Source organism: Eumetopias jubatus, unplaced genomic scaffold, assembly GCF_037043125.1.
Source record: "Eumetopias jubatus isolate StellerSeaLion01/CBP00866 unplaced genomic scaffold, mEumJub1_p1.0 scaffold_1, whole genome shotgun sequence".
In the NCBI taxonomy this organism is placed as follows: domain Eukaryota; kingdom Metazoa; phylum Chordata; class Mammalia; order Carnivora; family Otariidae; genus Eumetopias; species Eumetopias jubatus.
The window spans coordinates 207,538,693-207,610,781 of NW_028274807.1; the positions used below are offsets into that span (position 1 = coordinate 207,538,693).

General features: G+C 40.2%; 2 protein-coding genes and 1 pseudogene across 2 annotated transcripts; 1 reads left to right on the top strand and 2 right to left on the bottom strand.

Moving 5' to 3' along the window:
• Positions 1 to 3,759: 3,759 nt before the first annotated feature.
• LOC114203270 (olfactory receptor-like protein OLF4) lies at positions 3,760 to 4,713 on the bottom strand (annotated as a pseudogene).
• A 12,089-nt stretch (positions 4,714 to 16,802) lies between these two features.
• LOC114203770 (olfactory receptor-like protein OLF4) lies at positions 16,803 to 17,735 on the top strand. The gene has a single exon (XM_028097080.2). It carries the CDS (start codon positions 16,803 to 16,805, stop codon positions 17,733 to 17,735), a length of 933 nt encoding a protein of 310 aa, XP_027952881.2.
• A 32,278-nt stretch (positions 17,736 to 50,013) lies between these two features.
• On the bottom strand, positions 50,014 to 50,952 carry LOC148165160 (olfactory receptor 7C1-like). The gene has a single exon (XM_088022403.1). It carries the CDS (start codon positions 50,950 to 50,952, stop codon positions 50,014 to 50,016), a length of 939 nt encoding a protein of 312 aa, XP_087878529.1.
• Between the last annotated feature and the right edge of the window lie 21,137 nt (positions 50,953 to 72,089).

Genomic DNA, 72,089 nt, shown 5'->3' on the forward strand with positions numbered 1-72,089 from the left:
GGCCTATGTATTACATTTTAGCAAGCCAGGTATTATGGCTGATTTCATGCTCTACATTAACCCCAACAACTTCTATCTTCATGAAAGATCTTAGCTGAAAAAAAGAATCAGTAGTAGGACATCTGGGTGGCTCAGTTGGTTAAGCATCTGACCTTTGGTTTTAGCTCAGGTCATGATCTCAGGACCCCACCTCAGGGGCCATGCTCAGCAGAGAGTCGGTTTGTCTCTCTCCCTCTACTCCTCACCACCCCCTCTTCTCCATGCCTCTCTCTCACTCTCTCTTTCTTGAATAAATAAATAAATAAATAATCATTTAAAAAAATTTTTAAATAAAAAAATAAAATAATCAGGAAATATGTTACCTTACAACCAATGCCATAGAAATGCAAAGAATCATAGGAGACCACTATGAACAATTTCCCTCCAACAAATTGGACAAACTAGAAGGCCTGGATATATCCCTCAAAAGGTATAAGCCACTAGGACTAAATCAAGAAGAAATAGGAAATATGAACAAACTAATAATGAGTAAGGCTATTAACTTAGTAATCAAAAATCTACCAGTAAAGAAAAGCCCAGGACCAGAGAGCTTCAGAGGTGAATTCTATTAATCACTTAAGAAGAATATATAGACCAGAAAACCAATAGAAAGATTAACAAGGTAAGAGTCAATAATTTGAAAAGCTAAGCAAAATTGACAAACCTTTATTTAGACCAAAAAAAAGGGGGGCAGTGGAGAAGATGTAAATAAATAAAATCAGCAGAAAAGATGATACCTCTGAAACTAATGATGTACTATATGTTGACCTTACAACGAATACCATAGAAATACAAAGAATCATAGGAGACCACTATGAACAATTTCACTCCAACATATTGGACAACCTAGAAGAAATAGATAAATCCTAGAAACATAAAAATTACCATGACTAAATCAGGAAGAAATAGGAAATAGGAACAAACCAATAATGAGTAAGCCTATTAATTCAGTAATCAAATATCTCCCAGCAAAGAAAAGCCCAGGGCAAGAGAGCTTCACAGGTGATTTCTATTCATCACTTAAAAAAGAATAAATGACAATCCTTCTCAGACCCTTCCAGAAACTTAGAGAGGAGGGCACATTCTCAACTTCATTTTACAAGGCCAGCATTACCCTGATACCAAAGCCCGAAATGGTCAGCACAAAAAGAGAAAGCTATAGACCAATATATTTGATGAACATAGACACAATATTTTCAAAAAATATTAGCAAACTGAATTAAACAGCACATTGAAGGGTCTATATGCCATCATCAAGGGAAATTCATCCCTGGAATACAAGGATGGTTCAGCACAAGCACATCAATAAAAGTGATACATCACATTAATAGAATGAAATATAACAATCATATAATCATCTCAATACATGCAGAAAAAGCTTTTGACAAAATGCAACATACTTTCATGATTAAAAAAAAAAACCTTCAATAAACTGGGTGTAGGAGGACATGCCTCAACACAAAATAAGACCATATATGACAAACTCACAATACCATCATACTCAATGGTGAAAGGTTAGAAAACTTTCCTTTGTAATCAGGAGGAAGACAAGGGTGTTCACCCTCACCATTCCTTTCCAACATAATACTGCAGGTCCTAGCTAGACCAATCAAGCAAGATAAAGAAAGAAAAGGCATTCAAAGCAGAAAGAAATAAATTATTTATTTATTTACAGATGATATGAACTAAATACAGAAAATCCTGCAGACCCAACCCTTAAGAGCACACTCACTATGATGAGCACTGAGTCATATGTAGAATTATTGAATTACTATATTGTACTGTACTATATTGCTCTGTATGTTGATTTTATGCCCTGCACCAATAAAACTTTATTGAATTGAAAATTACACTTGTGGTAGAGTTTTCTCAGAGATGTCCCCAATTCACCACTTATCTCTGTATCCATATGCTTTGCAATGTGACTGTGAAGCTCCTCTCATGGAGAGGTGGAGTCTGTTTCTCCACCTCTGAATCTGGACTGAAATTAGTGTTTCATTTGCCTTGACTAATAGCGTATGCTGAAAATGACAGTGTGCCTCAAGGGGCCTTGGTATGTTTCTGCTCCTCTCTTGTAACCCTGCTTTGTAATGCATGTATACAAGTCCAGGCTAGCGGGCTGTAGGAGGAGAAAACATGTGGAGCAGAGCCCCATTACTCTAACGATGGCCAACCTAGACCAACCTACCGTTAGCAAGCCCCCAAATGTGAGAACACAGCCATGGTTAGCTGAGCACTTCCAGCTGACCCACAGCTGACCACAGCCTCGTGAGGAGACCAGCAGAGACCAGAAGACTTCCCCAACGTAGTCCCCCATGCGATTTTTTAAAAAAGCATTATCTTATACCTTTTACATTTGGCATGGCTTGTCAGGCAGCAATAGCTGACTGATACAATCGTCAATGTAAACAGAACTGAGAATATTAAGAATAATCTACTGCTTCTTATTTTTGACATTTGTTCTGATATTTGAAAGGAATATTCATAATGGCTTGGTTATTCATATTTATTACAGGTAACTATACTAAAAAGTAACTACCATGGAGATTCCCTTCCAGGTAACTGGTAGAGGTTGGAAAGACCTGTATGTTTTTACAGGAATAACTTGTGGGACCCTGAGCCACAAGATTCCATTCCCAGGGCGTTACTGGGCAGGAATTCAAGCTCTTGACTGAGTCATCCTTTAATCATAGGATTGAAGAGAGTTTAGAGCATAAAAAAGGTGAAGAAATTAATGACAGTGAACAGACCAATTGTTCACTCACTCACACTATAAGTTTTATGACATTTTTAAAGGGAGGGGAATTTAAGTTTAGGGTAATGGAAGGAGCAATATTTGAGGGAGGGCTTGACATTTTCAATTAGAAACAGCAAAATCATCCAGTTAAATAATACAAAATCTGCCACTAAATTCTTCACTCCAATTAATAGAACCCTTTAAACATGGACACCAAATATCCCACACTTCAATGTGTAGATGTTCATCATCAAAAACACATTTTCCATAATAAAATATGGTGTGATAGAAAATGTTAGTTTATCATATTTCAGGTCTTCTCTGATACTGAGCCCATGTTAAGTCAATTGGTTTATGCAAATTTGTCTTTCTACAGAGTACACTGGGAGGGTGTTTTTCATAAGCAGTTTTTGCCTTACTATTCTGTGCCAGGGATACTGTGGCTGCTGACCTGATAAGAGAACAGGATCCTAATGAGGATCATAAAGCCCCATGACTAGCTACAAAACAAACTCATAGGTTAAAGTCTCTATTATTAAGAAAAGCAGTTAAGGTAGTAACCTAGAACGGAATGGCAGACACAGTGAAAAACTGTGATCTCAGAATTGCCTCTACAATAAAATTCTAAAAATTGCCTCAGTTGCCAATGTATTTTATTTCATAAAACTAGTACAGTTCATCACTATATGAGGCAAATGGTAATCTCCAAAATCTTTCTGATTCAAGGTTGGACTAACTTTGGAAGTTACGAAGACAAAAGGAAAAACTGTTGGGTATCAGAAGGAGCAGAAAGTTCAACAAAGGGAGTAATTTAAATTTTAAATTTAAGTTCATCTCTTAAAGATGAACTTCAGAAAAATTTAAACTCCAAGATATAAATAGAGGGATGAAGTTCTGCTTTCATGATCTTATTAAAGAATCACAATTTCTGGCTGTTAGGCATTATGCCTGCAATCAAAGGTAGTAGTTGAAAAATGGCCCTTTTATGGCTTCCCCCTCTAAAATACATTTAGAGCCCACTTTATGTCTTTGTTCCTCAGGCTGGAGATGAAGGGGTTCAGCACAGGCATCACCAATGTGTACATCACCGAGGCTACTGCACCTTAGTGGGAGCTCTGGGGAGCAGCAGAGCTAAGGTACACTCCAAGGCTTGTACAATAAAATAAGGAGACAATTGACAGGTCTGATGCACAGGAGGAAAATGCTTTTTATTTCCCCTCAGCTGATGAGATCCCACGTATAGAGGAAACTACCTTAGAGTATGACTAAAGGATCCCAACCAAGGGAGCACCACCCAGCCACAGTGCTGCAAAATTCATCACCACGTTATGAAGAAAGGTATTAGAACATGCAAGTTGGATCATCTGATGAAGTTCACGGAAATAGTGGGGGATTTCCATCTCCATACAGAAGGACAGCCGCAACACCATTAAGGTTTGCAACAAAGAATGCAGGACGCTCATGATCCAGGACACCAGAAGCAGTAGTGAACAGAGCCAAGGGTTCATGGTGACCATGTAGTGCAGGAGGTGACGGAGGGCCACAAAGCGGTCGTAAGCCATCACAGTCAGGAGGAAGTTGTCCACACCTGCAAAAAGTATGAAAAAGTCCATCTGCATGATGCAGCTTTCGTAAGTTATGACTTTTCTCTGTTTTTGTATATTCAGCAGCATCTTGGGGACAGTGGTGGAGGTGAAACAGTTGTCTACAAAAGACAGGTTGGTGAGGAAGAAGTACATGAGTGTGTGGAGGTGGGAGTCTGAGCTGAGGGCCAGGATGATGAGCAGATTCCCAAGTATGGTGACCAGGTACCTGAACAGGAACAGCCCGAAGATGAAGGGTTGCAGTTCTGGTTCTTCCAAAAATCCCAGAAGAAGAAATTCTGAAATTTGTGTATCATTCTCTCGTTCCATGTAGTCAATATGACTAGCAAAATAAGAGAAAACAACATGACATAATCATGCATTACTAACATGGTAGATACATTATTGTTTATATTCTGCATCAAGAAATTTATTGTTTATGTTTGTGTATGGAACATGATAAAAGCACTAAAAACTAGGAATAGAAGGAAACTGTCCCAACATAAGGCCATTTATGAAAACCCACAGCAAGCATGATACTCCATGGGGATACGGTGAACATTTTTCCTCTTTGATCAGGAACAAGGCATGGATGCCTGATTTCACAACTCTTCTACTCAACACAACACTGGAAGTTCTAGCCAGAGCAATTGTATGGGTTAGCCCAGCAATGGGTATTAAGGAGGGCACATATTGCAATGAGCACTGGGTGTTATATGCAGACAATGAATCATGGAACACTACATCGAAAACTAATGAAGTACTCTATGGTGACTAACATAACATAAAAAAAAAATAAAGAAAAAGAAATAAATGGCATCCAAACTGGAAAGGAAGAAATAAATTTATGAATGCAGATGATGTGATCTTATATGTAGAAAATCCTAAAGATGCCACAAGAACACTACTAGAAAGAATAAATTAATTCAGCCAAGTAACTGGATACAAAACCAACCCTCAAAAAATCAGTTGCATCTATACATACCAACAGTGAACAAGGAAGGAAAGTGAGAAGGAAATAAAATCCTTCCTTTTATGTGACATCCAAATGAATAAGGCTGTCACCTCACACCAGTCAGAATGGCTAGTATAAAAATGACAAGACATAACAAGTGTTGGTGAGGACGTGGAGAAAAGGGACCCCTCATGCACTGTTGGTGGGAATGCAAACTGGTGCAGCCACCGTGGATACGGTATGGAAGTTCCTCAAAAAATTAAAAAGAGAAATGCCACATGATCACGTAATTCCACTACTGCGTATTTACCCAATGAAGACAAAAACACTAATTTGAAATCAAATATGCACATCATGTTTTTGCGGCATTGTTTACAATAGCCAAGGTATGGAAGCAGCCTAAGTGTCTGCTGGTAGATGAATGGAAAAGAAGATGCAGAATATAGATAGATATAGATATACACAATGGAATATTACTCAACCATAATAAAGAATGAGGTCTAGCCATTTGCAACAACATGGGTGGATCTAGAGGGTGCCATACTAAGCAAAATAAGTCAGATAAGGAAAATATCATATGACCTCACTTGTATGCATAACCTAAATACAGAACAAATGAACAAACAGACAGACACTTAAATACAGGGAACAAACTGGTATTTGCCAGAGGGTAGGTTGGGGGTAGATAAAGGGTATTCCTGGCTATAAATGAGATCTTGCCATTGGCAAAATCATGGATGAATCTAGAGGGTATAATGCTAAGTGAAATCAGTCAGTCAGAGAGACAAATACCATATGATTTTACTTATATATGTAATTTAAGAAACAAAACAAATGAACAAAGAAAAGAGACAAAGCAGCAGACTCTTCAATATGGAGAACAAACTGGTGGTTGCCAAAGGGGAGGTGGATAGGGTGATGGGTGAAATAGATTAAGGGAATTAAAAGTACACTTTTTAAAAAGTTCACGATGAACACTGATCATGTATATGATTTGTTGAATCACTATATTGTACACCTGAAACTAACATAACACTGCATGTCAATTATACAGAAATTGAAAATAGATTTTAAAAAATACAAAAAGTCCTCCAAAAGTCCTTAAAATGACCAAAAAATCCCCAAAATAAAAAAAATAAAACAAAATCTACAGGGAAAACCATCTTAATGATAGCAAGAAACTGAGAAGGAAGACGTTTTCCATTAACTAATAGAATTTAAAACATTTTTATGGCCAAAATATCTCCATAGAATTCAACAGAGAAACAGTAATCTGTAAAATTATTTGAAATGCTGACAACTGTAGAAAATGGGCCTATAATATATGGGCATATAATAATAATGGGCAAATCTAAGTGGTGACCAAATATATGAATTTGTTCAAACTCACTCTTACTGTTTATGAAAACAGTAAGAAATCCCTTCCATACCCATCAGCCTGTCAAAAAACTTAAAGAGCTGTCACGTCGATTGGGATTGGAACTTTTAAACAGATAGCAAAGTGGTACTTTTTAATTTTTGTAGAAGAAATGTGATGTGCTATAACATTTGGGGGAAATAATCTGAAAACAGCTGTGAGTAATAAAAATATAGATATGCATGATTTCCTCAGAGTTTCTCAATCTCAGCACTATTGACATTCTGGCTCAGATCATTCTCTGTGCTGGGCTTTGTCCTGGGCGTTGTAGGATGTCTAGAGCATCTCTGGCCTCTAGTGACACCTCCCCTATCTGACAGCCTAAAATGCCTCTGGACATCACTCAATGTCCCCTGGAGGACAAAATTGCCTCCAGTGGAGAACCAGCATTTTAATTCAATCTCAAAATAGTTTTGTATAATTGATAAAATAGCAATTTAATGAGAAAAAATATGAAAAATCCTCAAAAGTGTAAATGAAAAATCCTCAAAAGTGTAAATGAAATATTATGAAATCATTGAAGTAATAAATTAGCATTATACTAATAGAGGGAGGAAAGTCTGTATGGTACTAAAGGGGGAAAAAGGCTATTAAAAAAAAAAAGACCGCACTGTAGTTAAAGACCATTTACAATGTGCATAAGATTCCATTCATGATTTTGTACAAAAGTGTATGAATCGGGGCACCTGTGTGGGTCAGTTGGTTAAACATCTGCCTCTGGCTCAGGTCCTGGGGTCGGAGTCCTGGGATCTAGCCCAGCATCAGGCTTCTGAGCAGGAAACCTGCTTCTCCCTCTCCCTCTGCCCCTCCACTCTGCTTATGCTCTCTTGCACATGCTCTGTCTCTCTCTATCAAATAAATAAATAAAATATTTAAGAAAAAAGGTATGAATATTTGCGTGTGTGTAATAAAGAAACATACTATTTTTTTTAAGAAAGAGAAGGCAGAGAAGCTAGGTGAGTGAGGGACAGAGAGAGAGGCAGAGAGAGAAACTCAAGCAGACTCCACAATCAGGCCAGAGCCTGACTCAGGGCTCCATCTCATGACCCCAAGATCATGACCTGAACTAAAATCAAGAGTCAGACACTCAACTGACTGAGCCACCCAGGCACCCCTAAAAATGTAAGTTTTAAAAGAAACTAAGAGCTTATGGAACAAAGGATAGCAGTAGGAGTGAAAATAGGTTAAGCTTGGAGCTATCTCAAACAACAGTCTGAGACACAATGACAATCTAAAACTAACTTAATAGACAGGCATAAAATAGTATTAATGTAATGACATCAACGTGGATCACTAATTCAAGATTAAAGTGCTAAAGACTTGGAAACAGGGGCGCCTGACTGGCTCAGTCAGTAGAGAGTACAGCACCTGTTCTTGGGCTTGTGAGTTTGAGCCCCGCATTGGGTGTATAGATTAGTTTTAAAAAACATAAAAACTTAGAAATAGAATAATGTAACCAAAAAAGTGGGCATGAAGCATTATCTAAACCGATGCTTTCATCTCCTATAGAGATATATTAATTCATATTTGTTTAGGAAGAAAAGGTGAATGTTAGTTAAATGATAAAGAATACTTTTCAAATGATGGCTGCAGGTGAGGGGACGTTGAGAAATAGATCTCATCACAAAAGGCCAAAAGGTAGAATAGGGAAGAACAGAAATGCAAAGATACGCTGTTGGGAATATATATAAATGGTGAATTACTAATTCAAACGATGCAGAAGAACTTTCTACACTTAAACATGCAAGAGGCGGGAGGATAATATGACCGAATGATAGGTTTGAGCGCACAATGATTAACTTTACTACTACCCTCGAATACATCTACACACACAGAAGAGAACTGAAAGTCAAATAACAAAGTTTATGGAAAAACTCATGTCTCATGAGAGACTCTTAACTATAGGAAACAAAATGAAGGTTGCTGGAGGGGAGGTGAGTGGCGGATGGGGTAATTGGGTGAATGGGAGAGGATAAGAATGAAAATAACAAACATTTGGATTAAATAATGAACAACTCCAAAGTGACTTCAGATTTCTTGGTCTACTTAAAGTACACCTGGAACTAATGTAAGGAGGGCACATGAGGTGATGAGCACTGGATCTTGTACAGAACTGATTAATTACTGATCTCTACTTCTGAAACTAATGATGTATTATATGTTGGCTAATTGAATTTAAGTTAAAAAAATGTTTGGTAGACTTCACCTGTGGATCCATCTGGCCCTGAACTTGTACTTTCGCCTGATGTTTTGATTACCAGTTCAGTTTTGTCAGTTATAATTGGTCTATTCAGATTTTCTATTCCTTCTTATTCTGTTTTGGAAGATGGTATGTTTCTAGGACTTTATCCATTTCTTCTAGGTTGTCCCCTTTTATGCATATAATTTTCCATAGTATTCTCTTATAATTCTTTGTATTTCTGTGGCGTCAGTAGTTACTTCTCCTTTCTCGTTTCTGCTTTTATTTACTTGTGTCCTTTCTCCTTTTTTTTTTTTCTGCATGAGGTGGTTAAGGTTTTGTCAATTTTGTTTAACTTTTCAAAGAACCATCTCATGGTTTCATTGATTTTTTTCCATTTTTTTTTTTTAGCCACTGCCTCATTTATTTCTGTTATTATCTTTATTATTTTCTTTTACTCACTTTGGGCTTTGATTGTTCTTTAGGAAACAGTACTTTGAATATAAAATCAATATCTTATAGTGATTTAGAGCAGGCATATCAAATGTGAATTGTCTTAATTTAATTTCATTGGTCCTATAGCCATATAGACACTTTACTTTCTTTCTAGTTAGGAGAGATATTCCATCCCTGTTTGATGTGTATCTATACCAGTGCGCTAGATCCTACCCACAGCCATGCTCCACTAGACGTTTTCTTTTCAACTATATCACTGCAGTATAATTATATACAATAAACTGCAACTATTTAAAGTATATAGTTTGACACTTGTGGTGAGCACTGCATAACACAAAGAGTTGTGGGTTGAATCACTATGTTGTACACCTGGAACTACTGTAACATTGTGTGTCAACTACACTTCAATAAAAAGAACTTTTTAAATAAAGTATAAGGTCTGCTGCATTCCTGAGTTGTGCAAAATTTAGGAGCATATTCTGAATGATTCTCTTTCTATGTATTTCCAGAAACTGCACAATAAGCTTCAACTAATTTGTTCTGTAAGTTTTGAAAATTTAATGCCCTGAGTCTCAGTTTTCTTATATCTGAAGATAATGTGGGATAATTAAACTAATTTCAGAGGGCTACTGTGGGGATACACAAATGTGTGGTCATATTTTGTAGATCCCTAAGAAATTGTTCAATGGTCAAGGGTATGGTGTGCATGTGCGTGTGTGTGTGAATGTTTAGAGAGATTTTTCTTTCAAGTAAACATGCATGTTCATGTGCACACACACAGACTCATTATTAGGTGATCTTTCCCGTCACAAGTAAATGTGAGAGAAAGTGGGAGAGATTAAGAATGAAAATAATGAACATTTGGATTAATGTGAAAGTAAAAGTATATAAAAATTTGAACACAGAGATTTAAGATAGAACGAGTGGTCTTAATGATTCGATTTTTCTATGTTAGTTTCTACAAGTCAGTACAGCTCATGGCATGGGAGACTTTCTGTATCAGCTATTGGGGATGAACAACTCCAAAGTGACTTCAGATTTCTTGGGCTACTTAAAGTGGAATTTCAATACCAAATATCCTTAACAAAGAGAAGATAAATGAATAAGACCCAAGGCTGAATTTCATTTCCCTTGAACAAAATGTTATTGGGTAAATGTCTGGATTAGATTTTTACTGTGGTTGTAACAAATTACCATGTGGCTGCCTTTAAACAAAACAATTTGTTTTCTGATCGTTCTGGAAGTCAGAAGTCTGAAATAGGTCTCCCTGGGGAAAAATCACTCTGTCTTCAGAGAAGAGGTCATTCTGGAGGTCTGGGGAGAATAAGTTTTCTTGCCTATTCCAGCTTTAGAGCCACCTGTACTCCCTGGCTAATGTGCCCTCCCTTTAGCTTCCAAGTCAGCAACATAGCACATCAAAATCTCTCTCTGACTCCAAGTCTTCTGCCTACTCTTCCACAACTGGAGGACCCTTGTGATCTATTGAGCCCAGCTGGATAATCAGAATAACTTTTTTCTAGGGTCAGATGACTAGCAATGTTAATACCATTTGCAACCTTCATTCACCCTTGTCATGACACAAGACATATCCACAGATTCTGTAGATTAAGATGTGGAAATATTCTGGGGACATTATTCTGCCTACTAAAGTCTTTGTCAGAGGTGTACTTGATGTCAACTCGGGGGCCCTCACTTTGAAGAATCAAACACAGAATTTATTTCAGACTCTAAGGTGGGTATTTAGAATTTTCTTTCAAAACCACACAACAAACGATCCCGAATCACCAAGGAAATTTTGAAAAAGAAAAACAAAACAAAACAACAAAACAAAGCTGGGGGCATCACGTTGCTGGATTTCAAGCTTTATTACAAAGCAGTGATCACCAAGACAGTCTGGTACTGGCACAAAAACAGACATATAGACCAATGGAACAGAACAGAGAGCCCAGATAGGGACCCTCAACTCTATGGTCAAATAATCTCCAACAAAGCAGGAAAAAATATGCAATGTAAAAAAGACAGTCTCTTAAATAAATTGTGCTGAGAAAATTGGACAGCTATATACAGAAGAATGAAACTTGACTATTTCCTAACACCATACACAAAGACAAACTCAAAATGGATGCAAAGATAAATTGAAAGTGGATGAAAGACCTCCATGTGAGACAGGAATCCATCAAAATCCTAGAGGAGAACAGAGGCAGTAACTTCTTTGACATCGGACACAGCAACTTCTTTCAAGATACATCTCCAAAGGCTAGTGAAACAAAAGCAAAAATGAACTTTTGGGACTTCATCAAGATAAAAAGCTTCTGCACAGCAACAGAAACAGTCAACAAAACAAAGAGGCAACCCACAGAATGGGAGAATATATTTGCAAATGACACTACAGATAAAGGGCTGGTATCCAAGACTATAAAGAACTTCTCAAATTCAACACCCAAAAAACAATCAAGTCAAAAAATGGGCAGAAGACATGAAAAGACACTTCTCCAAAGAAGATATACAAATGGCTAACAGACACATGAAAAAATATTCATCATCATTAGCCATCAGGGAAATTCAAATCAAAACCACATTGAGATACCACTTTATACCAGTTAGAATGGCAAAAATTGACAAGGCAAGAAACAACAAATGTTGGAGAGGTTGTGGAGAAAGGGGAACCCTCTTACACTGTTGGTGGGAGTGTAAGTTGGTACAGCCACTTTGGAAAACAGTGTGGAGGTGGAGCACTGGGTGTTATACACAAACAGTGAATCATGGAACACTACATCAAAAACTAATGATATACTGTATGGTGATTAACATAACATAATAAAATAAAAAAAAAGTGTGGAGTTTCCTCAAAATGTTAAAAATAAATTTATCCTATGACACAGCAATTACACTACTGGTTATTTACCCCAAAGACACAGATGTAGTGAAAAGAAGGGCCATATGCACCCCAATGTTCATAGCAGCAATGTCTGCAATAGCCAAACTGTGGAAAGAGCCGAGATGCCCTTCGACAGACGAATGGATAAGGAAGGTGTGGTCCATATATACGATGGAATATTACTCAGCCATCAGAAAGGATGAATACCCACCATTTGCATCAACATGGATGGGACTGGAGGAGATCATGCTAAGTGAAATAAGTCAAGCAGAGAAAGTCAATTATCATATGGTTTCACTTATTTGTGGAACATAAGCATGGAGGACATTAGGAGAAGGAAGGGAAAAATGAAGGGGGGGAAATCAGAGGGGGAGATGAACCATGAGAGACTATGGACTCTGAGAAACAAACTGAGGGTTTTAGAGGGGAGGGGGGTGGGGGGATGCGTTAGCCCTGTGATGGGTATTAAGGAGGGCACGTACTGCATGGAGCACTAGATGTTATACGAAAACAATGAATTGTGGATCACCACATCAAAAACTAATGATGTATTGTATGGTGACTAATATAACATAAAAAACAAAACAAAAACAAAAACCACACATGAAAAAGATTACATGGCTTATTTATTAACACCACACCAAAACTATCAATGGCAAGGTAAACCCTCAACTAAATAAATTCCATATCATCTCAAGGTTAAGGGAAAGCACAAGAGGGTTAGAACTCTGGAAGGCAGGCAAGTTCATGAGAATGGGGAATACAAAACTGGATTCACCCGACTTCTAATCTGGCCTCCCAGGAACAAAGTATCAGCAGGAAAAGTTGCCTTTCTGTCCAGACGAGTGGCCCACTGGGAATGGAGTGCTCCGAGGTGGGAGTAACAATGGAAACAGTGCCTAATGAGCAGACACAGGGAGCTGAAATATCTCCTCTGCTGCAGAGCTTCAGCATGTGAAACCTTGGACTGGACAAGACATGGTTGTCATTTTGGGGTTCCTAAGTCTGGCAGGGACACCCATGCTTCACTGCTTCCTGCTGTCCTGTCTGGGAACAGAGCTTTGGTCTCCACCATCAACCAACCAGGGAGGAATTCGGACCTCCACAAGGAGACTTTCATCTTAGAGACTCCACCCAGGTGAGTTTGAGAGCTCAGCAGGTATTTCAGGAAAGGAGCAGAGAGAATGGATGCTGAGAACTTTTCCTGAGCTCATCTGAGACTATGTAGACTCATAAGAGAAGTGTCCATTGGACTCAGCAATACAAGCATCATTGTTGACAATACGTGGTGGGAATAGAAGTCAGTTGGATGAGACAGAGGAAGGAATGGGGGACCTAATGTGGTTCCAGGAAAATTAGAACATACACAAGGAGTTGTGCAGCTAAGAGGAGCAGGAAAACAGAGCATTAGCTTGGAGGCATGTGAAGTGAACTGTTTAAGATGTGTTGGTTTTGAGCGTGTTCTGTATTTATAGAAAGCCTCAGACCCATGCAGGTAACTATTCCCTTGCAACAGCAGTTCTTGAGACATACATTTGTCAGCATCTTCTCTCACAGTGAGTATTCACATGAAAAATTGTATTTAATATGCAAATAGTGGTATGCGAACTATCTTTACTTTGTAATACTTCATTATAGAAGGCGTGAAAATGATGGAGAGATTTGTGAGGTAGAAGAAAAACTCAGCCAAATCTTTTCACTGGTTATAATCACTCACTTAGTCACAGGAAGGAACTATATTGTAAGCTTTTTACATATGCTGACTAATGCTGTCTGCCACCCTAGGAGGATGGGTACCGCTGTCCCCACTATTTGAGTAAGGATATTCACATTTGGAATGGATTGGTTGTCTCTCCTAAGATCAAACAGCTTATATGTGGTAGATCTGACATTCAAAACCTGGTTTTCTGATTCCAAAAGCTTTGCCTTTAAAATCATTCAGAAAAGTCTTTTATTATTTCAGATTTAAAAATTCCCTTCTATTGTCATACATTGTATATTTTCTGTTGTAAATTGCAGGTTTATTCCCTTTGCACATAGAAAAATGTCTGTGCATTGATTTTTGTATCCTGTCACATTACTGAATTGCTGTATGAGTTCTAGTAATTTGGGGTGGAGTCTTTTGGGTTTTCCACGTAAAGTATCATGCAGTCTGCGAAAAGGGAGAGTTTGACATCTTCCTTGCCAATTTGAATACCTTTTATTTCTTTTTGTCGTCTGATTGCTGTTGCTAGCACTTCTAGTACTATGTTGAACAATAGTGGCGAGAGTGGGCATCCTTGACGTATTCCTGATCTTAAGGGAAAGGCTCTCAGCTTTTCCCCATTGAGGATGATATTTGCTGTGGGCTTTTCATAGATGGATTTTATGAACTTGAGGAATGTTTCCTCTATCCCTACACTCTGAAGAGTTGTACTCAGGAAAGGATGTTGTATTTTGTCAAATGCTTTTTCTGTATCAACTGAGAGGACCATATGGTTCTTCTCTCTCCTCTTATTAATGTGTTCTATCACATTGATTGATTTGTGAATGTTGAGCCACCCTTGCATCCTGGGGAACAAACACTGTTAAAATGTCTATGTCACCCAGAGCAATCTATACCTTCAATGCCATCCCAATCGAAATTCCAATGACATTTTTCAAAATGCTGGAACAAACAATCCTAAAATTTGTATGGAATCAGAAAAAACCCTGAATCACCAAGGAAATGTTGCAAGAGAAAAACAAAGCTGGGGGCATCACGTTGCCCGATTTCAAGCTATATCAAAACAGTGATCATCAAGACAGCATGCTACTGGCACAAAAACAGACGTATAGACCAATGAAGCAGAATAGAGAGCCCAGATATGGACCCTCAACTCTATGGTCAAATAATCTTCGACAAAGCAGGAAAAAATATGCAATAGAAAAAAGACAGTCTAGGGGCACCTGGGTGGCTCAGTTGTTAAGCGTCTGCCTTCGGATCAGGTCATGGTCTCAGGGTCCTGGGATCAAGCCCCACATCGGGCTCCCTGCTCAGTGGGTAGCCTCCTTCTCCCTCTCCTACTCCCTCTGCTTGTGTTCCCTCTCTCACTGTGTTTCTCTCTGTCAAATAAATAAAAATCTTTAGAAAAAAAAAGAAAAAAGACAGTCTCTTCAATTATTGGTGCTGGGAAAATTGGACAGCCATATGCAGAAGACTGAAACTTGACCATTCCTTAACACCATACACAAAGATAAACTCAAAATGGATGAAAGACCTCCATGTGAGGCAGGAATCCATCAAAATCCTAGAGGAGAACAGAGGCAGTAACCTCTTTGACATCGGCCACAGCAACTTCTTTCAAGATACATCTCCAAAGGCTAGTGAAACAAAAGCAAAAATGAAATTTTGGGACTTCATCTAGATAAAAAGCTTCTGCACAGCAAAGGAAACAGTCAACAAAACAAAGAGGCAAGCCACAGAATGGGAGAAGATATTTGCAAATGACACTACAGATAAAGGGCTGGTATCCAAGATCTATAAAGAACTTCTCAAACTCAACACCCAAAAAACACATAATCAATCAGTAAATAAGCAGAAGACATGAACAGACACTTCTCCAAAGAAGACATACAAATGGCCAACAGACACATGAAAAAATGTTCATCATCATTAGCCATCAGGGAAATTCAAATCAAAACCACATTGAGATAGCACCTTACACCAGTTAGAATGGCAAAAAGGGACAGGGCAAGAAACAACAAATGTTGGAGAGGTTGTGGAGAAAGGGGAACCCTCTTACACTGTTGGTGGCAATGGAAGTTGGTACAGCCACTTTGGAAAACAGTGTGGAGGTGCCTCAAAAAACTAAAAATAGAGCTACCGTATGACCCAGCAATTGCACTCCTGGGTATTTACCCCAAAGACACAGATGTAGTGAAAAGAACGGCCATATGCACCCCAATGTTCATAGCAGCAATGTCCGCAATAGCCAAACTGTGGAAAGAGCCGAGATGCCCTTCAACAGATGAATGGATAAAGAAGATGTGGTCCATATATACAATGGAATATTACTCAGTCATCAGAAAGGATGAATACCCAACTTTTGCATCAACATGGATGGGACTGGAGGAGATTATGCTAAGTGAAATAAGTCAAGCAGAGGAAGTCAATTATCATATGGTTTCACTTATTTGTGGAACATATGGAATAGCATGGAGGACATTAGGAGAAGGAAGGGAAAAATGAAGGGGGAGAATCGGAGGAAGAGATGAACCATGGGAGACTATGGACTCTGAGAAACAAACAGGGTTTTAGAGGGGAGGGGGGCAGGGGAATGGGTTTCCCCGGTGATGGGTATTAAGGAGGGCACGTACTGCATGGAGCGTTGGGTGTTAAACGAAAACAATGAATCGTGGATCACCACATCAAACACTAATGATGTATTTTATGGTGACTAATATAACATAATAAAATAAAAATAAAATAAAATAAAATAAAAATGAAAAAATAAAAGGTAACAAATCAATGAAAGAAGCCCATTTGCTTGAAAATGATTATGGTGTTTTTTTCTTTACTTTTAGTCACCACCATTACATGAAACCAGGCAATGACACACAAATTCCAGAGTTTCTTCTTCTGGGATTATCAGAAGAACCAGGACTGCAGCCCCTCATATTTGGGCTTTTCCTCTCCATGTACCTGATCACTGTGTGTGGAAGCCTGCTCATCATCCTGGCCGTCAGCTCAGACTCCCACCTCCACACCCCCATGTACTTCTTCCTCGCCAACCTGTCCTCTGTAGACATTTGTTTCACCTCCACCACCAACCCCAAGATGCTTCAGAACATCCAGACTCAGAGTAAAGTCATAACTTATGATGGCTGCATCACTCAGATATACTTTTTCCTACTCTTTGCTGGAATGGATGATTTTCTCCTGGCTGTAATGGCCTATGACCGCTTTGTGGCCATCTGTCACCCCTTGCACCACACAGTTATCATGAACCCATGTTTCTGTGGACTGTTGGTTCTGGTGTCCTGGATGATGAGTGCCCTGCATTCCTTGTTAGAAAGCTTGATGGTATTGTGGCTGTCCTTCTGTAGACAGGTGGAAATTTCCCACTTTTTCTGTGAAATTAATCAGGTGCTCCGATTTGCCTGTTCTGACACCTTTCTTAATGATATAGTGATGTATTTTGCAACTGTCCTGCTGGGTGGTAGTCCCCTTGCTGGTATTATTTACTCTTATTCTAAGATAGTTTCATCCATAGTTGGGATCTCATCAGCTCAGGGCAAGTATAAAGCATTTTCCACCTGTGCATCTCACCTCTCGGTTGTCTCCTTATTTTACTGTACAATCCTAGGAGTGTACCTAAGCTCTGCTGCTCCCCAGAGCTCCCACTCAGGTGCAGTAGCCTCGGTGATGTACACGGTGGTGATGCCCATGCCGAACCCCTTCATCTACAGCCTGAGGAACAGAGACATAAAGAGGGCTCTGAAAAGAATTGTTGGGATTCCAGTGACGTAAGGGCCCATCGTTCTGGGGCTGAAGAAGGGTCTATGACTGCAGGGCTCATAACCTGAGAGCCAGGATCTGCCATTCTTAGATCACACTGTGGAAGTAGAACTTGCTCCTTCTATATATTTTCTGGAATTTCCATTTGTTTGAATTCAACTTCCCCATACATTTAAGTAATTTGTTATATTAAGCTTCTGCTCTGTCTGATATACAGACAGCCTCCCCCTTGTCCATTTTCATACATTCGTAATGTTTTCCCCAATCTTGGATCACAAATGCCTGGAAATTTCTCTATCTTACATGGGACATGTTGGATTTCTTAAAAATAATTTCATTTCAAATGATTTATATCATGCCACATAAATTCTCTCTAGATTCCCCAAAAGACTAAGCATGAGCTATTCTTCATATGGAAGAAACTGTATTTGGCTCTAAGCCTTTCACACAAATATATTGTAAATGAAAATACAAACCTTGGGTCTGTCAGTCTTTTTTTTTTTTTAAGATTTTATTTATTTATTTGAGAGAGAGAATGAGATAGAGAGAGAGAGCATGAGATGGGGGAGGGTCCAAGGGAGAAGCAGACACCCTGCTGAGCAGGGAGCCCAATGCGGGACTCGATCCCGGGACTCCAGGATCATGACCTGAGCCGAAGGCAGTCGCTTAACCAACTGAGCCACCCAGGCGCCCGTCTGTCAGTCTTTTTAAAATCACTACCCTCACTCCTCTTCCTGATAATATGGACACTAATACTGTTTCCTTTAAGTCTCAGGCTACTGACAGGGATGTTCAGGCTAGGAAAGCTTGGGCACTCCCCTGCACCCCTGTGCTTGTGGACATTCCCACAGATGTTTCCCTGACCAGAGGCTCTGCTGTGGCTGCACCTGCCCTTGGGTTCTTACTGTGATTGCAAGACACACCTAAGCAATGCCCATCAGGGAACTCTAACAAAACCAAGTTTATTCCTCACAGATCCTGGAGGGCCCATGGGATCCCAAAGACCATTTGGGGAGGTCTCAGAAGGAGAGAAGGCATTGAGAGGGAGAGAGAGCAAGTGGTGCTATGGGATCAGCCTTTACTGGGGTCCATGGCCAGAGTGTTTAGTGATTTGTGGATTCATACTTTATAGGACAATTTTATATGTGTATAAATTGGGTGTTGAAGGGAAAGCAGAGTCCCTCATGTATCAGTATGGAGGTTACCCAAAGCTTTCTGAGGAGGTACTTAATGGCTGGGGCAGCCTGAGTGCTTAATCTGGTAATTGTGTCCAGCACCTGACAATGTGTTTACTCAACTTGATGGTCTTTGAGATGGATGCCTCAGGGTCAATAGCTTCATGTCAGGTACTTACATTAAAATCAAAAAGCTTAATGTCAGGCAGTTACTCCATAAACATGCTCCTGTGTTTCCTAACTGGTCTCCTGATTTTACTCTGTTATTCAGCTAGGTGTCCAGAGTGCCCACCATAGTCCCTGGCAAACACTGATTAGAAATATATCTCTCCCAGTGGAGTCTACATGGAAAGACAAATTTGAATAAACAGATAGACCTGATATTTTCTTAGTGTCAGATGACCATAAATATGATGAAGCAAAATTTAAAAACATTCATTTTGTTACTACACAAAATATTCCTTTTTTTTCTGATTTTTTTTCTTTTTTCTTTTTACATCAGAGTTCATGCTGTGCATGTATTTGTGGAAGCGTGGAGTACTGTTGTCCACAAATGAGGGGATTTATTCATTGACCTGAAAGATTGCTTAGTGTCTTGAATGTTTTCTCCCTGAATTATCTTCCTGTTTCTACTCAGTGTTCATCATAATAAGTGTACTTTTTTTGGGGGGGGTTATTTGTTTTTTGTTTGTAAGAAAATTGTTCAGATTTGACCCCACAGGTAATCAATCCAGGTACCATAGTCATTTTGGAAACCCCAGAACCGACCGTTCACAGGGACAAGTGTTTATACCTACATTTCCTAATCTGTGCAGCCTCATAGTTTAAAGGACATTGGTGAATTTTACACAGATTACTTTATGAAATTTCAGTAGATTGCTTTGGATAGCTGAATTCATGTCCTCTTGTAATGAAAGCATATTAAAGCACATGAACCATAGGTGTCACTGTGGAGAGAGCTTGCTTGTGGGGGACGATGAATTCGAATTTTCTAGAAAGCAATATGCATAAAGACAGTAAACCTATGACTTAAATAGGGGGATCCCAGAAGTTCTCCTTAATGCTATTATCAGGTCAGTCATTATTTGCCTCATAGGAAAACAATGAATATTAATCATAATCATGTCTAGCTGTTCCTCTATGAAAATTCTAACTAAACGTTGTGTCTCCAATTCTGTACACCTTCTCTCTCAGATCCTTGCTCACTAGACCTTTCAATTTATCTTTTACAAATATGGTCTATCATGTATCAATTCTTTTTTTCTTTCTTTAACTTTTTGTTGTTCTGTTAATCACCATACATTACATCATTAGTTTTCGATGTAGTGTTCCATGATTCATTGTTTGTGCATACACCCAGTGCTCCCGCAGTACGTGCCCTCTTTAACACCCATCACCAGGCTAACCCATCCCCCCACCCCCCTCCCCTCTAGAACCCTCAGTTTGTTTTCCAGAGTCCATCGTCTCTCATGGTTCGTCTCCCCCTCCGATAGCCCCCCTTCCTTCTTCCCCCCCTGCTATCTTCTTCTTCTTCTTTTTTTTAATCCTTAACATATATCGCATTATTTGTTTCAGCGGTACAGATCTGTGATTCAACAGTCTTGCACAATTCACAGCGCTCACTGTAGCACATACCCTCCCCAATGTCTATCACCCAGCCACCCCATCCCTCCCACCCCCACCCTCCAGCAACCCTCAGTTTGTTTCCTGAGATTAAGAATTCCTCATGTCAGTGAGGTCATAGGATACATGTCTTTCTCTGATTGACTTATTTCACTCAGCATAACACCGTCCAGTTCCATCCATATCTTTGCAAATGGCAAGATCTCATTCCTTTTGATGGCTGCATAATATTCCATTGGGTACATATACCACTTCTTCTTTATCCATTCGTCTGACAATGGACATCTTGGCTCTTTCCACAGTTTGGCTATTGTGGACATTGCTGCTATAAACATTGGGGTGCACATACCCCTTCAGATCCCTACATTTGTATCTTTGTGGTAAATACCCTGTAGTGCAATTGCTGGATCGAATGGTAGCTCTATCTTCAACTTTTGGAGGAACCTCCATACTGTTTTCCAGAGTGGTTGCACCAGCTTGCATTCCCACCAACAGTGTAGGAGGGTTCCCCTTTCTCCGCATTCCCACCAACATCTGTCGTTTCCTGACTTGTTAATTTTAGCCATTCTGACTGGTGTGAGGTGGTATCTCATTGAGGGTTTGATTTGGATTTCCCTGGTGCCAAGCGATGTTGAGCACTTTTTCATGTGTCTGTTGGCCATTTGGATGTCTTCCTTGGAAAAATGTCTGTTCATGTCTTCTGCCCATTTCTTGATTGGTTATTTGTTCTTTGGGTGTTGAGTTGGATAAGTTCTTTATAGATTTTGGATACTAGTCCTTTATCTGGTATGTCATTTGCAAATATTTTCTCCCATTCTGTTGGTTGTTTTTTTATTTTGTTGTCTATTTCTTTGGCTGTGCAGAAGTTTTTATCTTGATGAAGTCTCAATAGTTCATTTTTGCCCTTGCTTCCCTTGCTTTTGGCGATGTTTCTAGGAAGAAGTTGCTGCAGCTGAGGTCGCAGAGTTTGCTGCCTGTGTTCTACTTTAGGATTTTGGTGGACCCCTGTCTCACGTTTAGGTCTTTCAACCATTTGGAGTCTATTTTTGTGTGTGGTGTAAGGAAATGGTCCAGTTTCATTCTTCTGCATGTGGCTGGGCAATTTTCCCAACACCATTTGTTGAAGAGACTGTCTTTTTGCCATTGGACATTCTTTCCTGCTTTGTCAAAGATAAGTTGACCATAGAGTTGAGGGTCAATTTCTGGGCTCTCTATTCTCTTCCATTGATCTATGTGTCTGTTTTTGTGCCAGTACCATACTGTCTTGATGATGACAGCTTTGTAATAGAGCCGGAAGTCCGGAATTGTAATGCCGCCAGCTTTGCTTTTCTTTTTCAACTTTCCTCTGGCTATTCGGGGTCCCTTCTGATTCCATACAAATTTTAGGATTATTTGTTCCATTTATTTGAAGAAAGTGGATGGTATTTTGATGGGGATTGCATTCAATGTGTAGATTGTTCTAAGTAGCATTGACATCTTCACAATGTTTGTTCTTCCAGTCCATGAGCATGATACGTTTTTCCATTTCTTTGTGTCTTCCTCAATTTCTTTCATGAGTGTTTTATAGTTTGCTGAGTAGAGATCCTTTACCTATTTGGTTAGATTTATTCCTAGGTATCTTATGGTTTTGGGTGCAATTGTAAATGGGATCGACTCCTTGATTTGTCTCTCTTCTGTCTTGTTGTTGGTGTATAGGAATGCCACTGATTTCTGTGCATTGATTTTATATCCTGTCACTTTACTGAATTCCTGTATGAGTTCTAGCAGTTTTGGGGTGCAGTCTTTTGGGTTTTCCAGATAAAGTATCATATCATCTTAAAGAGTGAGAGTTTGACTATTTGTTCTTTGGGTGTTGAGTTTGATAAGTTCTTTATAGATTTTGGATACTAGCCCTTTATCTGATATGTCATTTGCACATATTTTCTCCCATTCTGTCGGTTGTCTTTTGGTTTTGTGGACTGTTTCTTTTGCTGTGCAAAAGGTTTTTCTCTTGATGAAATCCCAATAGTTCATTTTTGCCCTGGCTTCCCGTGCCTTTGGTGATGTTTCTAGGAAGAAGTTGTTGCGGCTGAGGTCGAAGATGTTTCTACCTTTGTTCTCCTTTAGGATTTTGATGCACTCCTGTCTCACGTTTAGGTCTTTCAACAATTTGGAGTCTATTTTTGTGTGTGGTGTAAGGAAATGATCCAGTTTCTTTCTTCTGCATGTGGCTCTCCAATTTTCCCAACACCATTTGTTGAAGAGACTGTCTTTTTGCCATTGGACATTCTTTCCTGCTTTGTCAAAGATAAGTTGACCATAGAGTTAAGGGTCCATATCTGGGCTCTCGATTCTGTTCCATTGATCTATGTGTCTGTTTTTGTGCCAGTACCATACTGTCTTGATGATGACAGCTTTGTAATAGAGCTGGAAGTCCGCAATTGTGATGCTGCCAGCTTTGCTTTTCTTTTTAAATATTCCTCTCGCTATTCGGGGTCTCTTCTGGTTCCATACAAATTTTAGGATTATTTGTTCCATTTCTTTGAAAAAAGTGGATGGTATTTTGATGGGGATTGCATTGAATGTGTAGATTGCTCTCGGTAGCATTGACATCTTCACAATGTTGGTTCTCCCAATCCATGAGCATGGAACGTTTTTCCATTTCTTTGTGTCTTCTTCAATTTCTTTCCTGAGTATTTTATAGTTTTCTGAGTACAGAGCCTTTGCCTCTTTGGTTAAATTTATTCCTAGGTATCTTATGGTTTTGGGTGCAATTGTGAATGGGATCGGCTCCTTGATTTGTCTCTCTTCTGTCTTGTTGTTGGTGTATAGGAATGCCACTGATTTCTGTGCATTGATTTTATAGCCTGCTACTTGAATGAATTCCTGAATGAGTTCTAGCAGTTTTGGGGTGGAGTCTTTTGGGTTTTCCACATACAGTATCATATCATCTGCAAAGAGTGAGAGTTTGACTTCCTCTTAGCCGATTTGGATGCCTTTGATTTCTTTTTGTTGTCTGATCGCTGTGGCTAGGACTTCTAATACTATGTTGAATAGCAGTGGTGAGAGTGGACATCCCTGCTGCGTTCCTGACCTTAGGGGGAAAGCTCTCAGCCTTTCCCCATTGAGAATGATATTCGCTGTAGGTTTTTTGTAGATGGCTTTTATGATATTGAGGTATGTACCCTCTAACCCTATACTCTGAAGAGTTTTGATCAAGAAAGGATGCTCTACTTTGTCAAATGCTTTTTCTGCATCTATTGAGAGGATCATATGATTCTTGTTCTTTCTTTTGTTAATGTATTGTATCACGTTGATTGATTTGCGGATGTTGAACCAGCCTTGCAGCCCAAGGATAAATCCCCCTTGGTCGTGGTGAATAATCCTTTTAATGTACTGTTGGATCCTTTGGCTAGTATTTTGGTGAGAATTTTTGCATCCATGTTCATCAAGGATATTGGTCTGTAATTCTTTTTGATGGGATCTTTGTCTGGTTTTGGGATCAAGGTAATGGTGGCCACATAATATGAATTTGGAAGTTTTCCTTCCATTTCTATTTTTTGGAACAGTTTCAGGAGAATAGGTATTAATTCTTCTCTAAATGTCTAATAGAATTCCCCTGGGAAGCCATCTGGCCCTGGGCTTTTGTTTGTTGGGAGATTTTTGATGACTGCCTTAATTTCCTTAGTGGTTATAGGTCTGTTCAGGTTTTCTATTTCTTCCTGGTTCAGTTTTGGTAGTTGATACATCTCTAGGAATGCATCCATTTCTTCCAGGTTATCAAATTTGCTGGCATAGAGTTGCTCCTAATATGTTCCTATAATTGTTTGTATTTCTTTGGTGTTGGTTGTGATCTCTCCTCTTTCATTCATGATTTTGTTGATTTGGGTCATTTCTCTTTTCTTTTTGATCAGTCTGGCCAGGGGTTTATCAATCTTGTTAATTCTTTCAAAGAACCAGCTCCTAGTTTCGTTGATCTGTTCTACTGTTCTTTTGGTTTCTAGTTCATTGATTTCTGCTCTGATCTTTGTTATTTCTCTTCTCCTGCTGGGTTTAGGCTTTATTTGCTGTTCTTTCTCCAGCTCCTTTAGGTGTAGGGTTAGATTGTGTATTTGAGAGCTTTCTTGTTTCCTGAGAAAGGCTTGTATTGCTATATACTTTCCTCTCAGGACTGCCTTTGCTGTATCCCAAAGATTTTGGACAGTTGTGTTTTCATTTTCATTGGTTTCCATGAATTTTTTTAATGTTCTTTAATTTCCTGGTTGACCCATTCATTCTTTAGTAGGATGCTCTTTAGCCTCCATGTATTTGAGTTCTTTCCGACTTTCCTCTTGTGGTTGAGTTCTAGTTTCAAAGCATTGTGGTCTGAAAATATGCAGGGAATGATCCCAATCTTTTGGTCCCGGTTGAGACCTGATTTGTGACCTAGGATGTGATCAATTCTGGAGAATGGTCCATGGGCACTAGAGAAGAATGTTTATTCCGTTGCTTTGGGATGGAATGTTCTGAATATATCTGTGAAGTCCATTTGGTACAGTGTGTCATTTAAAGTCTTTATTTCCTTTTTGATCTTTTGCTTAGATGATCTGTCCATTTCAGTCAGGGGTTGTTAAAGTCCCCCACTATTATTGTATTGTTGTCAATGTGTTTCTTTGCTTTTGTTATTAATCGCCTTATATAATTGGCTGCTCCCATGTTCGGGGCATAGATATTTACAATTGTTAGATCTTCTTGTTGGATAGACCCTTTAAGTAGGATAGAGTGTCCTTCCTCATCTCTTATTACAGTCTTTGTTTTAAAATCTAGTTTGTCTGATAGAAGGATTGCCACCCCAGCTTTCTTTTGGTGTCCATTAGCATGGTAAATGGTTTTCCACTGCCTTGCTTTCAATCTGGCGGTGTCTTTGGGTCTAAAATGAGTCTCTTGCAGACAGCATATGGATGGGTCTTGTTTTTTAATCCAATCTGATAGTCTGTGTCTTTTGATTGGGGCATTTAGCCCATTTACATTCAGGGTAACTATTGAAAGGTATGAATTTAGTGCCATTGTATTGCCTGTAAGGTGACTGTTACTGTATGTTGTCTGTGTTCCTTTCTGATCTTTGCTGCTTTTAGGCTCTCTCTCTTTGCTTAGAGAACCCCTTTCAATATTTCTTGGAGGGCTGGTTTCGTGTTTGCAAATTCCTTTAGTTTTTGTTTGTTCTGGAAGCTTTTGATCTCTCCTTCTATTTTCAATGACAGCCTAGCTGGATATAGTATTCTTGGCTGCATATTTTTCTCGTTTAGTGCTCTGAAGATATCTTGCCAGTCCTTTCTGGCCTGCCAGGTCTCTGTGGATAGGTCTGTTGCCAATCTAATGTTTCTAGCATTGTAGGTTACATATCTATTCTCCCGAGCTGCTTTCAGGATTTTCTCTTTGTCTCTGAGACTCGTAAGTTTTACTCTTAGATGTTGGGGTGTTGACCTATTTTTATTGATTTTGAGAGGGGTTCTCTGTGCCTCCTGGATTTTGATGCCTGTTTCCTTCCTCACATTAGGGAAGTTCTCTGCTATTATTTGCTCCAATATACCTTCTGCCCCTCTCTCTCTTTCTTCTTCTTCTGGGATCCCAATTATTCTAATGTTGCTTCGTCTTATCGAATCACTTATCTCTCTAATTCTGCCCTCGTGATCCTGTAGTTGTTTCTCCCTTTTCTTCTCAGCCTCTTTATTTTCCATCATTTGGTCTTCTATATCACTGATTCTCTCTTCTGCTTCATTATCCTAGCATTTAGTGCCCCCATTTTTGATTGCACCTCTTCAATAGCCTTTTTGATTTCGACTTGGTTAGATTTTAGTTCTTTTATTTCTCCAGAAAGGGTTTCTCTAATAACTTCCACTCTTTTTTCAAGCCCAGCTAGTATCTTTAAAGTCATGATTCTGAACTCTAGGTCCGACATCGTACTAATGTCCGTATTGAGTAGGTCCCTGGCTGACGGTACTACCTCTAGTTCTTTTTGCTGAGGTGATTTTTTTCGTCTTGTCATTTTGTCCAGAGGAGAATAGATGAATGAGAGAACAAAATGCTAACAGGTTTACAACGTCCCCAGCAAATATACTGTATACAAATCAGAAAAGACCTGAAACCAGGGGAAAAGAAAGGGGAAGAAAGAAAAAAGAAAGAGAAAAAAAAAAGAAAAGAAAAAAAAGATAAAAACAAAAACAGAACAATATAAAAAAAGCAGAAGATGATCAAATATGATCAGGCTAGTGCATAGATCAGTGCCACACACTAGATTTTGGGCGTATTTTGGTCTGTTTGAAAAAAGTGCCTCCTAAAGTTTTACAGGAAGAAAGACATATATGTACAAAATAAGGGTTGATACAATGAAGGGAGAGAAGATGACTGTAAAGCTGAAAATTATAAAATATTTTATAAAAGGACTTGATAAGATAAGAAGTTGTTTGAAAAAAGAAAGATTTAAAAAAAAAAAGGAAAAAGGGAGAGAATGTGATCAGGCAGGAGACTAGAACAGAACCATACACTATTGATTTAGGGTATATTTTTATGTGTTAGAAGAAACTGTATCTCAAAATTTTAAAGAGAGAACAACTTATATATATATATGCCAAAAATAAGGGTAACTACCATGAAGGGATAAAATATGACTCTAAAAATGAAAAATAAAAAATGTTTTTTTTTTAAAGAAGAGATTGATAAGATGTTGTTTGAAAAATGGAAAAAGAAAAGGAAAAAAAAAACCGTTAACAAAAATTAACTTTGATGAACTAATGAATCATGGTAAAAAAAGCCATGAATTCTATGTGCAGTATTCCCCTAGCGCTGGAGTTCTCCCGTTCTCCTTGATCGGTAAACTTGGTCTTGGCTTGCTGGCTGTTCGTGCTGATCTTCTGGGGGAGGGGCCTGTTGCCGTGGTTTCCAAACGTCTTTGCTGGAGGCGGAATTGCCCCACCCTTGTCGGACCGGTCTAAGCAAGCTGCTCGGGTTTGATCTCAGGAGCTTTTGTTCCCTGCAAGCTCTCCGTATAGCCTTGGAGGACCAGGGCAAAAATGGTGGCCTCCCAATCTCCACCCGGAGGAGCTGAGAACTCGGGGCCCCGCTCCTCAGTGCGCCCCAGAGAAAAGCAGTCACTCCCTTGTCCCTGGTCTCCGGCCGCTCTCCGTGCTCACCCGGTCTGTGACCGAGCGTTGGTATCTCTGGCAGCCGACCCCGTGTGGAGTCTCCAAACCCAGCAGATCCCTGCGGTGCGTTCCCGTCCCTCTCCTCCCCGGGAAGGAAGGGGAGTCTCCCCGGATTTGCCGCTTGTTGGGTCCCTGCTGCAGGAGCAGTGGCCCGACTGGGCCGCGGATCCCAGTTTATGGCAACCCCAAGCTGAGAGCCCGCACCTCGGCTCCGTCTCTGCAGCCGGCTTCCCCGCTCCGATACCTGGGAGCTCTGCCGTACTCAGGCTCCCCTAGTCTTTCTGTGACCCCAAGGGTCCTGAGACCACACTGTCCCGGGAGGATTCCACCCCCTGCGTAGCCACTGCAGCGACATCCCTCCGCGGAGCCAACTTCTAAAATTTCCGATTTTGTGCTCCGCGGCTCTAGCACTTGCCAGAAGCGGCCGGCGGAGGCCCCTCCCCCGCCGTCTATCCTCCCGAATATCGCCTCGGATTCACTTCTCCGCACGTCCTACCTTCCAGTAAGTGGTCGCTTCCCTGTTCAGAGAGTTTTTGCTACTCTCCTCTTCGATCTCCTGTTGAGTTCATAGGTGTTTAGAATGGTTTGATCCCTATTCAGCTGAATTCCTGAGACCAGACGAAATCTAGGTCTCCTACTCCTCCGCCATCTTGCTCCGCCTCTTGCCGCTTATATTGTTTCTTAAATCCATATCTGAGTGAAGTCATACAACATTTGTCTTTCTTTGACTGACTGATTTCACTTAGCATGATACCCTCTAGATCCATCCACGTTGTTGCAAATGGCAAGATTATATTCTTTTTTTTTATGGCTGAGCAATATTCCATTGTATATGTATACCACATCTTCTTTATCCATTCATCTGTCAATTATAGTGTCTTAGGCTTTCTAATAATTGTCTTCACATAAGTTCATCTTTTATTTATAGCCTTATCAAAATATAGTTGATTACAAAATATTGCACATATCTGATATATACATGTCGGTAAGTTTGTGCATATGCCTTCACCTGTGGTATCATTGCTATAATCAAGGTAACAAACATATCTGTCACCTCCCAAACTTTCCTTGTATTGTTCTGAGTGTTTTTCTGTGTGTGTGTGTGTGTGTTAAGAATACTCACAATTTATCCTCCTAACATATTTTAAAGTGTACTATACCGTATTATTAACTATACCTAGTATGTTATATACCAGATCTCTATATATTATTCAACCTGCACAACAGAAACTTTATACCCATTGAGCAAAAATTCCCTATTACCTCTCTTCCCAGCCACGGACAACCTACATCCTATTCTCTGCTTCTGTGAGTTTGATGATTTTACATACTTTAACCAAGTGGAATCATTCAGAATTTGTACTTCTGTGTCTGACTTATTTCACTTAGCATAATGTCCTCCAATTTCATTCATGTTGTCCCAGATGGCAGGATTTCTATACAGTATTTTAATGTATTTTAGGTTTACTGTCATTAATAATGATATTCTCCCAAATTATATCTCTGATATTGCTATTAAAATAGGAAGGATTTTTATTTTTTTGTATTTATAAACTATGGGCATTTTTGGATTTTATTAATAATTTTAAGTTTTTCTATAATATTTACATACTTTCTCCAAATAATATCAATTTACAACACCTACTTATCTTTAGGTCTTTTTACATTGGTATGAAATTCAATACTGCTCAAATTTATAGTAAGAGTTCTTCATTTCTTTCAAAAGTATAATCCTGGAGTTTTGTAATTTTATAAGATGTTCACCATAATTTAGGATATATAAAAATATTTTTATCAACTTAACTTACTTTTTTTTTTATTCCTAGATACCTTAGAAGGTCTTTTAAAGGCATAAGTGTTTCATGATTAACAGTTAAGAAAAAGGGGCACCCAGGTGGCTCAGTCGTTAAATGTCTGCCTTCGGCTCAGGTCATGATCCCAGGGTCCTGGGATCGAGCCCTGCATCGGGCTCCCTGCTCAGGGGAAAGCCTGCTTCTCCCTCTCCCACTCCCCCTACTTGTGTTCCCTATCTCACTGTGTCTCTTTCTGTCAAATAAATAAAATCTTTAAAAAAAACAATTCAGAAAAAATAATGTTAAATCGGATCTCCGTATTCCCTAATAAATTTCTTTTTATAAAAGTTTTAATTTAAATTTTAGTTACTTAACATACAATGTAATATTAGTTTTAGATGTACAATTTAGTGATTCTAATATTTGCTTTTTTTTTTAAAGTAAGCTCTACACCCAACATGAGGCTTGAACTCATGATCCCAAGATCAAGAGTCTCATGCTCTAGTAACTAAGCCAGCCAGGTACCTACATTCCCTAATAAATTTCAATGTTTAATGTTAGGTGTGGAGCAAGAGACCATACAATTTATCAGAATAAAATAAATAAAAAACATAGATGATATAAATTTATATATGAAGATATATAATCTTTGAAAGTAATTCTCTCCAAATAAAAAGTCTAGAAATAAGAGAAGAGAAGAGAAATAAGAGAAGAAAAGACAATAACGGGGCCATAAATTGAAAAAAATTGTTAATGATAAAATGTGCCACGCAGAAAATTAGAATAGAAAAAATAATAAAAAAGAATGAAATCTTGACTTTTGCAACAACATGGATGGAACTAGAGGGTATTATGCTAAGCAAAATAACTCAGTTAGACAAAGATAAATATCATGATTTCACTCATATGTGGAATTTGAGAAATGAAACCGTGATGTATATGGGGGAAGGGAAGGAAAAATAAATAAGATGAAAATGGAGAGGAAGGCAAGCCATGAGAGACTCTTAACTCTACAGAACAAACTGAGGGTTGCTGGAGGGAGGTGGGTGGGGGATGGACTAGATGAGTGATGGGCATTAAGGAGGGCACTTGATGGAATGAGCACTGGGTGTTATATGTAAGTGATGAATCACTAATTCTACTCCTGAAACCAATACTACACTATATATTAACTATCTTGAATTTAAATCAAATCTTGGAAGAAAAAAAATTTATGACAATTTGAAAGACTAAAAAAAAGAAAAAAGAAAGTCTATTTCAACTGTTGTTTATCAACACCTGGGAAATTACAACTAAACAATTCAAGGAGAAAAAGACATAAGGGACTTTAAGTATGGAAAACACAACTATTTTTCACCGAAGATAATGGATTGGCTGCAGGTAGTGAATTGGCAGCTGAAAACCTCTGAACTGAGTATGATTTTAGTAACGTGGTTGATATAAAACACATATGTAAAACCCAGGAGCCATTTTAAAGTAACATTCAGAGGCATGAAAGTACATTTGGTGTGTTTAGCAATCATTGCTTCTATTTCATTCCAAAATGTTTTCATTACCATGGGAACTCTGAACTATTTTTGTAACTTTTCTGTAAATGTAACATTATTCAAAAATAAAAATTAGCAAAAAGAAAAAAGTGGGCGCAAGAGAAAAAAACCCTAGCAGTGTTCATATGTGCAGTTATATTACTTAGAAAATAGATCACAGGGCCACCTGGGTGGCTCAGTCAGTTAAACACCCAACTCTTGATCTCAGTTCAGGTCTCCATCTGGGCGGGGGTCGTGAGTTCAAACCCCCTGTTGGTCCCCACGCTGGGCACGGAGCCTACTTAGAAAAAAAATAGATCACAATTGTTTCACATGTTAACACAAATATAAATCTGGAATAGGGACTGGAAACTTGCAAATACACAGTAAATGAGAATGATGCATTTGTTAAATTAGCTAAAATTTCTTGAGGACCTCCATGTGTCAAACACTTGTGCCTTAGCTTATTTTAACATCATTACTATATATATATATTTTAAGATTTTTATTTATTTATTTGACAGAGAGAGACATAACGAGGGAGGGAACACAAGGAGGGAGAGTGGGAGAGGGAGAAGCAGGCCTTCCACCGAGCAGGGAGCCGGATGCGGGGCTCGATCCCAGGATCCTGGGATCATGACCTGAGCCGAAGGCAGACGCTTAATGACTGAGCCACCCAGGCGCCCCTCATTACTATATTTTTATTTCACAAATGAATATGTGTTTGCAGTAACGCAGCGATAATAATAAACAGGGGTAGATGCTCACTAGGCGATAGAGACAATAAAAAACCCTGTCGAGCATCATCTCCCTTAATTTAATCCTCATGTTAACCTTCTGAAGTGGGTACTACTCTTCTCCTAGTTTTACAAATGTGGAAGCTGAGGCACAGAACATTACGTAACTTAATAGATCAGAGCATGTATGAACGGACTCGTAAGCGCTAACAGCGTGGAATCCCAGGGAACGTTTCTCGCTTGAATGAGTAAGTGAAGATTATCCAGATGAAAGAAGACAGGAGTGTCTTTGATAGAAGAGAACAAAGGTGTTTGTAATGGCTCCCAAAAAACTGAGAGGAGGAGAAAATTGAGAGACACGGGAATGGAATTGTGTAGACTGTTTTAAGTAAGTGGACTCTCACCAGCATCTTATTCCCATTTGTACTGCCCAAAATGCATCCTCTGAGAGCTTTGCCTGCCCCCATACCTTTTTCCCACAGCAGACACTCTGATGGCATTGGGGCATCTCTAGTTCTGTATGTCCTTTATTCCCTGGCGGATGGATATTCAACTCAGCTCCAGGGAAGGACAAGGAGGTGGTGTCAGGTACCTATTCTCCAAAAGGGTGCAGCTGAACTTCCTCCTTCCAGGAGAGTTGAGCTGTAGATGAGATGAGGACATTGCATATTTACTATTTATAGGTCCTCGGAGGTTGGATTCTGACAATTCTCATTAAATTAATTGTGCTGTTATTACTCTATTCTCTGAACAACTTGTTTCCCATGAGTGAGGGAACCAAAATGGAAAAGAACTTCTCTTCTGCTGGGTTTGTCCTCTTGGGAGTGTCTCGGATGTTGCATACATGTATACCACCCTATGGCCCCCCTAAGTCATGGTGTTCTTTTCTCCATGTGCCTGACCTTCATTGTCTTCTTTTGTGTCAACATTTGACATGGAACTTCTTTGTCTATCAAAGGCAGAAGCAGGTGTATTTTTCAAGACTCCATGAGTCCCAAGCACTTTGACTAGGGATTGTGAACAGGGATCTGAACCACATGTAACTCCCAACAAATGTTGGGTAGTTACACAGAGGAAAGGTGGAGATTGGCCCTTGTGTTGGGTGGAGGGTAATAAAAAAAAGCTCATTATTTGGCTGCACATGTAGAATTTTCTTTGCTAAAGTCCCCCAGGTCCACTTAGTTTTTTCATCTGGAGTAAACACATTCGTGTCTTTAAGCTTACATGGCAGAATTTTTCAGGCTATATACCCAGGTAGGTTATTCAGAGCATTCTTTCCCAGGAGGAAATATTAGAGCAGAGGTTGGCAAACATTTTTGTAAAGGGCCAGATAGTAAATATTTGGGGCATTGTGGGCTATATGTTCTCTGTGGCAATTACTTATGTACCATGGTGCATAAGCATGTATAGACCGTATGTGCACAGGCGGGCGTGGCTGTGGGTATGAATGTCCTGTGGTTGCTGTAACAATTTACCAAGAGCTGGGTGAATTAAAGCAATAGGCATGTATTCTGTCACAGTTCTGGGAGGCCAGAATTCTGAAATCAGGGCTCAGAACCGCTGTGCTACGTTCTGAGGCTCTAAGGGGAAGTCTATTCCTTGCCTTTCCTGCTTTTAGTGACTCCAAGCATTTCTGGGCTTTGTGGATGCATCATTCCAATCTCCACCTCTGTAGCTGCATGGTCTCCTCATCTCTATGTACCTCTTGCCTTTGTGTCTCCTTATAAGCACATCCGTCACTGGATATAGGATCCATCTGGGTAATCCAGGGCGATTGCATCTCGAGATCCTCAATTATATCTGTAAAGACCCCTTTTCCAAATAAGGTCACATTCACAGGTACTAGAGTTGGGATGTGGCATATCGTTTTGGGGGCCACCATTCACCCCACTACACTGTGTTCCAGTAAAACATTTTCATAAAAAAAAAAATGCTGTGGTTTGCATTTTGTGTATGGGCAGTGGTTTGCTTCCCCTCTTAGTAGATTTAGACATATGGAGCTGATAATCTTAGAGAACATTTTAAAATTAAAGAAAAATGAAATATGGCTTATTTTATGCTAGCGGGGTTCACCTACTAGACATCAGTGATGTCTACATCATTCAGACCGTGGCTTATTTAACTCTCTCCAGACTGTGGCTTACTTAACTGTCAGACCCATCCACTCTCCTGACCCTCTTTCCAACAGAGCTGCCGCCTATGCCAATGTACCCCATTAAAGTCAACATAAAGAACTTCAAATCTTAGCTCTCGGAGAGGGCGGAGTGGAGACCCTGCCAGGAGCTGTCCTTTGGTTCTTGTGCTGATGACGCCAACAGCCTGACAAGCAATTCTCTTACTAAAGATGCCTGAGAGTAGCCCTTCTGGACCACCAGAGCCTAGAGCAAAGAACACAGATTTCCTGGGTTAAATTATGGCAGCCTTGACCAGAGTGTGGGAGGAGAGAGGAGGGACTAGGCTGTGTAAGCCTGGTCCCTTCTACCTAACTGGTAAGATGAGTCATTCTCCATTACTGGGTAAGTGGGAGGCCAGAGAGTAATGAGTAAGAGACCAGCATGTGGTAATTTCGTCTCTGGCCTTTGACTGGAAGGTGCCCAGGTGTGCCAGAGACTGCTCAACGCGCGGGTCTGAATCAGGAGTGAATTTTGCCGTGCTTAGTGCTCAGGAATGGGTTCCTCTTTGGTTTTCCCGGGAAGACCAGGTGAGCACTATTTTCTTGGGTGCACTCTGTAATTTCCCAGTGGTTCAGCTTGTCTTTCCTCTCTGATGCCTTAGGTTTCCAGAAGCTCAGAAGGAAACCAATTTCCCCTCTATTTCCCCATGCGTTCATTTTAGCTCAGGGATGGCCCCATGCAGCGCGGGATGAGGATTAGGAAAGCAGTGTCCTGGAGGTACAAAATGTAAGCTGTGTCTCCTTGTGTTGTCCTGGGCTCCTTCCCTTAGTCCGGGCCCCTCCGCACTGATTCTTGGCCAGAAGCCCTTTCCTTGGTAGCCAGATTTTTCCTTTTTGGCTTTCCCTGAAGTTCAGAGGTATCCCTGCAGGTGGAGTGCGCTCCCCTTCCTCTGGCGTCCTGTGTTTCCTCCTGGTTCAGGTGTAGCATCTCCAGTGGCTGCATCTTCCTCTGGGTGGAGGCGCACATCTTTCCCTGGTCGCTTTCCTTTGCTTCCCTCTTGTTTCAGCCATACTCGGTGTCCCCAGGCCTCTCGCCGGCTCAGCCACACACTTTCAACTTTGTTTCTTTTCCTGGTCTCCCCTCGGCATAGCGCTGCACTGTTCCCCTGCAGGGGGGGAGCAGGTCAGCCTCTGGCTGAACACCTGCAGATTTCCTCCAGCCCCCAGGTGACCCGGCTGGGCCTGTCCTTTCAGTGGTGCTGGATTCCTCTTGGCTCTGCAGCATGTGGCAAAGTCCGAGCATCCCACCTAGCGCTGCTTCCCCTCCGTGCAGGACACGCACATTTGCACATTTGTGCTGCATCCTCAAGGTGTTTACCCCCAGAGAGAGACCTGGGCATGTTTCCCCACAAATTCCTCCGCAGATCTGTGTTTCCTACTTGGGTTCCCTGCGGCACAACCCGGCGCTCTTTCCTCTGGCATTCCATTTGACAGGAGTATCTTAAACCAAAATTCTCCATTTCTGTCCCTCCTCCCCTCTGCCCCCCATCAAGCCTCTATTCCTGACTCCCAACTTGGCCTTAGCTTATGTAGGAAATATCAAAAGCCTTAATGATTTCCGCATCCCTCTGAATGTGGTATATCTGCTAAAAACACTAGCAATCACAGATTATGTTACCCAAGAATTTGTCCCAGACAAAATTTTTAAAAGATTTTATTTGTAGGGCTCCTGGGTAGCTCAGTCGGTTAAGTGTCTGCCTTCTGCTGAGGTCACAATCCCAGGGTTCTGGGATCGAGTCCCATAACTGGCTCCCTGCTCAGTGGAGAGTCATCTTCTCCCTCTATCCCTGCCCCCTGCTTGTGATCTCTGTCTCTCTCTCTCTCTCTCTCACACTCGCTCTCTCCAATAAATAAAAAATAAAAGCTTAAAAAAATTTTAATTTTAAGTAATCTCTATACCCAAGATGGGGCTCAAAGTCACAATCCCGAGATCAAGAGTTGCATGCTCTTCCAGCTGAGCCAGCCAGACACCCCCTGGACAACTTACAGTGTACTTTTACTATCTCATATCTAAAATATGGATTTCAGTCCATAAATCATTCATATAGTCATTGTTATTCCTTACAAATAAATGTTTAAACATTATCGAGGAACAAATTACTACAATATTATAAAATACGTTCTGTGATGAGTTTACAGATTTTTTTTAAATTTTATTATGTTATGTTAGTCACCATACAATTCATCATTCGTTTTTGATGTAGTTATCCACGATCCATTGTTTTCATATAACACCCTGTGCTCCAGGCAGTACGTGCCCTCCTTAATACCCATCACCAGGTTTTTAATTTTTCATTTTAGAGACATAATCCAGGCCCTGCTTTAATACTCTGTGGCAGAAGGGAATATTCTCACCAGGAATTGCTATGCTCTCTTGCACATTGGGGAATTATGAGGGAATTCTCCCACTTGAGAGCTAAGTTCTTTCCGTCTTTAGGCTACGTTAAGTCAGCATATTTATTTACACTGTCTTGGGTTGTGTACTCCATTTTTGTGAAGACCAGCTCTATTCCTGCAGACCTACCAAACATTGCAAGAGGACTTGGCTGATGGGAAGGTGTGCACCATTGCGGGCACATCAGGGCAGTGGGCAGTGAGCCAGAGGGGGTGGGGGTAGACTGACGGAGTGGGCCTCATCTCTCCTCTCAGCCAAAGCATCTGAGCAAACTCCCAAGGAGATACTTCCATCCTGGGAATTGAACATCCCTTATGTTTTAGCAGAACTAATCCAGAAAATGATGACATATTAATCATGGAAAAGGAAGATTTCTGAGAATCCTATGGGTTATCTGAGATACTGGAGATTTCCTTGTATTAGTTTTCTCTTGATGCATAAAGTGGCTCAGTTGGTTAAGTGACCAATTCTTGATTTTGGCTCAGGTCATGATCTCAGGGTTGTGAGATTGAGCCTTGCATTGGGGTTGGTGCTGAGCATGGAGTCTGCTTAAGATTCTCTCTCATGGGGTGCCTGGGTGGCTCAGTTGGTTAAGTGCCTGCCTTCAGCTTGGGTCATGATCCTGGGGTCCTGGGATCGAGCCCCGTGTCGGGCTCCCTGCTCAGTGGGGAATCTGCTTCTCCCTTTTCTATCTCTCCCTCTGTCACCAGTTCTCATGCTCTCTCTCTCTCAATAAATAAAATCTTTTCTTAAAAAAAGATTCTCTCTCTCTCTCCCTCTGCCCCTCCACCACTATCTCTCTCGTGGGCTCTCTCTCATAATATATATATAAACAGTTCCCAAAGTAAGTGACTTAAAACACCAATCACCATTTATTATTCAACACTGTTTCTTTGCGTCAGGTTTTCAGGAGTGATTTCACTGGGAGTTCTGGTCTGAAGTTAGTCATGGCCTTGCAGTTCAAATGTTGGCTGGTGCTGCCAACACTGGAAACTCCAGCGTGGGCAGGAGGATCTGCTTTTAGCTGTTGGCAGGAAGCCTCAGCTCCTGACCATGTGAGCTTCTCCAGGGCTGATTGAGTGTCGGCACAACAGGGCTGTTAACATCCCCCAGAGACAGCAAGGCAGTGGAGGGTATAGGGCAAAGCTTTCATGTCATTTGTAATCTATCCTGGGAGGTCACACTGCCGTTTCCGTCATATCCTATTGGTTTCAAAGGTCAGCCCTATTCAGTGTGGGAGGAAAATCCATGGGTGTGTGTGTGAATATCAGGTGGTGGGAATCACTGGAGACCATCCTGGATTTGGCTCCCCTGAGTACACCCCTGCAGATCTAATTATGGGAATGATGGATGTCAAAATGGAAAGAGAGATCAGAACTGCCTGGACCGTGCAGAGGCAGGATTGTCTACAAAAAAGTCTTTGGGGAGCGATTGGTTAAAATGAATAAAAACAAATCATTTTCAAGGTCATCCCAGGCTTTGAGGGAATAGAACAGAGTTTTCTCTGGTATATGAAAGTCTGATCCTATCGTATGAATACAGCACATTTAGTTACTCATTCATCAGCCACGAAGAAGAATGAAGCACTGGCTCAAGCTACAACATGGATGAATCTTGCCAACATCATGCTGAGTGAAAGAATCCAGACAGAAAAGGCATATACTATGTGATTCCACTTCTATGAAATATCCAGAACGCGCAAAGCACAGAGACAGAAAGCCGATTTGTGGTTTCCGAGGACTGGGGTGGTGGGGGGACAGAAATGGGGCATAGCTGCTTATGGTTGAAGGGTCTTTCTTGGGGTGATAAAAATGTCCTGAAACTAGGGCAGTGGAGATGGTGGCACAAGATTGTCAATATATGTAATGCCCCTGATGATACACTTTAAACTGATTAAAATAGTAAATTTATGCTGTGTTTATTTTGTAAAAAATGCCTGGCCCCTCTGATGTCACACAATAATTATAATGGTGATAACAACTGGAAAATGCGAGTCATTGAACTGCCACCTGAATTGACTGCCATAGACGGTGGCAGACCACACTGGTCCTCTCGTGGCAAATGTTGTCAATGTCAGGGTCAGTGGTGCATGGCTGTGCTCTCTTGGTGTGGACCACCTCTGTGGTCCTCTCCTCCTGATTCAGCCCCATCTTAGCCCCTTCCAGCCCTGCAGAAACTTCATCATCATGAGTCCTCCATCTGTCCTCTGACATAGGTTGTCCGCAGAAGACATTATGTGGTATTATCTGACCTCTCACCCTAGCTAGCTTCCAACCCGAGGATGTTCAGGTCAGCCTTCTTTGCCTCTCTTTGGGTCTTCGGAAACCTTGTGACTCTTTTATGTGACCATTGGAGCCCCCATAGGAGCCAAGGAGGCTGAGATTGAAACCTAGTGTCCCTCTCAGGTTGATCACACTGCACAGACATTCCACCCCTACTATAGTAACCCCATTTTATGCAGGGCCAAACTATGCAACCATAATTCCCAAGATTCCTGAACAAGAGATGAGAGACATAAGCCCCCATAAATTTCTTTTCAGCCTTTAGGACACTCCCTTGGGATCTTGCACCTGGAAATTTTTCATATGTTCTCTTCCGCTTTGGAAGACATTCTCCTTGAAAGACCTAAATGTGAGACAGGAAACCATCAAAATCCTATAGAAGAGCACAGGCAGCAGCCACTTTGACCTCGGCTGGTGCAACTCCTTACTTGACACGTCACTGGAAGCAAGGGAAACAAAACACAAATGAACTATTGGGACGTCATCAAGGTAAAAAGCTTCTGCACAGCAAAGGAAACAATCAACCAAACTAAAAAACAGCCTACGGAATGGGAGAAGATATTTGCAAATGATACAGCTGTTAAAGGGTTAGTATCCAAAATCTATAAAGAACTTATCAAACTCAACACCCCAAACCCAAATGATCCAGTTAAGAAATGGACAGAAGACATGAATGGACATTTTTCCAAAGAAGACATCCAGATGGCTAGCAGACACATGAAAAGATGCTCAACATCACTCATCATCAGGGAAGTTCAAATCAAAACCATGATAACATTTCACCTCACATCTGTCAGAATGGTTAAAATCATCAACACAAGAAATAACAGGTGTTGGTGAGGATGCAGAGAAAGGTGAACCCTCTTGCTCTGTTGGTGGGAATGCAAACTGGTACAGCCACTCTGGAAAACAGTATGGGGGTTCCTCAGAAAGTTAAAAATATTAGGTATTTACCCAAAAGATACAAATGTAGGGATCCAAGGGGCACCTGCAAACTCATGTTTATAGCAGCAATGTCCACAATAGGCAAACTATGGAAAGAGCCCAGATGTACATTGACAGATGAATGGATAAAGAAGATGTGGTGTGTATGTATGTATATGTATATATATATATATATACACACACACATATATGCACAGTGGAATACTACTCAGCCAACAGAAAATGAAATCTTGCCATTTGCAATGATGTGGATGGAACTAGAGGGTCTTATGCTAAGCAAAGTAAGTTAATCAATTATATATCTCACTGATATGTGGAATTTAAGAAAAAAGGCAGAAGACCATAGGGAAAGAGAAGGAAAAAATGAAACAAGAAACCAGAGAGGGAGATAATCCATAAGAGACTCTTATTTTATTTTATTTTATTATGGTATGTTAATCACCATACATTACATCATTAGTTTTTGATATATTGTTCCATGATTTATTGTTTGCGTTTAACACCCAGTGCTCCACGCAGAACGTGCCCTCCTTAATACCCATCACCAGGCTAACCCATCCTCCCAACCCCCTCCCCTCTAGAACCCTCAGTTTGTTTTTCAGAGTCCATCGTCTCTCATGGTTCATCTCCCCTTCCGATTTCCCCCCCTTTATTCTTCAACTCCTGCTATCTTCTTCTTTTTTTTTCCTTAACATATATCGCATTACTTGTTTCAGAGGTACAGACCTGTGATTCAACAGTCTTACACAATTCACAGCGCTCACCATAGCACATACCCTCCCCAATGTCTATCACCCAGCCACCCCATCCCTCCCACCCCCCACCACTCAGCAACCCTCAGTTTGTTTCCTGAGATTAAGAATTCCTCATATCAGTGAGGTCATATGATACATGTCTTTCTCTGATTGACTTATTTCGCTCAGCATAACACCCTCCAGTTCTATCCATGTCGTTGGAAATGGCAAGATCTCATTCGTTTTGATGGCTACATAATATTCCATTGTGTATCTATACCACTTCTTTGTCCACTCATCTGTCAAAGGACATCTTGGCTCTTTCCACACTTTGGCTATTGTGGACATTGCTGCTATAAACATTGGGGTTCATGTCCCCCTTCGGATCCCTACATTTGTATCTTCGGGGTAAATACTCAGTAGTGCAATTGCTGGATCGTATGGTAGCTCTATTTTCAACTTTTTGAGGAACCTCCATACTGTTTTCCAGAGTGGTTGCACCAGCTTGCATTCCCACCAACAGTGTAGGAGGGTTCCCCTTTCTCCACATCCCCGTCAACATCTGTCGTTCCCTGACTTGTTAATTTTAGCCATTGAGGTTTTGATTTGGATTTCCCTGATGTCGAGCAATGTTGAGCACTTTTTTATGTGTCTTTTGGTCATTTGGATGTCTTCTTTGGAAAAATGTTCGTTCATGTCTTCTGCCCATTTCTTGATTGGATCATTTGCTCTTCGGGTGTTGAGTTTAAGAAGTTCTTTACAGATTTTGGATACTAGCCCTTTATCTGATATGTCATTTGCAAATATCTTCTCCCATTCTGTCGGTTGTCTTTTGGTTTTGTGGACTGTTTCTTTTGCCGTGCAAAAGATTTTTATCTTGATGAGGTCCCAATAGTTCATTTTTGCCCTTGCTTCCCTTGCCTTTGGCGATGTTTCTAGGAAGAAACTGCTGTGGCTGTGATCAAAGAGGTTGCTGCTTGTGTTCTCCTTTAGGATTTTGATGGACTCCTGTCTCACATTTAGGTCTTTCCACCATTTGGATTCTATTTTTGTGTGTGGTGTAAGGAAATGGTCCAGTTTCATTCTTCTGCATGGGGCTGTCCAATTTTCCCAACACCACTTGTTGAAGAGACTGTCTTTTTTCCATTGGACATTCTTTCCTGCTTTGTCGAAGATTAGTTGACCATAGAGTTGAGGGTCCATTTCTGGGCTCTCTATTCTGTTCCATTGATCTATGTGTCTGTTTTTGTGCCAGTACCGTACTATCTTGATGATGACAGCTTTGTAATAGAGCCAGAAGTCCGGAATTGTGATACGACCAGCTTTTCTTTTCCTTCTTTCTTTTTTTAAAGATTTTGTTTATTTATTTGACAGAGAGAGACTCAGCGAGAGAGGGTACGTAAGCAGGGGGAGTGGGAGAGGGAGAAGCAGGCTTCCCGCGGAGCATGGAGTCCGATGCGGGGCTTGATCCCAGGACTCTGGGATCCTGACCTGAGCCGAAGGCAGATGCCTAACAACTGAGCCACCCAGGGAACCCAGCTTTTCTTTTCTTTTTCAACATTCCTCTGGCTGTTTGGGGTCTTTTCTGGTTCCATACAAATTTTAGGATTATTTGTTCCATTTCTTTGAAAAAAGTGGATGGTATTTTGATGGGGATTGCATTGAATGTGTAGATTGCTCTAGGTAGCATTGACATCTTCACAATGTTGATTCTCTAAATCCATGAGCATGGGACGTTTTTCCCTTTCTTTGTGTCTTCTTCAATTTCTTTCATGAGTATTTTATAGTTTTCTGAGTACAGATCCTTTGCCTCTTTGGTTAAATTTATTCCTAGGTATCTTATGGTTTTGGGTACAATTGTAAATGGGATCGACTCCTTGATTTGTCTCCCTTCTGTCTTGTTGTTGGTGTATAGGAATGCCACTGATTTCTGGGCATTGATTTTATATCCTGCTACTTGACTGAATTCCTGTATGAGTTCTAGCAGTTTGGGGGTGGAGTCTTTTGGGTTTTCCAGATAAAGTATCATATCATCTGCAAAGAGTGAGAGTTTGACTTCTTTGCAGATTTGGATGCCTTTGATTTCTTTTTGTTGTCTGAATGCTGTAGCTAGGACTTCTAATACTATGTTGAATAGCAGTGGTGAGAGTGGACATCCCTGCCGTGTTCCTGACCTTAGGGGGAAAGCTCTCAGTTTTTCCCCATTGAGAATGAATTTCGCTGTGGGGTTTTCATAGATGGCTTTTATGATATTGAGGTATGTACCCTTTATGCCTATAGTCTGAAGAGCTTTGGTCAAGAAAGGATGTTGTATTTTGTCAAATCCATTCTCTGCATCTACTGAGAACATCATCTGGCTCTTGTTCTTTCTTTTATTAATGTATTCTATCACATTGCTTTGTGGATGTTGAACCAACCTTGCAGCCCAAGGATAAATCCCACTTGGTCGTGGTGAATAATCCTTTTAATGTACTGTTGGATCCTATTGCCTAGTATTTTGGTGAGAATTTTTGCATCTGTGTTCATCAAGGATATTGGTCTGTTATTCTCCTTTTTGATGGCGTCTTTGTCTGGTTTGGGGATCAAGGTAATGCCGGCCTCATAAAATGAGTTCGGAAGTTTTCCTTCCATTTCTATTTTCTGGAACAGTTTCAGAACAATAGGTATTAATTCTTCTTTAAATGTTTGGTAGTATTCCCCTGGGACGCCTTGTGGCCCTGGGCTCTTTTTGTTGGGAGATTTTTGATTACTGCTTCAATCTTTACTGGTTATGGTCTGTTCAGGTTTTCTATTTCTTCCTGGTTCAGTTTTGGTAGTTTATACGTCTCCAGGAATGCATCCATTTCTTCCAGATTATCTAATTTGCTGGCATAGAGTTGCTCATAATATGTTCTTATAATTGTTTGTATTTCTTTGGTGTTGGTTGTGATCTCTCCTCTTTCATTCATGATTTTATTTATTTGCGTCCTTTCTCTTTTCTTTTTTATAAGTCTGGCCAGGGGTTTATTAATCTTATTAATTCTTTGAAAGAACCAGCTCCTAGTTTCGTTGATCTGTTCTATGGTCCTTTGGTTTCTGTTTCATTGATTTCTGCTCTGACCTTTATTATTTTTCTTCTCCTGCGGGGTTTAGGCTCTATTTGCTGTTCTTTCTCCAGCTCTTTTAGGTGTAGGGTTAGATTGTGTTTTTGAGACCTTTCTTGTGTCTTGAGAAAGGCTTGTATTGCTATATACTCTCCTCTTAGGACTGCCTTTGCTGTATCCCAAAGATTTTGAACAGTTGTGTTTTTATTTTCCTTTGATTCCATGAAATTTTTTAATTCTTCTTTAATTTCCTGGTTGACCCATTCATTCTTTAGTAGGATGCTCTTTAGCCTCCATGTATTTGAGTTCTTTTCAACTTTCCTCTTGTGATTGAGTTCTAGTTTCAAAGCATTGTGGTCCAAAAATATTCAGGGAATGATCCCAGTCTTTTGGTACCAGTTGAGACCTGATTTGTGACCTAGGATGTGATCAATTCTGGAGAATGGTCCATGGGCACTAGAGAAGAATGTGTATTCCGTTGCTTTGGGATGGAATGTTCTGAATATGTCTGTGAAGTCCATTTGGTCCAGTGTGTCATTTAAAGTCTTTATTTCCTTGTTGATCTTTTGCTTAGATGATCTGTCCATTTCAGTGAGGGGGTTGTTAAAGTCCCCTACTATTTTTGTATTGTTGTTGATGTGTTTCTTTGCCTTTGTTATTAATTGGCTTATATAATTGGCTGCTCCCATGTTAGAGGCCTAGATATTTACAATTGTTAAATCTTCTTGTTAGATAGACCCTTTAAGTAGGATATAGTGTCCTTCCTCAACTCTTATTATAGTCTTTGGTTTAAAATCTTAGTTGTCTGATATAAGGATTTCCACCCCAGCTTTCTTTTGGTGTCCATTAGCATGGTAAATGGTTTTCCACCCCCTCGCTTTCAATGTGGGTGTGTCTTTGGGTCTAAAATGAGTCTCTTGCAGACAGCATATCGATGGGTCTTGTTTTTTAATCCAATTTGATACCCTGTGTCTTTTGATTGGGGTATTTAGCCCATTTACATTCAAGGTAACTATTGAAAGATATGAATTTAGTGCCATTCTATTGCCTGTAAGGTGACTGTTACTGTATATTGTCTCTGTTCCTTTCTGGTCTATGTTACTTTTAGGCTCTCTCTTTGCTTAGAGGACCCCTTTCAGTATTTCTTGTGTGGCTGGTTTTGTGTTTGCAAATTCCTTTAATTTTTTTTGTTCTGGAAGTTTTTATCTCTCCTTCTATTTTCAGTGACAACCTAGCTGGATATAGTATTCTTGGCTGCATATTTTTCTCACTTAGTGCTCTGAATAAATCATGCCAGTCCTTTTTGGCTTGCCAGGACTCTGTGAATATGTCTGCTGCCAATCTAATGTTTCTACCTTTGTAGGTTACAGATCTCTTGTCCCAAGCTGCTTTCAGGATTTTCTCTTTGTCTCTGAGACTCGTAAGTTTTACTATTAGATGTCGGGGGATTGACCTATTTTTATATTTCGAGGGGGTTCTCTGTGCCTCTTGGATTTTGATGCCTGTTTCCTTCCTCACATTAAGGAAGTTATCTGCTATAATTTGCTCCAATATAACTTCTGCCCCCCCTCTCTCTTTCTTCTTCTTCTGGGGCCCCAATTATTCTAATATTGTTTCATCCTATGGTATCACTTATCTCTCGAATTCTGCCCTCATGATCCAGTAGTTGTTTCTCTCTCTTTTTCTCAGCCTCTTTATTTTCCATGATTTGGTCTTCTATATCACTAATTCTCTCTTCTGCCTCATTTATCGTAGCAGTTAGAGCCTCCCTTTTTGATTGCACCTCATTAATATCCTTTTTTATTTCAACTTTGTTAGATTTTAGTTATTTTATTTGTCCAGAAAGGGTTTCTCTAATATCTTCCATGCTTTTTTCAAGACCAGCTAATATCTTTATAATCATCATTCTGAACTCTAGTACCAAAATCTTACTAATGTCCGGATTGATTAGGGCCCTGGCAGTTGGTACTGCGTCTTGTTCTTTTTTTTGAGGTGATTTTTTTCCATCTTGTCATTTTGTCCAGAGGAGAATAGATGAATGAGGGAACAAAATGCTAACAGGGTAACAACGACCCCAGAAAAATATACACCAAACATATCAGAAGAGACCTGCAACTGGGGAAAAAGAAAGGGAAAGAAAGAAAAAAGAAAAAAAAGAAAAAGATAAAAAAAAATATGATCAAATATGATCAGGTTGGTGAATAAATCAGTGCCACACACTAAATTTTGGGCATATTTTGGTCTGTTAGAAGAAAGTGCCTCCCAAAATTTTAAAGAAAGAAAAGCTTATATATGTACAAAAATAAGGGTAAATACGATGAAGGGATGGAATATGACTGTAAAGATGAAAATTATAAAAGATTTTATAAAAGGACTTGATAAGATAAGATGTTGGTTGAAAAAAGACAGAAGAGAAATTAAAAAAAAAAGGGAGAGAATGTGATCAGGCAGGAGACTAGAACAAAGCCATACACTAGAGATTTAGGGTATATTTTGGTCTGTTAGAAGAAACTGTATCCCATAATTTTAAAAAGAGAACAACTTATATATATATACATACATATATATATATATATATATATATATATATATACATACATCTATATACCAAAAATAAGGTTAAATACGATGAAGGGATAGAATATGACTCTAAAAATGAAAAATAAAAGATATTTTTTCTTTAAAATTTTTTATTGTTATGTTAATCACCATAGATTACATCATTAGTTTTTGATGTATTGTTCCATGATTCATTGTTTGTGCATAACACCCAGTGCTCCACGAAGAAAGTGTCCTCTTTAATACCCATCACCAGGCTAACCCATCCTCCCAAACCCCTCCCCTCTAGAACCCTCAGTTTGTTTTTCAGAGTCCATCGTCTCTCATGGTTTTTCTCCCCCTCCCATTCCCCCCCCTTCATTCTCCCCCTCCTGCTATCTTCTTCTTCTTCTTTTTTTTTCTTAACATATATTGCATTATTTGTTTCAGAGGTACAGATCTGTGATTCAACAGTCTTGCACAATTCACAGCACTCACCATAACACATACCCTCCCCAATAAAAAAGATTTTTTAAAAAGGGATTGATAAGATGTTGGTTGAAAAAGGGAAAAAGAAAAATTCAGAAAAAAAAAGAAAATTAAAAATATTAACTTTGAAAGACTAAAGAATTAGGGGGGAAAAGGCCATGAATTCTATGTGCTGTATTCCCCTAGCGCTGGAGTTCTGCCGTTCTCATTGATCGGTAAACTTGGTCTTGGCAGGCTGTTTTTGCTGATCTCCTGGGGGAGGGGCCTGTTGCCCTGGTTCCCAAATGTCTTTGCCGGAGGCAGAATTGCCCAACCCTTGGTGGGGGGCGGGCTAAATAATCTGCTCGGGTTTGGTCTCGGGAGCTTTTGTTCCCTGCAAGCTTTCCGTGCAGCTTTGGAGGACAAGAGTGAAATGGCAGCCTTCCAATCTCCACCCCGGTGGAGCTGAGAACTCGGGGCCCCACTCCTCAGTGCGCCCCCAGAGAAAAGCAGTCAGTCACTCCCGTCTCCCCGGTCTGCAGCTGCTCTCTGTGCTCACCTGGCCTGTGACCGAGCTCTATCTCTGGCACCCGACTTGGTGTGCAGTCTCCAAACCCAGCAGATCCCTGTGGTGCGCTCCCGTGCCGCTCCTCCTGGGGGAGGTTGGGGTGTCTCCCTAGACCTGCCACTTGTTGGGTCCCTGCTGGAGAGCAGTGGCTTGTGCCGCGGATCACGGTTTACGGAATCCCCGAGCTGAGAGCCCGCTCCTTGGTCCATCTCTGCAGCCAGATTGCCTGCTCTGATACCTGGGAGCTCCCCCGCACTCAGGCATCCCCGTCTTTCTGTGATCCTGAAGGTCCTGGGACCACACTGTCCCAGAGAGGGTTCCATCCCCCACTTGGCCACTGGAGCGATGTCCCTCAGAGGAGCTGACTTCTAAAAGTTCCAGTTTTGTGCTCCGCTGCTCTAGCACTTGACAGTAGTGGCTGACGGAGACCCCTTCCCCCGCCGTCTATCTTCCCGAATATTGCCTCGGATTCACTCCTCTGCACGTCCTACCTTCCAGAAAGTGGTTGCTTTTCTGTTCAGAGAGTTGTTGCTATTCTTTTTTCCATCTCCTGTTGAGTTCGTAGGTGTTCAAAATGGTTTGATCCCTATCCAGCTGAATTCCTGGGACCAGAGGAAATCCGGGTCTCTGACTCCTCCACCATCTTGCTCCTCCTCCCCTCCATAAGAGACTCTTAATCATAGGAAACAAATGGACGGATGCTGTAGGGAGGAGGGTGGGGGGATTGGGTAACTAGGTGGTGGACATTAAGGGGGGCACCTGATGTAATGAGCACTGGGTATTATATAAGACTGATGACTCACTGGACTCTACCTGTGAAATTAATAATACATTATATGTTAATTAATTTAATTTATTCTTTCTGATGGCTGGTGTTTATGCTAAGTGAAATAAGTCAAGCAGAGAAAGCCAATTATCATATGTTTTCACTCATATGTGGAACATAAGGAATAGAGCGGAGGACCACAGGGGAAGGGAGGGAAAACTGAATGGGAAGAAATCAGAGAGGGAGACAAACCATGAGAGACTCTGGACCCTGGGAAACAAACAGGGTTATAGAAGGGCAGGGTTTGGGATGGGGTAACCAGGTGATGGGTATTAAGGTGGGCATGTGTTGTGATGAGGACTGGGTTTTATATGCAACTAATGAATCATTGAACACTACATCACAAACTAATGGTGTACTATATGTTGGCTAATTGGACATAATAATAAAAAATAAAAAATTAATTGAATTTAAATAAAAAGAAGGAAAAGAAAGAAAAAAGTTAAAAATAGAACTATCTTATGATCCAGGAAATGCACTACTAGTCATTTACCCAAAGGATACAAAAATATAGATTCAAAGGGCTACATGCATCCTGATGTTTATAGCAGCATTATCAACAATGGCCAAACTATGGGGAGAGCCCAAATGTCCATCGACTGATGAATGGATAAAGAAGATGTGGTATATATAACAAATGGAATATTAGTCAACCATCCATAAAAATGTAATCTTGCCATTTGCAATGACATGGATGGAGCTAGAGAGTATTATGCTAAGCAAAATAAATCAGTCGGAGAAAAACTAATACCGCAGGATTTCACTCATATGTGGAAGTTAAGAAACAAAACAGATGAACATATGGGAGGGGGAAAAAAGAGAAAAAAGAGAGGGAAAGAAACCATACTTTTTTTTTAAGATTTTATTTATTTATTTGACAGAGAGAGACACAGCGAGAGAGGGAACACAGGCAGGGGGAGTGGGGGAGGGAGAAGCAAGCTTCCTGCGGAGCAAGGAGCCCAGTGTGGGGCTCGATCCCAGGACCCTGGGACCATGACCTGAGCCAAAGGCGGCCACTTAACGACTGAGCCACCCAGGCACCCCGAAACCATAGAGACTCTTAAAGATAGAGAACAGGGGCACCTGGGTGGTTCAGTCAGTTCAGTGTTCTACTCTTGGTTTCTTTCTTTTTTTTTTATTATGTTATGTCAGTCACCATACAGTACATCATTGGTTTTTGATGCAGTGATCCATGATTCATTGTTTGCATATAACACCCAGTGCTCCATGCAATACGTGCCCTCCTTAATACCCATCACTGAGCTAACACTTGGTTTCTGCTTGGGCCTTGATCTCATGATCATGAGATCAAGCTCCACACCAGGCCCCGTGCTTGGTGCGGAGCCTGCTTGAGATTCTCTCCCTCTCCCTCTGCCTATCCCCCTGCTCATGTGCTCTCTCTTTCTAAAATAAATAAATAAAATCTTAAAAAAAAGAACAAACTGAGGGTTGATGGAGGCATGGGGTGGGGGATGGGCTAGATGGGTGATGGGTATTAGGAGGGCACGTGTGATGAGCCCTGGGTGTTGTATGTAAGTGATGAATCACTGAATTTTACTCCTGGAACCAATATTGCATTGTATGTTAACTAACTAGAATTTAAATTAAAAAATTGAAAAGAAAAAAGAAAAGGAAGACAGTCCCCTGTGGTTCTCAATTGGGAGTGATTTGGCCCCCATGGAGCATTTGGTTATATCTGGAAGCATTTTTAGTTGTTGCAACTTGGCTGACAATGCTACTGGTCCCAGTGTTTAGAGGCTTGAGATACTGCTAAACATCCTACAATGCACAGGACAACTCCCGCAGCAAGGAATGATCAGCCCCAAATAATAATGCCAAGGTTGAGAAATTCTACCCTACATCAAAGTCTCTTTCTTCCTGGGGGCACTGAGCTTTATGACTTAGCCATAATGGAAAAGAAATTAGGTTAATAGTATGGAAACAAAAAACTGGAGCATCATAAAAAATTAGCTCCTTTTTTTTGGTAAGAATAGCTGAAATTTACTTAGGACTTGCTACTTGCATTCCCTGTGCTGAAGCTTTACCATATTATTCCATTTAAGCCTTTTGTCACCCTGATGAGGCATGCATTGTTATAGGCCCATGGAGAAATAGAGGTGTGTGAAGGTTGAGCATTTTTCTCAAGATTATTATCTATTGAAGGTAGCACCACCATTTGAACTCAGTCAGGGAAATTTCAGGGTCCACACTATTAAGCACTCTGTTCTGTTGTCCTTGACCACACTTGTCTAGGGTCACTGTTGTCATTGGGAGGACAATATGCTACAGAGAAGCTTTCTCAGGGTCCTCTTCATGTCCCTGTTCCTCAGGCTGTAGATGAAAGGGTTCATCATGGGAGTGACCACAGTGTACAGGACTGAGGCGAACACCCCTCTCTGAGAGGCATGTGTCCAGGTGGAACTGAGGTAGACCCCCAGGCAGGTTCCATAAAACAAAGAGACCACAGAGAGGTGAGACCCGCAGGTGGAGAATGCTCTATACTTTCCTCCCACTGTTGAGATCTTCAGTACAGAAGAGACAATTCGGGAATAAGAGAAAAGGATCCCAGCGAGAGGAAAAAGGCCCATAACACCTGTCACAATATATAATACAACATTATTGATGAAGGTGTCAGAGCAGGCAAGGTGCAGGACCTCAGGGAGTTCACAGAAATAGTGTGGGACTTCAATGACTGCACAGAAGGAGAGCCGCAACATAGATAAACTCTCAGGAAGGGCCCCCAGAACACTGATGAGCCAGGTCAGGATGAGTAACTGGGCACAGAGCTGGGGGTTCATGATGACTGTGTAGTGCAGGGGATGACAGACAGCCACAAAGCGGTCATAGGCCATTGCAGTCAGGAGTAAATTGTGCAAAAGTCCAAACACTGTGAAAAAATATATCTGCGTGATGCAGCCTGCATAGGTAATGACTTTGCTCTGAGTCTGGATGTTCAGCAGCATCTTTGGGATGGTGGTGGAGGTGAAACAGATGTCAGAGAAGGACAGGTTGGAGAGGAAGAAGTACATGGGGGTGTGGAGGTGAGAGTCTGAGCTGATGGCCAGGATGATGAGCAGGTTCCCAAAGACAGTGACCAGGTACAAAGACAGGAACAGCCCAAAGAGAACAGACGGAATCTCTGGCTTCTCAGAAAGTCCCAGAAGGAGAAACACTGGAAGCCCTGAGTGCTTTCTTGGGTCCATGTAAAGGAGTGTCTGCCAAGAACACAAGAAGCAAGACTAAATCAATGACCAACAGGCATCTCAGAAACATAATCACCTTTACCTTGAACCAGATATTGAGGAGACAATTATTTGATTAATGGTCTCTTCTCTCTTGTTTGTCAATTTGGGGTTTCCAAATGTTGTCAAATTCCCCTGTGTTGCCACCACCAGCTGGAAAACCTACATGCAAAAACAATTTTGCCCTCAAAACTGACCTCATGGTTCAATTCTATTGACACCTGATCACCCAGCATTAGCCTTCTCATATATCTTTGATTTAATTCATATTTTACTTCTAAATATCATAAAAGAACATTTTCTTTATAATAAAAGTATAATTTTTATTATCATTTTAATAATACAAAATTAAAAGGGTTTGGGTCTATATATAATTTCCATAAGCTATGATAACATCATGATATTTGCTAGTCACTTGACCATTCAAAATACATAATGGACTGGGGTGCCTGGGTGGCTCAGTCAGTTAAGCACCCAACTCTTGATTTCAGCTTGGGTCATGATCTCAGGATCGTGAGATCGAGCCCCGTGTTGGGGCTCAGCACGGAGCCTGCTTAAGATTCTCACTCTCCTTCAGCCCCTCCAACTCCCCTCCCCCACTGCTCTCTCTCTCTCTCTCAAAATAAAATAAAATAAAATATATTTTGTATATTGGTATACAAGTATAATGGACAAATCATCAAAGAAGAAATTGAGCCATCAACCAACTTTACCTCCCAGAAAGGCATGATGCCAAATCACTGAATTCGAAATCTCACAAAAGGTATTTGCAATAAATAAAAATTATTTGGAAGCATGTGAAAATAAATGTCCCAGTGAGTTTTCTGAAATCATTTCAATCATGATACAAAAACCAGCAGCCCTCAATGATAGGAGCAACATAACAAAAATCACAGATTAATCTCTTTAGTATATTAGGAAAAAGCTCAAAGACAATAGCAATAAAATACATCCAGCAATTGATCAAGCAAACCCAAATGCCATGACCAGGTATCATTCAACCCTTGAAAGCAACCAGGATTTCATATTGTAGTAGAGCAAATGTGTAGAAAAACATCATCCAAATATAAGAGGGTCTTTTTCAATGCTAGAGATACTGCATGAGAACAGTTCTGAGGACACTGTAAACAGGATATTTCTTAACTATGATAAAATGGCTCCCTTGATCATCAACTAACATCAACCCTGATATGAAAATATTTGAGGAATCCCCACAAAGATCACAGAGAAGACAAGTATGCCTGCCACTGCCACTATGCAGCACTGCTCTGAAATTTCAAACCAATACAACCAGAGAAAAAGCAATGATATTTGAATTTAAAGAAAAAAAAGAAAACAAAAAAATCAGTAGAAAAGAAAAAAGAAAAAAGAAAAAACAATGATAGATTTATGTCTTAAGTAAATTGATCACATTTTTCAGATGATATAATCGGTTACATAAAATCAGTTGGAAAGCTGTTACAGCTAAGAACTCACTCTGACCAGGCTAGATTTAAAAACAAATGTATACGGAGGGGCGGAGCAAGATGGCGGAGGAGTAGGAGACCTAGATTTCGTCTGGTCTCAGGAATTCAGCTGAATAAGGATCAAAACCATTCTGAACACCTATGAACTCAACAGGAGATCGAACAGGAAAGTAGCAACAACTCTCTGAACAGAGAAGCGACCACTTACTGGAAGGTAGGGCGTGCGGAGAAGTGAATCCGAGGCGATATTCGGGAGGATAGACGGCAGGGGAGGGGCCTCCGCCGGCCGCTTCTGGCAAGTGCTAGAGCCGCGGAGCACAACATCGGAAATTTTAGAAGTTGGCTCCGCGGAGGGACGTCGCTGCAGTGGCTAAGCAGGGGGTGGAATCCTCCCGGGACAGTGTGGTCTCAGGACCCTTGGGGTCACAGAGAGACCAGGGGTGCCTGAGTGCGCCAGAGCTCCCAGGTATCAGAGCGGGGAAGCCGGCTGCAGAGACGGAGCAGAGTCGCGGGCTCTCAGCTCGGGGTTGCCATAAACTGTGATCTGCGGCCCAGTCGGGGCACAGCTCCTCCAGCAGGGACCCAACAAGCAGCAGATCCGGGGAGACTCCCCTTCCTTCCCTGGGAGGAGCGGTGCGGGAACGCACTGCAGGGATCTGCTGGGTTTGGAGACTCCGCGCGGGGTCGGGTGCCAGAGATAGCAACGCTCGATCACAGGCCGGGTGAGCACAGAGTGCGGCCAGAGGCCAGGGACATGGAAGTGACTGCTTTTCTCTGGGAGCACACTGAGGAGCGGGGCCCCGAGTTCTCAGCTCCTCCAGGTGGAGATTGGGAGGCCACCATTTCTGCCCTGGTCCTCCAAAGCTGTACCAAGAGCTTGCAGGGAACAAAAGCTCCTGATAGCAAACCGGAGCAGCTTCCTTAGCCCAGACCGACAAGGGCGGGGCAATTCTGCCTCCGGCAAAGACATTTGGAAACAACAGCAACAGGCCCCTCCCCCAGAAGATCAACACAAACAGCGAGCAAGCCAAGACCAAGTTGATCAATCAAGGAGAATGGGAGAACTCCAGCGCTAGGGGAATACTGCACATAGATTCATGGCTTTTTTTTTTTTTTTTTACCATCATTCATTAGTTCATCAAAGTTAATTTTTGTTGACTGTTTTTTTTTTATTTTTCTTTTTCCCTTTTTCAACCAACATCTTATCAATCCCCTTTAAAAAAAAAAACATTTTTTATTTTTCATTTTTAGAGTCATATTTTATCCCTTCATAGTAGTTACCCTTATTTTTGGCATATATATATATATATAAGTTGTTCTCTCTTTAAAATTTTGAGGTACAGTTTCTTCTAACAGATCAAAATATACCCTAAATCACTAGTGTATGGCTTTGTTCTAGTCTCCTACCTGATCACATTCTCTCCCTTTTTTTTTTCTTAAATCTTCTTTCCTTTTTCAAACAACTTATCTTACCAAGTACTTTTATAAAATCTTTTATAATTTTCATTTTACAGTCATCTTCCATCACTTCATTGTATCAACCCTTATTTTGTACATATATGTCTTTCTTCCTTTAAAATTTTAGGAGGCACTTTTTTCTAACAGACCAAAATACGCCCAATATCTAGTGTGTGGCACAGATCTATGCACTAGCCTGATCATATTTGATCATATTCTGCTTTTTTTTTATTGTTCTGTTTTTGTTTTTATCTTTTTTTCTTTTTTTTTCTCTTTCTTTTTTCTTTCTTTCCCTTTCTTTTCCCCTGGTTTCAGGTCTTTTCTGATTTGTATACAGTATATTTGCTGGGGACGTTTTAAACCTGTTATCATTTGGTTCTCTCATTCATCTATTCTCCTCTGGACAAAAGGACAAGACGAAAGAAATCACCTCAGCACAAAGAACAAGAGGTAGTACCGTCAGCCAGGGACCTACTCAATACGGACATTAGTACGATGTCGGACCTAGAGTTCAGAATCATGACTTTAAAGATACTAGCTGGGCTTGAAAAAAGCGTGGAAGTTATTAGAGAAACCCTTTCTGGAGAAATAAAAGAACTAAAATCTAACCAAATCGAAATCAAAAAGGCTATTGATGAGGTGCAATCAAAAATGGGGGCACTAAATGCTAGGATAAATGAGGCAGAAGAGAGAATCAGCGATATAGAAGACCACATGATGGAAAATAAAGAGGCTGAGAAAAAGAAAGAGAAACAACTACAGGATCACGAGGGCAGAATTCGAGAGATAAGTGATACGATAAGACGAAACAACATTAGAATAATTGGGATTCCAGAAGAAGAAGAGAAAGAGAGAGGGGCAGAAGGTATATTGGAGCAAATTATAGCAGAGAACTTCCCTAATGTGAGGAAGGAAACAGGCATTAAAATCCAGGGGGCACAGAGAACCCCTCTCAAAATCAATAATAATAGGTCAACACCCCGACATCTAATAGTAAAACTTACGAGTCTCAGAGACAAAGAGAAAATCCTGAAAGCAGCTCGGGAGAAGAGATATGTAACCTACAATGGTAGAAACATTAGATTGGCAACAGACCTATCCACAGAGACCTGGCAGGCCAGAAAGGACTGGCAAGAGATCTTCAGAGCACTAAACGAGAAAAATATGCAGCCAAGAATACTATATCCAGCTAAGCTATCATTGAAAATAGAAGGAGAGATAAAAAGCTTCCAGAACAAACAAAAACTAAAGGAATTTGCAAACACGAAACCAGCCCTCCAAGAAATATTGAGAGGGGTCCTCTAAGCAAAGAAAGAGCCTAAAAGCAACAAAGAGCAGAAACGAACACAGACAACAGACAGTTAACAGTCACCTTACAGGTAATACAATGGCACTAAATTCAACCTTTCAATAGTTACCCTGAATGTAAATGGGCTAAATGCCCCAATCAAAAGACACAGGCTATCAGATTGGATTAAAAAACAAGACCCATCCATATGCTGTCTGCAAGAGACTCATTTTAGACCCAAAGACACCCCCAGATTGAAAGTGAGGGGGTGGAAAACCATTTACTATGCTAATGGACACCAAAAAAAGCTGGGATGACAATCCTTCTATCAGACAAACTAGATTTTAAAACAAAGACTGTAATAAGAGATGAGGAAGGACACTCTATCCTACTTAAAGTGTCTATCCAACAAGAAGATCTAACAATTGTAAATATCTATGCCCCGAACATGGGAGCAGCCAATTATATAAGGCGATTAATAACAAAAGCAAAGAAACACATTGAAAACAATACAATAATAGTGGGGGACTTTAACACCCCCCTGACTGAAATGGACAGATCATCTAAGCAAAAGATCAACAAGGAAATAAAGACTTTAAATGACACACTGGACCAAATGGACTTCACAGACATATTCAGAACATTCCATCCGAAAGCAACGAATACACATTCTTCTCTAGTGCCCATGGAACATTCTCCAGAATTGATCACATCCTAGGTCACAAATCAGGTCCCAATCGGTACCAAAAGATTGGGATTATTCCCTGCATATTTTCAGACCACAATGCTTTGAAACTAGAACTCAACCACAAGAGGAAAGTCGGAAAGAACTCAAATACATGGAGGCTAAAGAGCATCCTACTAAAGAATGAATGGGTCAACCAAGAAATTAAAGAAGAATTAAAAAAATTTATGGAAACCAATGAAAATGAAAACACAACTGTTCAAAATCTTTGGGATACAGCAAGGGCAGTCCTGAGAGGAAAGTATATAGCAATACAAGCCTTTCTCAAGAAACAAGAAAGGTTTCAAATACACAACCTAACCCTACACCTAAAGGAGCTGGAGAAAGAACAGCAAATAAAGCCTAAACCTAGCAGGAGAAGAGAATTCATTAAGATCAGAGCAGAAATCAATGAACTAGAAACCAAAAGAACAGTAGAACAGATCAACGAAACTAGGAGCTGGTTCTTTGAAAGAATGAACAAGATTGATAAACCCCTGGCCAGACTGATCAAAAAGAAAAGAGAAATGACCCAAATCAACAAAATCATGAATGAAAGAGGGGAGATCAGAACCAACACCAAAGAAATACAAACAATTATGAGAACATATTATGAGCAACTCTATGCCAGCAAATTAGATAACCTGGAAGAAATGGGTGCATTCCTAGAGATGTATCAACTACCAAAATTGAACTAGGAAGAAATAGAAAACCTGAACAGATCTATAACCACTAGGGAAATTGAAACAGTCATCAAAAATCTCCCAAGAAACAAAAGCCCAGGGCCAGATGGCTTCCCAGGGGAATTCTATCAGACATTTAGAGAAGAATTAATACCTATTCTCCTGAAACTGTTCCAAAAAATAGAAATGGAAGGGAAACTTCCAAACTCATTTTATGAGGCCAGCATTACCTTGATCCCAAAACCAGACAAAGACCCCATCAAAAAAGAGAATTACAGACCAATATCCTTGATGAACATGGATGCAAAAATTCTCATCAAAATACTAGCCAATAGGATCCAACAGTACATTAAAAGGATTATTCACCAGGACCAAGTGGGATTTATTCCTGGGCTGCAAGGCTGGTTCAACATCCGCAAATCAATCAACGTGATACAATACATTAACAAAAGAAAGAACAAGAATCATATGATCCTCTCAATAGATGCAGAAAAAGCATTTGACAAAGTACAACATCCTTTCTTGATCAAAACTCTTCAGAGTATAGGGATAGAGGGTACATACCTCAATATCATAAAAGCCATCTATGAAAAACCTACAGCGAATATCATTCTCAATGGGGAAAGGCTGAGAGCTTTTCCCCTAAGGTCAGGAACACGGCAGGGATGTCCACTCTCACCACTGCTAGTCAACGTATTATTAGAAGTCCTAGCCACAGCAATCAGACAACAAAAAGAAATCAAAGGCATCCAAATCGGCAAAGAGAAAGTCAAACTCTCACTCTTTGCAGATGATATGATACTGTATGTGGAAACCCCAAAAGACTCCACCCCGAAACTGCTAGAACTCATACAGGAATTCAGTAAATTAGCAGGATATAAAATCAATGCACAGAAATCAGTGGCATTCCTATACACCAACAACAAGACAGAAGAGAGACAAGTCAAAGGAGTCTATCCCATTTACAATTGCACCCAAAACCATTAGATACCTAGGAATAAATCTAACCAAAGAGGCAAAGGATCTGTACTCAGAAAACTATAAAATACTCATGAAAGAAATTGAAGAGGACACAAAGAAATGGAAAAACGTCCCATGCTCATGGATTGGGAGAATCAACATTGTGAAGATGTCAATGCTACCTAGAGCAATCTACACATTCAATGCAATCCCCATCAAAATACCATCCACTTTTTTCAAAGAAATGGAACAAATAATCCTAAAATTTGTATGGAACCAGAAGAGACCCCGAATAGCCAGAGGAATATTGAAAAAGAAAAGCAAAGCTGGCGGCATCACAATTCCGGACTTCCATCTCTATTACAAAGCTGTCATCATCCAGACAGTATGGTACTGGCACAAAAACAGACACATAGATCAATGGAAAAGAATCTAGAGCCCAGAAATGGACCCTCAACTCTATGGTCAACTTATTTTTGACAATGCAGGAAAGAATGTCCAATGGCAAAAAGACAGTCTCTTCAACAAATGGTGTTGGGAAAATTGGACAGCCACATGCAGGAGAATGAACCTGGACCATTTCCTGACACCACACACAAAAATAGACTCCAAATGGTTGAAAGACCTAAACGTGAGACAGGAGTCCATCCAAATCCTAAAGGAGAACACAGGTAGCAACCTTTTCGACCTTAGCCGCAGCAACTTCTTCCTAGAAACATCGCCAAAGGCACGGGAAGCCAGGGCAAAAATGAACTATTGGGATTTCATCAAGATAAAAAGCTTTTGCACAGCAAAAGAAACAGTCCACAAAACCAAAAGACAACCGACAGAATGGGAGAAAATATTTGCAAATGACATATCAGATAAAGGGCTAGTATCCAAAATCTATAAAGAACTTATCAAACTCAACACCCAAAGAACAAATAATCCAATCAAGAAATGGGCAGAAGACATGAACAGACATTTCTCCAAAGAAGACATCGAAATGGCCAACAGGCACATGAAAAAGTGCTCAACATCGTTCAGCATCAGGGAAATCCAAATCAAAACCTCCATGCGATACCACCTCACACCCGTCAGAATGGCTAAAATTAACAAGTCAGGGAATGACAGATGTTTGCGGGGATGTGGAGAAAGGGGAACCCTCCTACACTGTTGGTGGGAATGCAAGCTGGTGCAACCACTCTGGAAAACAGTATGGAGGTTCCTCAAACAGTTGAAATTAGAGCTACCGTTCGATCCAGCAATTGCACTACTGGGTATTTACCACAAAGATACAAATGTAGGGACCCGAAGGTGTACGTGTACCCCAATGTTTATAGCAGCAATGTCCACAATAGCCAAACTGTGGAAAGAGCCAAGATGCCCATCGATAGATGAATGGATAAAGAAGAAGTGGTATATATACACAATGGAATATTATGCAGCCATCAAAAGGAATGAGATCTTGCCATTTGCAACGACGTGGATGGAACTGGAGGGTGTTATTCATGAGTGAAATAAGTCAATCAGAGAAAGACATGTATCACATGACCTCACTGATATGAGGAATTCTTAATCTCAGGAAACAAACTGAGTGTTACTGGAGTGGTTGGGGGTGGGACAGATGGGGTGGCTGGGTGATAGACATTGGGGAGGGTATGTGCTACGGTGAGCGCTGTGAATTGTGCAAGACTGTTGAATCACAGATCTGTACTTCTGAAACAAATAATGCAACATATTTTAAGAAAAAGGAAAAAGAAGAAGATAACAGGAGAGGAAGAAAAGGGGAGTATGTCAGAGGGGGAGACGAACCATGAGAGATAATGGACTCTGAAAAACAAACTGAGGGTTCTAGAGGGGAGGGGGTTAGGGGGATGGGTTAGCCTGGTGATGGGTATTGAGGAGGGCACGTTCTGCATGGAGCACTGGGTGTTATGCACAAACAATGAATCATGGAACACTGCATCAAAAACTAATGATGTAATATATGGTGATTAACATAACAATAAAAAAATTAAAAAAAAAAGCAAACGTATCCTTTTCTTCTCTAGTTCCAGCAATAAGCCCATACACAACGGGAAAAATAAACTGCATCTGCCTTCGGCTCAGGTCATGATCCCAGGGTCCTGGGATCGAGTCCCGCATCGGGCTCCCTGCTCGGCGGGGAGCCTGCTTCTCCCTCTCTCCCTCCCGCTGCTTGTGTTCCTGCTGTCTCTGTCTCTCTCTCTGTCAAATAAATAAATAAAATCTTTAAAAAAAAAGTATGCAAATGTAACATGCACAGACCAGGGGCTGGCTTATTGGAGGTGCTTGGAAAATGATACAAATAGTAATCAATATTTTTTGGGGGGTGCTTTTTAGGACATATTAAAGCTTATATATTTTATATCAAGTACAATGGAAGCCATTGAAGAGTTTTAGGTAATACAAGAGTAACTAATATTTATTAACACTTACAAGGTGCTGGAACCATGATAACATTTAGTGAATGGTCTTATTTCATCTCTTTATTTTATTTTAAAGATTTTATTTATTTATTTATTTATTTGAGAGAGAGAGAGAGAAACAGCATGAGAGGGGAGAGGGTCAGAGGAAGAAGCAGGCTCCCCGCTGAGCCGGGAGCCCGATATGGGACTCGATCGCAGGACTCCGGGATCACGCCCTGAGCCGAAAGCAGTCGCTTAACCAACTGAGCCACCCAGGCGCCCCATCATTTCATCTCTTTAGAAACAGGTGGAATGAGAGGGTTGCCATCATTCATGCACATGGCAGAGACAACTGAGTGGGTGTGAATGCTTGTTGGGTGTGTGAGTCCGTGAGGAGTGTAGTCCCTCTGTTGCGCAAGTGCCAGTAGGGTGAACGGGGGGAGACTGGGTGCTGGGTGAGATGTTAGGGGAAACCCCAGGCCACTCGGGGGGGTGGGCAGGAACTAGGAGAAGGACAATTCCCGTGAGGATGGGGAAGACTGTGGAAATGTTGGAACAAGCACAAGATGAAGTACATGCTAATAGAGAAGAGGCTGCAGTCAAACCTGAGGCATCCTGCTTGGTTAGCCAGTTGGGCACTTCAACGTTATTGAATCATTTCGAATGTATAGACTTTCCCAGTCTCCTTACCCAGGGCTGTGCAACTAGGGAAACTGCTTCTCCTCCCTCTTATTTCATTTCCCAAGAATGTGCTGTGCTGTTCTTCCTACTTGACCTCAGATGGAGTCATCTACAGAATGTGTTTTGTTAATCCAGTCTTCCCAGGCAGGTGAAGGGTGGAGGCAGCAGCTGTGCCCTCCACATCAGGGAGTTGGCATCAGGCGTGGATCCCTGGACCAGGGTAGGGTGATGGTTCTGGGAGGCATGAGAGGGTTTCTTTCTTTCCTCAGATTTATGGACTGAAGGTGAGGGGCAAAGTTTGTTGAACTCCATGCTGAATTCTCATAGCTTCCTCTTAAATAAAATTTTCTGTTGTTGTAATGTTAGGGCAGTATAACTGCTAGGAATCTGGGGATTGTAATCAAAATGGAAAATTTTCAGTCAATTGTGTCTCTTGGGGGTGTCTCTGATGTCAGAAGAATGTGTCCCCTCCCACTGGGACCATTAAAAATCTTTTTAATTATGGAAAACCCAAACATATACAGAAGGAGAGAGATTTTTTTTTTAAAGATTTTATTTATCTGTCAGACAGAGAGAGAACACAAGCAGGGGGGAGCAGCAGGCAGAGGGAGAAGCAGGCTCCCCGCCGAGCAAGGAGCCTGATGTGGGTCTCGATCCCAGGGTCCTGGGATCATGAACTGAGCTGAAAGCAGATGTCCAACTGACTGAGCCACCCAGGCATCCTGAGAGAGAAGATTCTAATCAACTCTCATCCATGTACTCATTACTGAGCTTCAACAATTATTAACCCATGGCCCGTCTTATTTCATCAGTAACCAGGCCACTCTATTTCTAGTCACCACAAGAGGATTATTTTTAAGCAATTCCCAGATAAAATATAATTTATCCATAAATAATCAGGCAACTTTAGCATGTATCTCTTAAGGAGGATGATTAAAAAACCAAACGAATAGGTGTGCCTAGCTTGCTTAGTCGGAAGAGCATGCGACTCTTGATCTTGGGGTTGTGAGGTCGAGCCCCACATTGGGCGCAGACATTACTTAAAAATAAAATCTTGACAACAAACAAATAACCCCTTACTATCCAGATCTACTTAGTTTTTGAATTTTGAGTGGCAAGAACAATTTGATTTCAGATAGCAAGTTGTCCATGTAGTTATTTTGATTATTATTCTTACAATCTTATTCAGTTGTCACAAAAAAAAAAAAAATGTGTGGAGACTAGCACAGAAGAAATTTGGTTACATTTAGAATAACTAACTGGAATTTAAATAAAAAATTAAAAAATATACTCGTTAAACAGATTTAACAAAAGATTATTTTCCATGTCTCATGTTTCTAATTTTGTTTGTGAATTTTAAAATTCCCAAATACAAGTTATCTGGAGTTTCAGATTTTTAAACAACCACTCTAGATTTCTGTATTATAACAATCAAAATTTTCTATCTATTCTAGATTTACACAGGAAAAAGGGTCTGTGTTTGACTTATTCCTCCTTCAATTTTAAATTTTCATAAATTACTCATAATAAAATTAGCCATCTCATCCATTTTTAAGTGTACACTTCTGTGGTAGTCAGTACATTCACACTGTTGTGCAATCATCAGCAACATCCAACCACAGTACAATTTTGTCTTGCAAAACCGAAACTCTGTCCCCATTAAAAAACAAGTCCCCATTCCCTCTGCCCACAGCCCCTGGCACTTGCTATTCTACTTCCTGTCTCTATGAATTGGACTGCTCTAGTTACTTCATATAATTGGGATAATACAGTAGTTTTTGTTCAGGTTATCTGCCCATTTTTAATTGGATTGTTTGTTTTTTGGTGTTGAGTTGCATAAATTCTTTATATATTTTGGACACTAACCCCTTATCAGATATATCACTTGCAAAAATCTTCTCCCATTCAGCAGGTTGTCTTTTTGTAACAGCAATGTATTGGGATAGATGGCAGCTACATTTGTGGTGAACACAACATAACGTATAAACTTGTCAAATCACCAAGTTGTACACCTGAAACTAATGTAACATTGTGTATCAATGTCAAAGTCCAATTATCAAAAAAAATACAGCATTTTTTGTGACTGTCTTATTTCACTTAGCACAATGTCTTTGAGGTTTATCCATGTTATAGCAGTATGAGAATTTCCTTCCTTTCAAGGCTGAAAGATTTTTAAAAACTTTTTATTTAAATTCAATTTAATTAACATGTACTGTATTATTAGTTTCAGAGGTAGAATTTAGTGATTCATCAGTTGCCTACAACACCCAGGGCTCATTACTTCAGGTGCTCTCCTTAATGACCATCAACCAATTACCCCCAATTACCCACCCAATTACACATCACATTTTCTTTATCCATTCACTTGTCCATGAATGTTTGGGTTGCTTCCATGTTTTAGCTGTTGTGAATAACATTGTTATAAAAATGCATGTACAAATCTCTTTGAGACCCTACTTTTAATTCTTTAATTCTTTTAATTCTTTCAATCTCTTCAGCTGTGAGTTTAATCTTTTCAGTAGAACATTTTATTTTTATTAGAAGGGCCCTGAGTTGTCTTGTCTGAACATGTGAAAATACAAACTAAGATATTACAAGAATTACCTCTACAGTGTTAACATCCAGCTAGAAACAGTCTATGCCCAAAGTGAATATTTGGGAAAGATTCCCACTCCGGCTCACACTTTATTCTTGAACAAATTTTTATTGAAATATAATTAACGTATAACATTGTATAAATTTAAGGTATGAAATGAGTTGATTGCAGTATGATTACCACTATAGCATTAGCTAATCCTCTGTCATGTTACTTAATTATAACTACTTTTTTGTGGTGAGAACATTTAAGATATAGTCTCTTAGCAACTTTGAAGTTTATAATATGGTCTTGTTGACTATGATCACCGTACTGTGCATTACATCTCCATAACTTATTCATCTTGGCAGCTGCAAGTTTATACCCTTTAAAAACATCTCCCCAATTTCTCCACCCTCCATCCCCTGGTAACCACCGTTCTACTCTCTGTTTCTATGAGTTCAGCTTTTTTTTTAGATTCCACAGAGAAGTGAGATCGTACAGTATTTGTCTTTTTCTGTCTAGTTTATTTCACTTAGCATAGTGCCCCCAAAGTCCATTTATGTCTTTCAAATGGCAGGATTTCTTTTTCCTTTTTCTTTTTCTTTTTTACACTAAAAAATTTTGCATCTATTTTTTAAAATTTAGATTCAGTTTAATTAACATATAGAGTACTATTAGCTTCAGAGGTAGAATTCAACAATTCTTCAGTTGCATATAACACCCAGTGCTCATTCCATCAAGTGCCCTCCTTAATGCCCATCACCCAGTTACCCCACTCCCCCACGTATCTCCCCTCCAGCAACCCCTAGTTGTTTCCAATCTTTAAGAGTCTCTTATGGTTTGCCTCCCTCTCTGTTTTCCTCTTACTTTTCCTTCCCTTACCCTGTGTTTATCTGTTTTGTTTATTAAATTCCACATATGAGTGAAATAATATGATATTTGACTTTCTCTGACTTATTTCACTTAGCATAATACCCTCTAGTTCCATCCATGTCATTACAATGGATGGCAAGATTTCATTCTTTTTGATGGCCGAGTAATATTCCATTGTATATACGAACCACATCTTCTTTTTCCATTCATCGGTTGCAGGACATCTCAGCTCCTTCCACAGTTTGGCTATTGTGGACATTGCTGGTATGAACGTTAGGGTGCACGGACTCCTTCTTTTCACTACATCTGTATCTTTGGGGTAAATACCCAATAGTGCAATTGCTGGGTCATAGGGTAGCTCTATTTTTAACTTTTTGGGGAACATGCTTACTATCTTCCAGAGTGGCTGCGCCAGTTTGCATTCCCATCAACAGTGTAAGAGGGTTCCCCTTTCTCTGCATGCTTGTCATGCTGTTTCCTGAGTTGTTAATTTCAGGCAAATGGCAGGATTTCTTTAGTTACCACAACTGAATAATGTTCCATTGAACATATACCACATCTTCTTTATCCATTCACCCTTTGACAGACACTTAGGTTGTTTCCATATCTTGATTATTGTTAATAATGTTGCAATAAGTATGAGAATACAGATACCTTTTCCATAACCTGTTTTCATTTCCTTTGGATATATACCTAGATGCCGGATTATTGGATCATATGGTAGTTCTATTTTTTCATTTTTTTAGGAACCTTCACACAGTCTTCCATACTGCCTGAACCAATTTACATTTCTTCCAGCAGTACATAAGGGTTTCCTTTTCTCATGTTCTCACTAATATTTGTCATCTCTTGTCTTTTTGATGACAGTGATCCTAATAAGTGTGAGGTGATATATCACTGTGGGTTTTTGGTATGCATTTCCCTGGTGATGAGTGATGTTGGGCATTTTTTCATGTACCTATTGGCCATTTGGGTGTTTTCTCATTGGAAAAATGCCTCTTCAGTTCCTCTGTGCATTTTAAAATCAGATTTTTTTGTTTGTTTTTGTTACTGAGTTGCATGGACCATAGCCCTGATACTTAAAGAGTGGTCTGTAGACCAGGACCTGTGGCATCAAAAACTGGGAGCTAAATATAAATGCAGAATTGCTAGGCCCATGTTGGCCCTGCCCAGTCAGAATCTGCATTTGGGGAAGATGACCAAATGATTCATATATATATTGAATTTAGAGATGTACAGGTCTATAATAGTGTTTCTCAACCTTCTCACTGTTGACATTTGTGATGAATAATTCTTTGTGATGAAGGCTTTCCTGGTCACGGCAAATGTGCAGCATTTCTGGCCTCAGCTGATTAGGGGGAAGTTGTACCTGCCCAATTATGCCAACCAAACACTTCACTAGATACTTCCAAGTGTCTCCAGGAGATAAAATCTCCCCTAGTTGAGAATGACTAGCTGAAAGCATGAGGACTAGAAACATCTTGGAGGAGTTCCATTCAAAGCCCATCCCTTACTCAGTTCACAACATTGGGCAGATCACTTAACCCTTCTGAACTCCATTTCTGCAAATGTAGAATGAGACTCATAATACCACTGATGTGGGATGATGAGAACAGATTTTTGTAAAAATTAAGTGAGATAATTCATAGAAGGTGCTAATCTCAAGGCAAGGTGCATAAAAGATCTAAATATATGTAATTTTAAAGATTTTTTTATTGTGTTAAAATACACATTACATAGGATACACTATTTTAACCATTCTTTCTCTTCACTCTCTATACTTTTATTATTTTACTTTATTTTTTATTTTAATTCCAGTATACTTAACACACAGGATTATATTAGTTTCAGGTGTTTAATATAGTGATTCAACACTTCCATACCTCACCCGGTGCTCATCACAGCAAGTGTGCTCCTCAATACCATCGCTTATTTCATGCACATCTTCATAGCTCAGTGGTATTAAATACATTCACTATATAGTGGAAAGAATCCAAGATGGCAGAGACCTTAATTTTGTCTGGTCCCAGGAGTTCAGCTAGATAGCTAAGAAATCATTCTGAACACCTGTGAACTCAACTGGAAATTAAAGAAAAGAATAGCTGCAACTCTACGAATAGAAAAGGGACCACTTCCTGCAAGGTAGGATGTGTGAAGAAGTGACTCCCAGGTGATACATGGGAAGATAGACCTTGGGGAAAGGAAGCGTCCATCAGTCAGCTACTGGCAAGTGATACAGAAGTGGAGCACAAAAATGGAAATTTGAGAACTCTGCTCTGGTGAGGGACATTGCTCAGGCTGCTAAACAGGGACTGAACCCTAGCTGGGGCCATGTGATCTCAGGATCCTTGGGGTCTCAGGAAGACCGCAGGTTCCTGAGTGTGGCAGAGCTCCCAGGCATCGGAGCAGAAAAGCCAGCTGTAAAGAGTGAGACCAGGAGTAGGCTCTCAGCTCAGGGTTACCATAAGCCTTGAACTGGGGCACCGTCCGGCGACTGCTCTGAGCAGGGGCCCAGCAACCAGCAGAACCGGGGAGAGTTCCCTTCCTCCCCGGGGGGAAGCGGTGCAGGAGTGTGCCACAGGAGTCTGCAGGGCTTGGGACTCAAAACGGGGTCATGCGCCTGAGGTAGAAATGCTCGGTCATAGGCCGGGTGAGCACAGAGTGCGGCCCGAGACCAGGGAGACTGTAGTGATTGACTGCTTTACTCTGAGGGCTCACTGAGGAAGGGGGCCCAGAACTTTCAGCTCTGGGGCAAGAGACTGAGAGGCCACCATTTTCGTTCTCATCCTCTAAAGCTGTATGGAAAACCTTCAGGGCAAACTGGAGCAGATTACTTAGCCTGGCCCCCTGGCAAGAGCGGTACAATTCCACCTGGGGCAAATACATTTGAGAATCAATGCAACAGGCCCCTCCCCCAGAAGATCAGCAAGAACATCCAGCCAAGACCAAGTTTACCGATCAATGAGAACTGGAAAACTCCAGTGCTAGCGGAATACAGCACATAGAACTCATGGCTCTTTTCCCATGATTCTTTAGCCTTTCAACTTTAATTTTTAAAATTTTCTATATTTTGTTTCTTTTTTTAACATTTTATTTTTGTTCTTTTTCAATCTATTTCCTATTTTATCAGCTCCTTTTTAAAATCTTTTTTAATTTTCATTTTTACAGTTATATGCTATCCCTTAATCGTATTTAATCTTATTTTTGTATATATATATAAGTTTTTCTTCTTTTAACATTTTGGGATGCAGTTTCTTCTAACAGAACCAAAATACACCCAAAATCTGGTGTATGGCTCTGTTCTATTCACCCATCTGATCATATTCTCTTTTTTTTCCTTCTTCTTCCTTTTTTGTTTTGTTTTGTTTTTTGTTTTGTCAGTCTTTTTTAATTTTCATTTTCACAGTTACATTCTATCTTTTCAATGTATTTAATTTTATTTTTGTATATATGAGTTTTTCTTTCTTTACAATTTTGAGATGTAGTTTCCTCTAACAAACTGACCAAAATACACTCAGAGATAGTGTATTGTTCTGTTCTGCTCACCTGTCTGTTTATACCCTGTCCTTTTTTTGGTTGTTGTTGTTTTTGTTCTTTCTCTTTCGTTTTTTTCTTGTCTTTTAATTTCCATTTATACAGTTACATTCTATCCTTTCATTGTATTTAATATTATTTTGTACATATATAAGTTTTTCTTTCTTTCAATTTTGGGATGTAGTTTTTTGAAAAACAGACCAAAATACACACAGAATCCACTGTATTTTTAATCTATTCTGCTCATCTGTATGATTGTATTACCTTTTTTCCTTCTCCACCCCCCCCCCCAATTTCGGGTTTCTTCTGATTTGTTTAATGTATATTTCTCTGGGGTGGTTGTTTCCATTTTAGTATTTTGTTCTTTCATTCATGTATTCTTCTCTAGATAGAATGACAAGATGGAAAAACTCACCGCAAAAAAGAGAACAAGAGGCAGTACTGACTGCCAGGGACCTAATCAATATGGACATAAGTAATATGTTGGAACTGGAGTTCAGAATAACAACTATAAAGATACTAGCTGGGCTTGAAAAAAGCATAGAAGACACTAAAGAATCCCTTTCTGGAGAAAGAAAGGAACTAAAATCTAACCATGTTAAAATCAAAGAGGCTATTAATGAGATAAAATAAAAAATGGAGGCTCTGACTGCTAGGATAAATGAGGCAGAACAGAGAATTAGTGACATAGAAGACCAAACAATGGAGAATAAAGAGAAATGTGAAAAAGAGAGATAAACTACTGGACAACGAGGGGAGAATTCAAGAGATAAGTGATACTATAAAGCAGAACAATATTAGAATAATTGGGATCCCAGAACAAGAGGAAAGAGGGGGGCAGAAGGTATATTGGAGCAAATTATAGCAGAGAACTTCCCTGATCTAGGGACAGAAACAGGCATCAAAATCTTACCTACAAGGGTAGAAATATTAGATTGGCAGCAGAACTATCCATGGAGACCTAGCAAGCCAGAAAGAACTGGAATGATATATTCAGGGTGCTAAATGAGAAAAATGTGCAGCCAAGAATACTTTATCCAGTTAGGATGTCATTCAGAATAGAAGGAGTGATAAAAAGCTTCCAGGACAAACAGAAACTAAAAGAATTTGTGATCACCAAACGAGCCCTACAAGAAATATTAAAAGGGGTCCTCTAAACAAAAAGAAAGGCCAAAAGTAACATAGACCAGAAAGGAACAGAGACAATATACAGTAACAGTCACTTTACAGGCAACACAATGGCACTAAATTAATATTTTTCAATAGTAGCTCTGAATGTAAATGAGCTAAATGCCCCAATCAAAAGACACAGGGTATCAGATTGGATAAAAAGCAAGAGCCATCGATATACTGTCTGCAAGAGGCTCATTTTAGAGCCAAAGACAGCTCCAGATTTAAAGTGAGGGGGTGGAAAACCATTTATCATGCTATTGGACATCAAAAGAAACCTGGGGTGGCAATCCTTATATCAGGAATAGTAGATTTAAACCAAAGACTCTGATAATGGATGAGGAGGGACACGATATAATAATTAAAGGGTCTATCCAACAAGAAGATCTAACAATTATAAATATCTATGCCCCGAAGATGGGTGCAGCCTTTATATAAGCCAATTAATAATAAAATCAAAGAATCACATAGATAATAATACAGTAATAGTAGGGGACTTTAGCACCCTCCTCACTGCAATGGACAGATTATCTAAGCAGAAGATCAACAAAGAAATCAGGGCTTTGAATGAAACTCTAGACCCGATGCACTTCACAGATATATTCAGAACATTCTATCCCAGAGCAACAGAATACACATTCTTCTCCAGTGCACATGGAACATTCTCCAGAATAGATCACATCCTGGGTCACAACTCAGGTCTCAACTAGTCCCAAAAGACTGGGATCATTCCCTACATATTTTCAGACGAAAATGCTTTGAAACTGGAACTCAACCACAAGGAAAAATTTGGAAGGAATGCAAACACTTGGAGGTTAAAAAGTATCCTGCTAAAGAATGAATGGGTCAACCACGAAATTAAAGAGAAACTTAAACAATTCATGCAAACCAATGAAAATGAAAACACAACTGTTCAAAATCCTTGGGATGCAGCAAAGGGGGTCCTAAGAGGGAAGTATATACCAATATAAGCCTTTCTCAAGAAACAAGAAAGGTCTCAAATACACAACCTAACCCTACACCTAAAGGAGCAGGAGAAAGAACAACAAATAGAGCCTAAACCAAGCAGGAGAAGAGAAATAATAAAGATCAGAGCAGAAATCAAGGAACTAGAAACCAAAAGAACAGTTGAACAGATCAAGGAAACTAGAAGCTGGTTCTTTGAAAGAATTAATAAGATTGATAAACCTCTGGCCAGACTTATCAAAAAGAAAAGAGAAAGGACCCAAATAAATAAAATCATGAATGAAAGAGGAGAGATCACAACCAACACCAAAGAAATACAAACAATTATAAAAACATATTACGAGCAACTATGTGCCAACAAGCGAGGCAATCTGGAAGAAATGGATGCATTCCTGGAAATGCGTCAACTACCAAAACTGAACCAGGAAGAAATAGAAAACCTGAACAGACCCATAGCCAGCAAAGAAATTGAAGCAGTTATCAAAAATCTTCCAACAAAGAAGAGTCCAGGGCCAGATGGCTTCCCACGGGAATTCTACCAAACATTGAAAGAAAAATTAATACCTACTCTTCTGAAGCTGTTCCAAAAAATAGAAATGGACAGAAAACTTCCGAACTCTTTCTATGAGGCCAGCATAGATGCCAAACCAGACAAAGACCCCATCAAAAAGGAGAATTACAGACCAATATCCTTGATGAGCATGGATGCAAAAATTCTCACCAAAATATTGGCCAATAGGATTCAACAGAACATTAAAAGGATTATTCACCACGACATGTGGGATTCATACCTGGGCTGCAAGTTTGGTTCAACATCTGCAAATCAATCAATGTGATACAATACATTAATAAAAGAAAGAACAAGAACCATATGATCCTCTCAATAGATGCAGAAAAAGCATTTGACAAAGTACAGCATCCTTTCTTGATCAAAACTCTTCAGAGTATAGGGATGGAGGGTACATACCTCAATGTCATAAAAGCCATCTATGAAAAACCCACAGCGAATATCATTCTCAATGGGGAAAAACTGAGAGCTATCCCCCTAAGGTCAGGAATGCGGCAGGGATATCCACTCTCACCACTGCTATTCCAACGTAGTATTAGAAGTCCCAGCCACAGCAATCAGACAACAAAAAGAAATCAAAGGCATCCAAATCGGCAAAGAAGTCAAACTCTCACACTTTGCAGATGACATGATACTTTCTGTGGAAAACCCAAAAGACTCCACCCCCGAATTGCTAGAACTGGTACAGGAATTCAGTAAAGTGGCAGGATATAAAACCAATGTACAGAAATCAGTTGCTTTTCTATACACTAACAATGTAACTGTAGAAAAAGAAATTAAGGAATTGATTCCATTTATAATAGCACCAAAACCCATAAGATACCGAGGAATAAACCTAACCAAAGGGGCAAAGGATCTGTACTCAGATCCTTTGAATACACATGAAAGTAATTGAAGGAGACACAAAGAAATAGAAAAATTTTCCATGCTCGGGGATTGGAAGAACAAATATTGTTTATTTCTCAGAGCAAGAGAGCACAAGCAGAGGGAGTGGCAGACAAGGAAGAACAAGTATTGTTAAAATGTCTATGTTACACAGAGCAATCTACACATTTAAAGCAATCCCTATCAAAACACCATCAACTTTTTTCACAGAATTGGAACAAATAATCCTAAAATTTGTATGAAACCAGAAAAGATCCTTAATAACCAAAGGAATGTTGAAAAAGCAAACCAAAACTGTTGGCATCACCATTCCAGACTTCAAGCTCTATTACAAAGATGCAGTCATCAAGACAGTATGGTACTGGCACAAAAACAGAAACATAGATCAATGGAACAGAATAGACACTCCAGAAATGGACCCTCAACGCTATGGTCAACTAATCTTTGACAAAGCAGGAAAGAATATCCAATGGAAAAAAGACAGTCTCTTCAACAAATGGTGTTGGGAAAATTGGACAGCCACATGCAGAAGAATGAAGCTGGACCATTTCCTTATACCATATCCAAAAACAGACTCAAAATGGATGAAAGACCTAAATGTGAGACAGGAATCCATCAAAATCCTAGAGGAGAACACAGGCAGCAACCTCTTTGATATTGGACACAGCAACCTTTTGTTTTATTTTATTTTATTATTTTAATGTTACGTTAGTCACCATACAGTACATCATTAGTTTTTGATGTAGTGTTCCATGGGTCATTGTTTGTGTATAACACCCAGTGTTCCATGCAATATGTGCCTTCCTTAATACCCATCACTGGGCTAAACCATCCCCTCACCTCCTCCCCTCTGAAA

What these genes read in the sequence shown, in the direction of transcription:
- LOC148165160 (XM_088022403.1), bottom strand. Translation starts at nt 50,952, where the DNA reads ATGGACCCAAGAAAGCACTCAGGGCTTCCAGTGTTTCTCCTTCTGGGA.
- LOC114203770 (XM_028097080.2), top strand. Translation starts at nt 16,803, where the DNA reads ATGAAACCAGGCAATGACACACAAATTCCAGAGTTTCTTCTTCTGGGA.